We start from the raw sequence: 72,089 nt of genomic DNA on the forward strand, positions 1-72,089 counted from the left end.
TGACATCGTACCTACACCTTTCTGGAGCATACATTGCGTCGTATCATTGATCAAGCCGTCGAGGAGCAGGAGCAGGAAGATGAGGAAGTCGCAATGCTGAATATATTCCCAGGGGGACTACTCCATCGGAGACAAGTCATAGAAACATAGAAACATAGAATGTGTCGGCAGATAAGAACCATTTGGCCCATCTAGTCTGCCCAATATACTGAATACTATGGATAGCCCCTGGTCCTATCTTATATGAAGGATGGCCTTATGCCTATCCCATGCATGCTTAAACTCCTTCACTGTATCCATGCATGCTTAAACTCCTTCACTGTATTTGCAGCTGCCACTTCTGCAGGAAGGCTATTCCATGCATCCACTACTCTCTCAGTAAAGTAATACTTCCTGATATTACTTTTAAACCTTTGCCCCGCTAATTTAAAACTATGTCCTCTTGTAGCAGTTTTTCTTCTTTTAAATATTCTTTCCTCTTTTACCTTGTTGATTCCCTTTATGTATTTAAAAGTTTCTATCATATCCCCTCTGTCTCGTCTTTCTTCCAAGCTATACATGTTAAGGTCCTTTAATCTTTCCTGGTAAGTTTTATCCTGCAATCCATGTACCAGTTTAGTAGCTCTTCTCTGAACTCTCTCCAAAGTATCAATATTCTTCTGGAGATATGGTCTCCAGTACTGAGCACAATACTCCAAATGAGGTCTGACTAGTGCTCTGTAGCACCTCCCTCTTTCTACTGGTAATTCCTCTTGCTATACACCCAAGCATTCTGCTAGCATTTCCTGCTGCTCTGTGACATTGTCTGCCTACCTTTAAGTCTTCTGAAATAATGATCCCTAAATCCCTTTCCTCAGATACTGAGGTTAGGACTGTTTCACTGATTTTATATTCTGCTCTTGGGTTTTTACGTCCCAGGTGCATTATCTTGCACTTATCAACATTAAATTTTAGTTGCCAGATTTTTGACCATTCCTCTAGTTTTCCTAAGTCCTTTTCCATTTGGTGTATCCCTCCAGGAACATCAACCCTGTTACAAATCTTTGTATCATCAGCAAAAAGACACACCTTACCATTGAGGCCTTCTGCAATTTCGCTGATAAAGATATTAAACAATATGGGTCCCAGAACAGATCCCTGAGGTACCCCACTGGTAACAAGACCTTGGTCTGAATATACTCCATTGACTACAACCCTCTGTTGTCTGTCCCTCAGCCACTGCCTAATCTATTCAACAATATGGGAGTCCAAGCCCAATGACTGCACTTTATGGATAAGCCTTCTATGTGGGACAGTATCAAAAGCCTTACTGAAGTCTAGATAAGCGATGTCTACTGCACCTCCTCCATCTATTATTTTAGTCACCCAATCAAAAAAATCAATAAGATTAGTTTGACATGATCTCCCTGAAGTAAACCCATGCTGTTTTTCATCTTTCAATCCATGGGATTTTAGATGGTCCACAATCCTCTCCTTAAGTATGGTTTCCATTAATTTCCCCACTATTGATGTCAGGCTTACTGGCCTATAGTTGCCCGATTCCTCCTTACTACCTTTCTTGTGAATGGGCACAACATTTGCTAATTTCCAATCTTCTGGGACGACTCCTGTTGCCAGTGATTGGTTAAATAAATCTGTTAATGGTTTTGCTAGTTCACCGCTGAGCTCTTTTAATAGCTTTGGGTGTATCCCATCAGGCCCCTGTGACTTATTTGTATTAATTTTAGACAGTTGACTTAGAACCTCTTCCTCTGTAAAGACACATGCGTCAAAAGATTTATTAGTCTTCTTTCCTAACTGAGGTCCTTCTCCTTCATTTTCCTTTGTAAAAACTGAACAGAAGTATTCATTGAGGCAGTCAGCTAGTTCTTTATCTTCTTCCATATACCTTCCTTTAGTTTTTAATTTGGTAATTCCTTGTTTTAGTTTCCTTTTTTCATTTATGTATCTGAAGAATGCCTTATCGCCTTTTTTCCCTGACTGAGCTAATTTCTCTTCTGCCTGTGCTTTAGAAGCTCTTATAACTTGTTTGGCCTCTAACTGCCTAATCTTATAAATTTGTCTGTCATCCTCATTTTGTTTTTTTTTATAATTCCTAAATGCTATCTTTTTGTTTTTAATAATTTTGGCCACTTCTGCTGAGTACCACAGTGGTCTCTTCCTTTTTTTGCTTTTACTGACAAGCCTAATGCAATTTTCTGTTGCCTTCAATAGTGCCACTTTTAAGTAGTCCCATTTCTCCTGGACTCCAATGAAACTGTTCCAGTCTGATAGGGACTCGTGTACCACTAATCTAATTTTAGAAAAGTCAGTTTTTCTAAAATCTAAAACTTTTGTTTTTGTGTGGTGTGACTCAGTCACTGTACTTATAGTAAACCACACTGACTGGTGATCACTAGATCCCAAGCTTTCCCCTACAGTAATATCAGATACCAAATTCCCATTTGTGAATACTAAATCTAAAATGGCCTCCTTCCGGGTTGGCTCCTCCACTACTTGCTGTAGAGATAATCCCAGTAGGGAATTTAGAATATCTGTACTCCTGGCAGAACTAGCTATTTTGGTTTTCCAGTTTACATCAGGAAGATTGAAGTCTCCCATAATGATAACTTCCCCCTTCAATGTCATTTTAGCTATTTCCTCAACTAGTAGATCATCTAATTCTTGGACTTGGCTAGGTGGTCTATATATAACACCTACACGAGTTACCTTATGATTATCAAGCTGCAAGGTAACCCAAACTGTCTCCAAATTGTTCTCGCTAACTTGTATCAAATTAGAATTTATGCTATCTTTCACATACAGGGCCACCCCTCCCCCTTCTTGCCTACTCTGTCTTTCCTGTATAGAGAGAACCCTGGTATTGATGTATCCCAGTCATTACTCCCCTTTAACCACGTCTCAGTAACAGCCACTACATCTAAGTCAACAGGAGTCTGAAGAGGAGTCAGAGGAGGATGGTGCCGGGGCGGAGGAGGAGCAAGAAGAGCATGCTTTAAACTTTTCTTGTATCCCTGGTGTTGTTTGTGGCTGGACGATGAGCAGGAGCCAGGCCACTCCACCGCTTCTAGTTTAGTGCAAATGGGGGCCTTCATGCTCCAGTGTTTGAAGAGGGACCCCCGTATAAAAAGCATAAAGGGCAAGGACCAGTACTGGGTGGAATCGTACTTAGACCCCTGTACAAACACAAAATGGAGGACATGTTACCAGCATCACAGAGGGCTGTCAGAATGCAGCACTTTCAGGCCTTGCTTCTAGAAATGCTGCATTCTGCTTTTGCAGGCGCTGGCAGAGGAATTTCCACTCACAGAGAAACAGTTGCGGGTACAAATCCAACAGCGCATGCAAGAAATGGGGCGGTCTTGTAACCAACCCATCGACAGCCGCCCTCCGGATCCAGCCTCAGGGAACGCCTAGACCGACAGTTGTCCGACTGCATCACGTTAATGGCCGATGTGGACGCTCTGAGAAGCGAGAAATCTCTGGACTACTGGGTGTGCAGGCTTGACCTGTGGCCAGACCTGGCACAATTTGCCATGGAACTCTTGGCTTGCCCCCATCCAGTGCCGTGTCCAAAAGGACTTTCAGCACAGCAGGGGGGATCGTGACCGATAAGCGCACTCGCCTAGCTCACGACAGTGTGGACTACCTCACATATATAAAAATGAATGAGGCATGGATCTCTGAGGAATTCAACACCTGTGACAAACACATTTAATTGAATTTGCTCATGCCAGACCACACATATACTACAACACCAAGAACAAAGAATGGTCCCTGTCTTATGGAAATAATGAGGCATAAAAGGCCTTTTCTGTCCTTTGAATGCCTAATGTTTTGGGCCCCGGAGAAATTCAACACCTGTGACGACCACGTGTTTCAACTATTATCATTAGGGGTTTTTTTTAAAGGGGGGATTTCGTTAGCCATGTTTTTAATTTAATTTTATATTTTTAGTTCTTTTAAACATGTATTTGACCTGTATTTGTACTGGCCTTCAGTAAAATTTATATCCATTGACCGTCTAATATACAAACCGGATTCCAAAAAAGTTGGGACACTATACAAATCGTGACTAAAAACTGAATGCAATGATGTGGAGATGGCAAATGTCAATATTTTATTTGTAATAGAAAGTAGATGACAGATCAAACGTTTAATCCGAGTAAATGTATCATTTTAAAGGAAAAATACGTTGATTCAAAATTTCACAGTGTCAACAAATCCCCAAAAAGTTGGGACAAGTAGCAAAAAGAGGCTGGAAAAAAAAAATTTGAGCATAACGAAGAGCTGGAAGACCAATTAACACTAATTAGGTAAATTGGCAACATGATTGGGTATAAAAAGAGCTTCTCAGAGTGGCAGTGTCTCTCAGAAGCCAAGATGGGTAGAGGATCACCAATTCCCACAATGTTGCGCAGAAAGATAGTGGAGCAATATCAGAAAGGTGTTACCCAGCGAAAAATTGCAAAGACTTTGCATCTATCATCATCAACTGTGCATAACATCATCCGAAGATTCAAAGAATCTGGAACAATCTCTGTACGTAAGGGTCAAGGCCGTAAAACCATACTGGATGCCCGTGATCTCCGGGCCCTTAAACGACACTGCACCACAAACAGCTGAAACTCTACAGTGCAAAGAAGAAGCCATTTCTAAGCAAGATCCACAAGCTCAGGCGTTTTCATTCGGCCAGGGATCATTTAAAATGGAGTGTGGCAAAATGGAAGACTGTTCTGTGGTCAGACGAGTCACGATTCGAAGTTCTTTTTGGAAATCTGGGACGCCATGTCATCCGGACCAAAGAGGACAAGGACAACCCAAGTTGTTATCAACGCTCAGTTCAGAAGCCTGCATCTCTGATGGTATGGGGTTGCATGAGTGCGTGTGGCATGGGCAGCTTGCATGTCTGGAAAGGCACCATCAATGCAGAAAAATATATTCAGGTTCTAGAACAACATATGCTCCCATCCAGACGTCATCTCTTTCAGGGAAGACCCTGCATTTTTCAACAAGATAATGCCAGACCACATTCTGCATCAATCACAACATCATGGCTGCGTAGGAGAAGGATCCGGGTACTGAAATGGCCAGTCTGCAGTCCAGATCTTTCACCTATAGAGAACATTTGGCGCATCATAAAGAGGAAGGTGCAACAAAGAAGGCCCAAGACGATTGAACAGTTAGAGGCCTGTATTAGACAAGAATGGGAGAGCATTCCTATTTCTAAACTTGAGAAACTGGTCTCCTCGGTCCCCAGACGTCTGTTGAGTGTTGTAAGAAGAAGGGGAGATGCCACACAGTGGTGAAAATGGCCATGTCCCAACTTTTTGGGGATTTGTTGACACCATGAAATTCTGATTCAACATATTTTTCCCTTAAAATGGTACATTTTCTCAGTTTAAACTTTTGTTTCGTGATTTATGTTCTATTCTGAATAAAATATTAGAAGTTGGCACCTCCATATCATTGCATTCAGTATTTATTCATGATTTGTATAGTGTCCCAACTTTTTGGGAATCCGGTTTGTACCTCCAGCCACATAATAACTTGATCTTTTCTGTACGGTGAATGCATAGTTTTTGGGGCCTGTAAATACACTGGACTGCTGTAAAATTGATATCCAATGACCGTGTAATCTACCTCCAGCCACATACTTACTTGTTCTTTTCTATACGGTAAATGAATAATTGTTGGGGCCTCGGAGGAATTCAACATCAGTGACGACCACATGTTATCGAATTTCGACTATTATCATTAGGGTTTTTTTCAAGAGGGGGGGGATTTCGTTAGCCATGTTTTTAAATGTATTTCACCTGTATTTGTACTGGCCTGCAGTAAAATTGACATCCATTGACCGTGTAATGTACCTCCGGCCACATAATCACTTGATCTTTTCTGTCCTGTGAATGCCTAATGTTTGGGGCCTGTAATCCATTGGCCTACAGTAAAGCTTTTATCCATTGACTGCTCAATGTACATCGAGTCATATAATCAGAATTTCTTTTATGTCAGATGAATGCCTAATTTTTAAGGCCTGTACTCCCGTGGCCTAAAAACAAAAATTCTAGGCTCGAACAGGGCACATTTCAGAGAATTTCCCTTTAAGGCGCATAAAAATGTCCCCTGATTAAGAAACATTTTTTGTTGTTGGAATTTTTGTCATTGATCCCCCCCCCTAGTATGTCACTGTCCATGCTGTGGTACTATTTGTGCACTTTTACTAAGTATTTGGTGGCTGCAAATATGAGCTGAAGGTTTTTCAGGTTTGCCTGCCATTAAAGTGAATGGGGCCTGCCGCGAAATTGCGGTTTGCGAACATTTGATCGTGTTCGCGAACCGTTCCCGCCGATGTTCGTCCATCACTGGTAGGTAATAGGTTTTTGGTGCTACTATGAGTATACAGGTATATTTTGTGTTACTAAAGGTATGTTTTATAATTTTTTTGCATAAAATCAAACTAAAATAAAATATCAAAGAAAGATTCTCTTTATAGCACTATACTTTTGATATGTGTACTTCCTCTCCATTTGGCTCAAGATATTTTTTAACGCACAAATGGAAAGGAAAACCAATCCAGCTCACCGCTCTGTTGCACCACTTCTCAAACCACACGTGAGAGATGGTGCACAGTATTAATAACGCCTGCAGCTGTAAATTAAACAAGCCAAGGTGAATGAAGTCTCCAGCAGCATGTCCTGAAATCCTCCAGCCTTCATTCTGGCATATTAAAAGCATATAATTCCAAGAAGGTGCATAGTTACATCCAACGCATTTTAAACAGACACGTGCTGTTCTTATTATGCCATGATTAAGAAAAGCAGCAGTTGGCTGTAACTATGCACCTTCTTGATTTTCTCTGCTTTTAAAATGAAGATTGAAAGATTTAGAAAGATTAAGTGACCTGTTGCTGGAGAGTTCATTCACCAAAGTTTTTATACAGCTGTTTAAAAAGTTATTTTGAAAAGTGCTGTTGGGTTTAGGCCCATTTACTACAGTTGTGGGATCTCACCAGGAAAACTGGCCTTGTTGCCAGTCCAGTACCCAGTTTTAATTTTGTTAAAGTTTTGAGAAAAGGAAATTTACTCTGTAAGTGTCTGCAACATTTTTTTTATTAATGTGCTCCTTTATCTTTAAAGGGGTTCTCTGGACTACAGATATTGATGACCTATCCCCCAGTACCTCCACCAAGTAGTTTCCGGCTGCTGTGGTGGCGGGACCAAACAGTGTATGCAGCAGAAGAAGGCGGCTCTAGCACAGGAGCTTGGCTGCAGTACATTGAAGTATGAAATCGCGGCACTCGGAGAGTTCTCATGCAATTTAGGTAATTTACTTGCACATATAGACAGAAAAGTCCCTGATCCAGTCACAAAATTAATGAATTGCAAAAATTGGATAGCCACTCTCCTTATTACTGCTTAACTGGATGTTTCAGTCCATGCGGACCTTCTTCAGAGGTCTAATGATCTGTAGTTGAGAGGTGGGGGAACATGGAGGCTGGATCATGTCGCTGTAGAAGGTCAGCCGGGACCAAACAGGAACAAACAGGTAAGACCTCATATTCAAACAAAAAGAAGGTTCCAGCACCGTAGTATCATTGCGTTGCTTGTTTCTTTATTTGTTGTAAAACAGATACAGCTTAGATGAAAATCCTCTCACTCCAACAGCGGTTTACGCGTTTCGAACCTCTAGTTCTTAGTCAGTTCCTAATATTTATTTTTATAGCAATATTATTTATACATTGAGGGTGAATTTATCAAGCTCGCCGTGCCAGAAAAGTGGCTCAAATAAGTCAAAAATGTTTGCACAAAACCCCTTTTGTGCAAAAATTTGTGATTTTTTGGGCTGATTTATGACACACGCCACTCTAAGCTGGTTGTTTAAATTAAATGCAAACATTTAGACCTCAGGGATTGCTAAACAAACGGGGGATCCTTGGCACAATGGGTGGCTTTACTCTGTCCAAGAGTCATTGTTTGTTTCCAATGTATTTACCATATATTAGGATATTCATTCATTAAGAGCTGATAATACTATAATGTCTCTTACTTTATGCACTTATATAGCGCTGACATATTCCGCAGCGCTTTACAGACATTATCATCATATTGTCCCCAATGAGGCTCACAATCTAAGTTCCCTATCAGTATGTCTTTGTGGTGTGAGAGGAAACCCTCACAAACACGGGGAGAACATACAAACTCCATGCAGATGTTGTCCTTGGTTGGATTCGAACCCAAGACCCCAGCGCTAACCACTGAGCCACCATGGTGTCAATTACCTAATAATCTAAATAAGCCTGGAAAAGAATCTCTGGAAAAGAGTTACAAGGCTTAATTCCCCCAAATTTATTTGACTTTTATTACATTGTGTATGGGGCTGTATTTTAATAATATATGAGCACTGTGTAGCGGTACACACTTATGTGCCACTGATTAGGCACTGCACATTTGTTCCTTCCCACATCCCTCCCCACCCCACAGCCATATCGAGGAGTAGTATGGAGCATTTGTTGAGCATGCACGCTATGGCCCTATATGACTCCATGGGAGGTACAAAGGCAAGAAGAATATTGTTGCCTGTAATATATGATAAGTACTTCAAAACAAGGCATTTTTCAACATTTTCAGTAGCCTTCTGATTCTGGCTGTATAATATGATAGAAATAATTTTGCCAAATGCTACAAGCAATAAGAGAGACGCATGTTTGGGACAATGTAAGCAACCAGTAGAAATACAATGATAGCGCTCATTATATCAATTGTACAGAGGCTTTTAGCGGCAGTGACATCTCCTCTGGGACTCTCAATAGCACTTCATGGTGGGTGAGACAAACATTGGGGAAGAGTGAGAGTCATTCACACATAAGCAAATAAATAGATTCACAGGCATGGGAACAAAATGGTGTTCAGTGATATGATAACCCTTTAATCATTTTATAGTGAAAAGTTTTCAAATTTTCTAACATTTTGTGTTTCCTTTTCCGTTTTCAAGATGGCTGCTGACTATCAGTGAATTGAACACAAGGTATCACGTGTAAGACAAAAACATCAGAAAAAATGGGTAAGAGTTGTAATAATCAAGGACAATCGAAAAGTTGAACATTTTAATATACCCTTTAATATCTGTTGATCAGTCTACATAATGAATTAGGGTACTTTCACTCTTCTGGCAGGCAGTTGGGGTGAAAGGATTTTCATCTAAGCTGTATCTGTTTTACCACAAATAAAGAAACAAGCAACACAACGATATTACAGTGCTGGAACCTTATTTTTGTTACAAAGTTGTCTGCCTCCAGCTCCAAACACTGTACTGTTTCCAGCACCATGTCAGCCTAAAACAGCTGCTCGTGGGAGTGCCCCATGTCAGAGCCCCACTGATCTGATATTGATGTTGCCACACCCCCCAGGAGAAACAAGGCATTACACCATGGATATTTGAATTATTAGAACTTCCATGTAATGGATGGATGTGCTAAGTCCTCCAGAGAGAAAGACACTTTTTGCAGTCACTTTGCAGCAGCTAAATGGGGTTCTCAAATGAGTAACTTCCTTCTATTAACTCAAAATTCCAAATTTTAAATAATACGGGAGGCAAGTATTATATGCAATCGCTTTCATTTAATTTTGCCACAGCAGTAAGGGTTGACAACCGATAGAGAACGAAAAAAAGTTGAAGAGACAGCCCCAGTCTATAAATGTCTGTGCAATCACTTCCAATTCCTCTTTCTTACTGCTGGCCACAGATGAAAAAATTTAAGTACTTAGTTACTGTATACTATATTGTTGGTTTTTATATATATATATATATATATATATATATATATATATATACACACACTGTATATATATATTGGTTAGTTTTCCACTATTCACCGCACGCTCACTATATGTATTAATAACTTTTCAAAACATGTATTACTTAATTCTTTCAGTCTGTCTAATCCTTCTGTTATCTTATCTTACCTCTTTGCTTTTTAAGATTGGACCCTCAACTGATCCAACTGGCCAACACCGTGCCTTCGGTGTCCCCTAACAGTCTCCTGTTTGGGGACTCGTTCATAAAAGAGATTAACCAATATGTAGGACTTTTTTCGACTTTATAGAGAGCTCAGACATCTCTAAAAAAGGTTTTCCACTCCAGAGTTTTTGGCAGGGCTGGGAAACGGAGGGGCCGGTTTCCCAGCCACCAATCCCCTGAGGGATCCCAATTTAGAGGCCCCCCCGTACTGAAGCCACCCCACATACCTCCACTGCTTACCAGCCATCCCCGTTCTTCCCCACCAGAAGACGACCGTGGAGGTCAAGGGGATATAGAGGCTACCCGTGCTCCAGGCCATCTACAGGTAAGCCCGACGCTTCAACATTCTTCCCAGCTACCATTGGGAGGAAGGATAATGCTTTTTTTCCATGCTTGGAGACTCATAACTTCAGATGCTTGGATACTAAATACCATCCTGGGATATCAGATAGAGTTCATCTCTACCCCAATTCAGTCGATATTTCCTCAACCTATGGTATTCTGTAAAAATCATCATGATCCTATATCTCAAGAGGTCATGGTAATCTATTTATTGTGAGCAAGAAAGACGGTGGCCACAGGCCAGTCATAAATCTGAAAACTCTGAATAAATATGTCACCCACCAACATTCATCTACACATGCAATGGACATTATCCCTTCTATCAGATCTTGGTTTTCTGATCAACTATCAGAAATCGATTCTGACTCCTACAAGAGAGATAGAATATCTGGGTCTTCTAATCAATTCCGAATCTGCTATCCTTAGTCCCTTTACCAGGAAATAAAAAATGATTTGGAAGGAGATTTGTTCAATATTGAACAAAAGTTTTATATCGTTACAGACTATTGCCAGAGCCGTGGGTCTACTCTCTGCCTCCATACAGGCCATTTTCCCAGCTCCCCTTCACTATCGGGCCCTACAAAGATTAAAAGCTCAACATTTAAGAGAAGGTCTCGCCTACACGGACAAAATATCCCTTACACCAGAGACCAAGGAAGAACTTCTCTGGTGGTTGCATCATATTCAGGAATGGAATGGGAAAGCAATTTTCCACTCCATTCTGGATTTAGTATTAGAATCAGATGCAAGCCGTCTGGGTTGGGGAGCCCGTTGCGGTTCTCTCTCTACTAGAGGGAAATGGTCCCCGGAAAAAACCTTATTTCACATCAATTGTTTAGAGCTTCTAGTGGGGTTTTTCACACTCAAGAGTTTTGCGAAAGACAAATCACATTGTTGCGTGTTATTACACATGGACAATATTTCAGCAGTCCAATATGTGAACCGCTTAGGAGGAACCAAATGAAAACATTTAGCAGACATTGCAAAAGATTTCTGGCATTTTTGCTTGGATTGCAACATCGTCTTGACAGCTAAATATATTCCGGGTGTTTCTAATTCTGTAGCAGATTGGAATTCCCGCTATCTTTCGGATTCCATCAACTAGACTCTGGATCTCATGTCTTTCAACAAATCAATTCACTTTGGGGTCCTCTCGAACTCGATCTTTTTGCCTCTCGACTCAACCGACGACTAACAAAATTTTTCAGATGGCGCCCGGACCCTGAGGCCATAGGCGTAGATGCCTTGCTACAACGCTGGCCGTCGGGTCCTCTATACGCGTTTCCTCCTCTCAACCTCATTTCGAGAGTCCTTCTCCTTTGTCGTCTTCAGAAATCGACACTAGTTCTGATCACCCCATGGTGGGCCTTCCCAAATCTGGTTTCCACAAATCTTGAAACTTGCAATCGATTATCCTAGTTTCCTACCGTCTAATCCTATCACCCTCTAATCCTATCAGGAAACCCTGACACTAGTGGTTAGATAATCCACGGCACACCAATATTGTTTTGCTTGCAAATTTATTTTGAACATAGGAATTCAAATAGTGTCAATATATGACTTATCGCGCCATTGTCAAGACATATACATAGTATAATTTAGGCCATAATGTGTCTCAGCGTTTCGGTCCTATTTAGACCTTTCTCAAGGGATCTGAGGCCATACTGCAAGAGATGCTGAACTGGAGGCGTCTCTTGCAGTATGGCCTCAGATCCCTTGAGAAAGGTCTAAATAGGACCGAAACGTTGAGACACATTATGGCCTAAATGATACTATGTATATGTCTTGACAATAGCGCAATAAGTCATATATTGACACTATTTGAATTCCTATGTTCAAAATAAATTTGCAAGCAAAACAATATTGGTGTGCCATGGATTATCTAACCATTACTTGACTGAAGTCCTCCACGAGCACCCACTGTTTATAGGTGTGCGGACCCCACAATCCTCCTCACCCTGACACTAGTAGCATGGTTGATTTTGGGTCACCAGAATTTAATTCAGAACTTTCAGGTACAGCTAATGAAATCGTTGCAGCAGCCTGAGCTCCAGGTACCAGGTCCGCTTGCAGATCAAACATATAGAGACAAAATAGCGTGCTCATTAAAACCGATACCTTTATTATAAGTTAATGGGTAAATGGAGCAGAAAGCTGCTCAAATGGTGACCATGACCTAACAGAAAGTTGGTTAAGTCATTTGACTCCTAATGTGATTATGATGCCACAAAAGGATACTTTATAGAGATAAACCTATAGTCATACAGGTGATTAGGTATTTGTGAAAAATTTCAGCCCGCACAACCCTTAGCAGGTGCAGATTGCTGTGGCGAGATAGAAATATAAATGTAAAAACACAAAATGCAATCGCACACTGCAACCAGCTCTCTGTCCTACCTTTATGCTGGATGTTGAGTAAGGCATTGGTGTACATTTTGGCCAAAGCGTAATAAGCCACTCACCGCGTCAAGGTTGCCTTCATGAGTGGTCCCTAACACTAGTTCCTACCCTTTATGGGCCATGACAGCCACATAAAGTCCAGGGAGCGCAGGTGCAGCATGCACGCTAAGTACACTCTGCTTTTAACCCTGTCCGGTGCCATTACAGCTTTCATCGGATCCAGGGATGCAAGTACTCACATGCATGCTGAGCCCACTTTATACTTCTCCTGGAGCCTAATAGCTACTGGTAGGTGCTGTATAAGCAGACTCAGTTTTATACTGACTTTAAAACCAGCCTCCAGGGGGAAGATTAACTGGACAGGTGTGCTTGACTGCTTGGAGATCGCCACGCCTCCAATACGTACTACAAGGAGAAAAATGTGAAAAATTTCAGCCCGCACAACCCTTAGCAGGTGCAGATTGCTGTGGCGAGATAGAAATATAAATGTAAAAACACAAAATGCAATCGCACACTGCAACCAGCTCTCTGTCCTACCTTTATGCTGGATGTTGAATAAGGCATTGGTGTACATTTTGGCCAAAGCGTAATAAGCCACTCACCGCGTCAAGGTTGCCTTCATGAGTGGTCCCTAACACTAGTTCCTACCCTTTATGGGCCATGACAGCCACATAAAGTCCAGGGAGCGCAGGTGCAGCATGCACGCTAAGTACACTCTGCTTTTAACCCTGTCCGGTGCCATTACAGCTTTCATCGGATCCAGGGATGCAAGTACTCACATGCATGCTGAGCCCACTTTATACTTCTCCTGGAGCCTAATAGCTACTGGTAGGTGCTGTATAAGCAGACTCAGTTTTATACTGACTTTAAAACCAGCCTCCAGGGGGAAGATTAACTGGACAGGTGTGCTTGACTGCTTGGAGATCGCCACGCCTCCAATACGTACTACAAGGAGAAAAATGTGAAAAATTTCAGCCCGCACAACCCTTAGCAGGTGCAGATTGCTGTGGCGAGATAGAAATATAAATGTAAAAACACAAAATGCAATCGCACACTGCAACCAGCTCTCTGTCCTACCTTTATGCTGGATGTTGAATAAGGCATTGGTGTACATTTTGGCCAAAGCGTAATAAGCCACTCACCGCGTCAAGGTTGCCTTCATGAGTGGTCCCTAACACTAGTTCCTACCCTTTATGGGCCATGACAGCCACATAAAGTCCAGGGAGCGCAGGTGCAGCATGCACGCTAAGTACACTCTGCTTTTAACCCTGTCCGGTGCCATTACAGCTTTCATCGGATCCAGGGATGCAAGTACTCACATGCATGCTGAGCCCACTTTATACTTCTCCTGGAGCCTAATAGCTACTGGTAGGTGCTGTATAAGCAGACTCAGTTTTATACTGACTTTAAAACCAGCCTCCAGGGGGAAGATTAACTGGACAGGTGTGCTTGACTGCTTGGAGATCGCCACGCCTCCAATACGTACTACAAGGAGAAAAATGTGAAAAATTTCAGCCCGCACAACCCTTAGCAGGTGCAGATTGCTGTGGCGAGATAGAAATATAAATGTAAAAACACAAAATGCAATCGCACACTGCAACCAGCTCTCTGTCCTACCTTTATGCTGGATGTTGAATAAGGCATTGGTGTACATTTTGGCCAAAGCGTAATAAGCCACTCACCGCGTCAAGGTTGCCTTCATGAGTGGTCCCTAACACTAGTTCCTACCCTTTATGGGCCATGACAGCCACATAAAGTCCAGGGAGCGCAGGTGCAGCATGCACGCTAAGTACACTCTGCTTTTAACCCTGTCCGGTGCCATTACAGCTTTCATCGGATCCAGGGATGCAAGTACTCACATGCATGCTGAGCCCACTTTATACTTCTCCTGGAGCCTAATAGCTACTGGTAGGTGCTGTATAAGCAGACTCAGTTTTATACTGACTTTAAAACCAGCCTCCAGGGGGAAGATTAACTGGACAGGTGTGCTTGACTGCTTGGAGATCGCCACGCCTCCAATACGTACTACAAGGAGAAAAATGTGAAAAATTTCAGCCCGCACAACCCTTAGCAGGTGCAGATTGCTGTGGCGAGATAGAAATATAAATGTAAAAACACAAAATGCAATCGCACACTGCAACCAGCTCTCTGTCCTACCTAGGTTAGGTATTTACATCCGAGGACAGGTGATAGGGGGTATTTAAAGGGGAGGGATGTACCTAAAGATCTAGGCCCTAAGCCCAGGGATATCCCCAGATGGTAGAGATACCATTTCCCCGTACCTATGGCTATAGTCAACATATAATGACCCTACTCAGATGGTGGATACAAAGATGTATCCGCGTTTCACCTGCGCCTGGCAGATCATCAGGGGGTGATAGACAGACCCTAATTTGTAGGGCAGAAAAAAGATACACAAAATAAATAAAGAAATGATACTTAGCTCCAGTACACAGTCAGTCGGAGGCATATGATGATACTAAGTCCTGTCAGTTGATAGATAGCTGATCAGGAGGAACCCACTGTCTGACATCACAAATGTTAGGGGGAGCTGATGTGGCGCTTACAGATCAGCCTGGAAGATTTGGGCTGATTGGTGCTTATGATGGGATTTGGATCCCGTACAAGCACCTCTCTCTAACATCATAAATTTTCTTTCAGAATCTTTCGATCTGGCCAAGACTTATAGGACTATCAATGTATATCACTCTGCTATATCTTCTTATGCTCCTATCAATTCTTTACTGATAGGGAAACATCCCTTGGTTTGTAGACTTATGAGAGGTATTAGATTCAAGAAACCTCCTGTTCCAAAATACCACTCCACTTGGGACGTATCAATCCTACTTAATTTCCTAATGTCTTGGGGCAATAACGAGTCTTTATCTCTTAAATTTCTATCCTTCAAGCTTACAGTTCTTCTATGTCTTATCTCTCAAGAGAGTATCTGACGTCAGGGCTTTAGACGTTTCCCGCAAACAATTACTTCCTCATGGGGTTCGTTTTACTGTTTACAGACGCACAAAAACTAATCTACAATCAGTATTTTATCCTGCTTTCCCACATAACCAAGACCTTTATGTGGTAAAATGCCTTGAATCTTATGAACGTAGAACTTCCTCTCTTCGAGACCCTTTATCTTCACAACTCCTCATATCCTATTGTACTCCATTTCGTCCGGTTTCTTCACCCACCCTGGCTAGGTGGGTTAAGCAAAAAATGTCTTTGGCTGGTATTGACATTTCCACTTTTGGAACCCTCTCCACTAGAGGTGCAATGTCAAACAAGGTATTCAAATTGGGAGCTTCCCTTTCAGATATACTGAAAGCAGCCAACTGGTCTTCCGAGTCCACTTTTAGGGATTTTTATTTTAAACCTGATAGATGTCTATGTTAATACTTTAAGTAATCTGTTTAACATATTGTGTTAGTTACTGTATATGTTTATATATATATATTAGCTTTGAACTTGCATATAATAGGAGCCTCCCGTAGTATTTAAAATTGAAGATTTTCCTACCTTTAGTGATGGAAAATATAGATTTTAATATTGACGGGAGGCAAGTATTATCCCACCTCTCAGCCACAATATTTGTATATTTCTAATTAGAAATGTTTTTCAGCTTGATCTTCACTCACATGGAACATTTCTCCTCCTAAGTCCGGATCCTTCTAACACTGATTCTACATTACCTACGTTACTTTATCCACATTGTTATTTGATCTATGTTGTTTAAGAAAGGGGAATTGGAAGTGATTACACAGACATTTATAGACTCTGATCTCATCTGATTGGCTATGTCGTTATTTGCATATGGGACTGTCTGTTCAACTTTTTTTCGTTCTCTATGGTTGTTGTTAAGGGCTCTTTCACATCTGCGTTATTGTCTTCCGGCATAGAGTTCCGTCGTCGGGGCTCTATGCCGGAAGAATACTGATCAGGATTATCCTAATGCATTCTGAATAGACAGTCCGTCCTTCAGGATGCATCAGGATGTCTTCCGCTCCGGAAGGGAACGTTTTTTGGCCGCAGCAAATAGCGCAGCATGCTGCGCTTTTTGCTCCGGCCAAAAATCCGGAACACTTGCCGCAAGGCCGGATCCGGAATGAATGCCCATTGAAAGGCATTGATCCGGATCCGGCCTTAAGCTAAACGTCGTTTCGGCGCATTACCGGATCCGACGTTTAGCTTTTTCTCAATGGTTACCATGGCTGCCGGGACGCTAAAGTCCTGGCAGCCATGGTAAAGTGTAGTGGGGAGCGGGGAGCAGCATACTTACCATCCGTGCGGCTCCCGGGGCGCTCCAGAGTGACGTCAGGGCGCCCCACGCGCATGGATGACGTGATCGCATGGATCACATGATCCATGCGCATGGGGCGCTCTGACGTCATTCTGGAGCGCCCCGGGAGCCGCACGGATGGTAAGTATACCGCCTCCCCGCTCCTACTATGGCAACCAGGACTTTAATAGCGTCCTGGCTGCCATAGTAACACTGAAAGCATTTTGAAGACGGATCCGTCTTCAAATGCTTTCAGTACACTTGCGTTTTTCCGGATCCGGCGTGTAATTCCGGCAAGTGGAGTACACGCCGGATCCGGACAACGCAAGTGTGAAAGAGGCCTTACACTGCTGTGGCAAAATTAAATGAAAGAGATTGCATATAATACTCGCCTCCCGTCATTAGAAAAAAACTATATTTTCCGACACTAAAGGAAGGAAAATCTTTAATTGTTGTCTTAAAAAAGGGAAACACCAAGCAGAAGACCCCTCTACCCCATCCTCATTGACATCCATATGCCTTTATAGGATGGAACAACCTCTTTATTACCTTGTTTAAAGTTGTACCAAAGATTAGCTTTTTGACAAAATAAAGTCATCTAGCCAAAAACATTTATCACTTATAATTAGTGATTTCACAAATATTTTATTGACTATTCGTCAAATATTTGTGAATTTTTATATTCCTTATATTCAACTTTTTTTTTTACTTGAAAAATCGGCAATGTAATGATCGTGTAATATGCGAATATTACGCGATCAATACAGGCATGGGTCAAAAAGGAATATATAGCACTATATTTGATATAGTCCTATATATTTGTTTTTTAAAATATTCGTCTTTTTTTTCCTCTCTGCTTAAGTTGCTTGTGGGCCAATGACTCAATGGCCCACAAGCAAGAAGCAGGGAGGAATCATGTGTTCAGATGGGAAAAAATTACAAATATTTGCTATAACAAATATATTGCGCTATATTTGAAATATTAGCGAATTCTCGAAGTTGCGCTATTCAAGATAAAAATTCGCTATTCGAATATTCGTGCTCAACACTACTTATAATCTGTCTGGGTGATCGCCATAGGGGTGCAGTAACTAAAGGCGCATTAAGGTACCTAAGATGGCCTGGTACCTGAGTTGTGTCACTATAAATCCTAATATTAATTTGTATAGCCATATTATTAATACATTGGGGTGAATTTATCAAGCCGGATCCGGCAATTCTGACGCAAGCGGATGGCATTTTTTCAGACGGATCTGGATCTGTCTAACAAATGCATTGAAATACCGGATCCATCTCTCCGGTTTCATCCGGAAAAAACGATCCGGTATTTATGTTTTTTGCTTTTTTAATGGTCTGTGCATGCGCAGACCGGAAAACAGGATCTGTTTTGCCAGAACACTTAATTCCGGTTCCAACACTAATACATTTCAATGAAAATTAATGCCGGAATTCCGGCAAGTGTTCAGGATTTTTGGCCGGAGAAAAAAAAACGCAGCATGCTGCGGTATTTTCTCCGGCCAAAAAACCGTAGGAGGTACTGAACTGATGCATCCTGAACGGAATGCTCTCTATTCAGAATTCATTAGGATAAAACTGATCAGTTTTTTTCCGGTATTGAGCTTATGTGATGGAACTCAACACCGGAAAAGAAAAACGCTAGTGTGAAATTCAATGATGTTTGGAAAGTAGCACTTGCAGTTCCGAGAAAAAGAAAGTGAACCCCTTTTGAATTACCTGGATTTCTGCATGGATTACTAATACAATGTGGCCTGATTGTTATCTATGTCTCTATTATTATTGTATTCTACAATATTATACGCTATTACACCTATTTTTTCCCCGCACGCTTTTTTAAAGTGCCTCCAGTGCACATCTTCCATCTTTCCAGCTGTGGTTTTCCCCACTTTGGCAGCAGTTTCAGAGACCTTTGCTTCTTTAGTGGCTTTTTCCACATCAGTAGCCACTCCTTCGGTCTGTGCAGCACCTGAGGACTTCCTGTCCCCCAACACCTTGGCCTTAACTTCTTCAGCCTTTGTTTCCTTGGACCCGGCATCATATACTTGCCCTTTTAAGGGTCCATTCACACGTCCGTTGTTTGTTTCCTGATCTGTTCCGTTTTTTGCTGAACAGATCTGGACCAGATCTGGACTAATTCATTTTTAATGGGTCCTGAAAAAAAACGGACAGCACAATGTCAGATTTTTTTTCAGGACCCATTAAAAATGAATGGGTCCAGATCTGGTCCAGATCTGTTCAGCAAAAAACGGAACAGATCAGGAAAGAAACAACGGACGTGTGAATGGACCCTAAGTCCTTCTCCTCTTTCTCCAGAGGCTCACCCAGGACACTGTTCTCCTTTTGGGAGGAATTCGGGAGCGCCAGCCCACAGTAGTAGACAGGATCTGCATACTGGTCGTCCATTTCCTCATATTTCTTCCCCAGCAGGCTGCTGGCTACTTGGAAGACCTTGTAGGCGGAGGGGATGTCTTTTGCGACCTGGTCCTGGTTACACACTGTCATGAGACTCTTGGCCTCTGCATCCACATCAGCCCCATCAACGGGTTCAGCAGAAAGACCTTCTATCTTCTCTGCCTCGGGCGGTACTACAGCGCCATCATCTCCAGACCGCCTCCTAACAGGCTATGTCTTAGACCTCTTGACATCCTTCAGAGGACTCTCTTCTTCAGGTTTCTCATTTTCCACCTGCTGCTCGAGAGCACGCTTAGACTTCTCCAACTCATAGACGTTCTTCCCAACGTCATCTTTTGAGCTCATGAGATCTTCCATCTCTGCTCTGAGTTGCCTGTTCAGCATCTCAAATTCATCTCACTCCTCAAGTACTTCTTCAAGAGCTCTGGCCAAGGAGAGGGCCTTGGTCGCCTTCTCTCGAGCATCAGTCTCCGCTTGGTCACGTTCTTTGGCATATCTGGCCGAGGTGGTTTTCTCTTCAGCCAGGAGCTTGTCCAACATCTTCTGTTTCTTCTCCAATTTAGACACAATTTGTTTCTGGTGGTTCAGGTCTACCATCCGATCACGCAACTCTTGATCAATTTGAGCCATCCTGGCTTCCAAATGTCTTTTCTCCTCCAAGAGAGCAGATTTTTCTGAGGCGCTGTTTAGAACCTCATCAGCCAGCTCATCTTTTTCCTGCTCTGCATGAAGTCTGGATCGCTCAGAAGCTGCAAGTTCCTCTTGAAGTTGGAGAATTTACGCTTCTATTAGTGACTCCAGTTCCTTAAGTTCATTTATCTCTTTCTGTGACTCCTTCGGAGATTCCTGCAGTTGCTCTGCGAGAACCGCTAGCCCCATCTCTAGTGTATCTAAGGACTGTGCAGAGCGAGTGAAAACATCTTCAAGTTTGTAGCTGTACTGTCCTGTCAGGTCATCTACAACTGTCTGGATATGAGCTTCAGACACTAGGCTGTCACCCGACTGAACTCTCGTCTCGTCAGATATAACTGTCATCTGATCGCTACTAGTAACCACTTTAGTTTTGCTGGGTCATGACATGGTAGCCTCACTCTCGGAGTTGCTAACTGTCACGGCACATATGCCACTTATACTGCTCGTGTCATTATTAACCCTGACCTCTAGGGGCACCCATGAGTTAATCCCCACCTGGGACATTTTAATAATCATAGAAACCTGTGGAGACTGCACATCCACCTCTGGTACATGTGGTACACCCTCTAGCCCCGCCACATTGTCTACAATGGGGTCTCCTAGCGGTGTTTCTTGAACATTTATCAACACTTTTATATCAGACACATGTTTACCAACAGGGGGAGCTTTTTCCCCAATCACAGCCTGCAAAGGAAAATGCATGTCATTATTATCACATATTTCACATGACATCACATTTCCATTATGCATTTCGGCATACATGGTACCATCACTTTGCACCTTATCTGCACTCTTGTTCTCAATGTGCAGCTCCTTCACATTATCATTTAAAGGGACAGGTACATGTTCTGCAGGAGTTTTGTCACTCTCTGCAGAAGTGTCTCCATTACTTAAAACCTCCAAGCATAAGGGGAAATTACGGCCCACCGTATTTGTAACATCAGGTTCACAAGTCCCAGATCTCACCGGAGACTCTCCCTCAGTGAGACCCACCTGATAGTCCGTATTATCTACATAATTGTCCCAAACATGTAACACTCCATCAGTCTCTGGGGCGGCCATCATGCTACCTCTTACCTGGGCTAGCATGGGATCTCTGACTTTCACCACCCCAAATCTAGCTTTGATCACAGGCTCTTTGGGCGACCCAGAAACCTTCTCCCCTGCAGGTTCCTGCGAGGGAGTATCCGCAACAGGCTTACCCGCCTGTTCAGACACTGTGTTTTTCCCAATGTCATACACTTCCGAGATGGTTTTTTGCCTCAGTGATTTTTTCGTCACTGACCCATTCGGTTTCCACTGCTGCCGGCTCACGGTCACTGGATCTGCCACACAACTATTAACAGGAACAGTCTTACCGCCTGACGTAGTGGATTCGGGAGATGACGATATTCCCAGGACATCTCTACCAAGATCACCAGCCTTCTCTTGGTTCCTGGTATTCCGAATACCTGCAGACTCCTTAATGCAAACATTGCCACCGTAAACAACATGGCCTGAAGTCCTGACTTTTCCTGAACGGTAAATCCAGCCGCACTCTTTAGGACTTTGCGCACACGTGCAGGAAACATAGGATCTCCTGAGAGCCGCACCACTCTCTACCTCCTTTTCTTTCCAACGCTTGCCCTTGGCAACGGCACACATCTTTTCCTCTGGAACTCCAGCTGCACCACTCGAAGCCTTTTTCCCTCGCCATAGCTGCCAGAAGAACGGAAAGTCTTTGCCAAGCACAAACTCCACTTCCAGGGTCTCACATTTTAAGAACTCCTATTGCACAGGGCTATAGTCCGTGCTAAAGGTCAGGTCAGAGACACGGTGACATCTGTCTCTGGCCCTTTTTTTAGAAAGTCCAGTACTTAGGGCTTAACCCAGGACACACGTTGGCGGGAATCTAAAGGGACCCACAGCGGGATTCCACCAATCACCAATTCGCAGGATCTTTCTGTATCAGATCTTCTGACCTCACAATCATCCATTGCGTAGTCCTGCTGCAGGTGCGTCTGCACAGATCTCATAGTGACAACAACAACAAAAAATATATATATATTTTTTTGTCAGTCTCTTCTCTGGGCTTCTGGCCTTTTAAATCTCTGCACCACAGCAACAATAGTCCACAATAGCACGAGCAGCACCTGCTCCACCGAACAAACAGGCTTCCGGCCCTTTAACTCCACACACTGCAAAACAGCTTTCAGCAGCACCTGCTGTCTCGTCGTTGCCCCTAGCAACCGACCGTTGCCCTTCTCTCATGGACAACTTGCCCGCATCCAACACCAATTGTAAGGGATCGCCTATTATTCGGGGGTCATTCTCACAATGATCTTCATCGACCACAGGGTTAGGGGCCAAACATTGCTTTTATTTGGCACCTCAGCAAAGCCAAAACAAACAATACAAATAAAACACCTGCCCGGCTGGGCTCTAAATAAACATGAGGACTCCCTACCTCACTGAAAGCCCCATTCACACACGGGAAGAACATGCAGCTTTTACCAGCCTAACAATCCAGCACTTCCAGGCTGTAACAAAGTCCAGTACCATTTAGGGGATTGTGGCCAGAAGTCCTCCTGACTCTGGCCTAGCGACCGTCGATTCCAAGACCTCGCGGAGTCCCCCAAAGTTCAGGCTAACACCTAGACCCGTGGACCCTCAGCCAGCTCGGCTGAGCCCACTTGTACAGAGCCTTCCCAGGCCTCTGCTGCACACAGACTCTTCCTCCTCCTAACAGTCTGGACTGGGCTCTTATCCCAGACTGATTGTTACACCTGGTGCGGCCTCTGACCTGCTGATTGACAGCGAAGAAATGAAAACTCCTGCCATATCTCTCCACTAGCAGCCGTGAGGCCTGTCACTGCCTGACAATATATAAGGGACTCTGAGGACTACTTGACAAATCGGGTCTACAAATGGCAAGACAAATCGGGGATTCCACAACAAAGAAGATTTGGCCACAGGACTGGAACCATATCATCCCGATCTGGGAGCGACTCTACAACTGGCCATCTGGCAACCTTTTTAGGAAGACGCCGTCATCCAAGAAAACCAACAACAGGAGAGTAGGCCGCCGCCATAATTGGGGACGCCGATGCACCGCGGATGACACGCTCACAGGTACATCAGAGACTTTAGTGTCAAATCTATTATCTAAGAGCCTTAGTCCAATGCAAACACAGGTGCTTCAAAAAGGCTTGTCTTTTAGCCCTACGGCAACCTTCAATTTTTTTTACTTGGACATGGACTTACAACGTTTTTTTTCGTAGCATACTATTAAAAGCTCACTTTTCTGCCAATACTGACAATGTAACACAGGGAGATGATAATTCGGATGGGGCTGATAACATACTTACTTTAAAACAATTTGGTTTGAGAAATAAAAGTTATTACATGCCACCTAAGACCCAACACCCCATAGAAACATATGTCAGTTTGGTACAAAGAGATATACAAAAATTGCTACAACAATTTAAACAAGTTCTCGTCCATACACACCACAATTTATCAAATTTAGAGAGACAAACCCTTAATCACCTACTAGATGACAAGACCCTAGTTTTTAAACCAGCGGATAAGGGGGGTGGGGGCACTTGTGGTTTTAGATAAGGAATACTACATTGGTGAGACAGACCAGACTATATGTCAGACACTTTCTGGTGACCCAGTATGGGATATTAAAGATCAACTGCAAAGCCTAATCAATGTACAAATAGAGAATGGAGTCATTGATGCCAAACTAGCAGAATTTTTAATTAAGGAGCACCCTATTACTCCGGTATTTTACACCTTACCTAAGGTGCACAAATCAATGGAACGCCCTCCTGGGCGTCCGATTGTAGCAGCAATAGACTCCATTCTCTCTCCACCTGAGATTTTTCTTGAAAGAATCCTAACTCCCCTAACACAAAAGGCCCTCTCTTATTTGAGGGATGCACAACATTTCCTAAGGGAAGTCAGTAAGATACAAATGGATGGACAGTATCTATTAGTGACATTCGACGTAAGTAGCCTTTACACGTCAATCACACATAATAAGGGTCTTGATGCTTTTTTTTAAAAACTTCTGGAAGGCAGCACTTATCGACCGAAAAAAAAAAAATTCTTGCTCTTCTTACCATTGTCCTGGAGCGAAATTATTTTATGTTCCAGGACACATTTTACCAGCAGCGGTGCGGTACCGCGATGAGTTCGAATGTCGCACCGCCATACGCAAATTGGTACATGGCATTATGCGAGGAGAAAAATGTATACCCGAATCAATTATTTCAACAACATTGCATATGTTGGAAACGCTTTATCGACGATATATTTTGCGTGTGGCGGGGCAACATTCGAACCCTAGAAGAGTTTGCAACTTCCATTAATAGTGTGCGACCAGAGCTCAGGTTCACATTAGAGTTGAGCGAACACCTGGATGTTCGGGTTCGAGAAGTTCGGCCGAACATCCCGGAAATGTTCGGGTTCGGGATCCGAACCCGATCCGAACTTCGTCCCGAACCCGAACCCCATTGAAGTCAATGGGGACCCGAACTTTTCGGCACTAAAAAGGCTGTAAAACAGCCCAGGAAAGAGCTAGAGGGCTGCAAAAGGCAGCAACATGTAGGTAAATCCCCTGCAAACAAATGTGGATAGGGAAATGAATTAAAATAAAAATTAAATAAATAAAAATTAACCAAAATCAATTGGAGAGAGGTTCCATAGCAGAGAATCTGGCTTCCCGTCACCCACCACTGGAACAGTCCATTCTCAGATATTTAGGCCCCGGCACCCAGGCAGAGGAGAGAGGTCCCGTAACAGAGAATCTGTCTTCATGTCAGCAGAGAATTAGTCTGCATGTCATAGCAGAGAATGAGGCTTCACGTCAGCCACCACTGCAACAGTCCATTGGCATATATTTAGGCCCAGCACCCAGGCAGAGGAGGGAGGTCCCGTAACAGAGAATCTGTCTTCATGTCAGCAGAGAATTAGTCTGCATGTCATAGCAGAGAATGAGGCTTCACGTCAGCCACCACTGCAACAGTCCATTGGCATATATTTAGGCCCAGCACACACACAGGCAGAGGAGAGAGGTCCCGTAACAGAGAATCTGGCTTCATGTCAGCAGAGAATCAGTCTGCATGTCATAGCAGAGAATGAGGCTTCACGTCAGCCACCACTGCAACAGTCCATTGGCATATATTTAGGCCCAGCACACACACAGGCAGAGGAGAGAGGTCCCGTAACAGAGAATCTGGCTTCATGTCAGCAGAGAATCAGTCTGCATGTCATAGCAGAGAATGAGGCTTCACGTCAGCCACCACTGCAACAGTCCATTGGCATATATTTAGGCCCAGCACCCAGGCAGAGGAGGGAGGTCCCGTAACAGAGAATCTGTCTTCATGTCAGCAGAGAATTAGTCTGCATGTCATAGCAGAGAATGAGGCTTCACGTCAGCCACCACTGCAACAGTCCATTGGCATATATTTAGGCCCAGCACACACACAGGCAGAGGAGAGAGGTCCCGTAACAGAGAATCTGGCTTCATGTCAGCAGAGAATCAGTCTGCATGTCATAGCAGAGAATGAGGCTTCACGTCACCCACCACTGCAACAGTCCATTGGCATATATTTAGGCCTAGCACACAGGCAGAGCAGAGAGGTCCCGTAACAGACAATCTGGCTTCATGTCAGCAGAGAATCAGTCTGCATGTCATAGCAGAGAATGAGGCTTCACGTCACCCACCACTGCAACAGTCCATTGGCATATATTTAGGCCTAGCACACAGGCAGAGCAGAGAGGTCCCGTAACAGACAATCTGGCTTCATGACAGCAGAGAATTAGTCTGCATGTCATAGCAGAGAATGAGGCTTCACGTCAGCCACCACTGCAACAGTCCATTGGCATATATTTAGGCCCAGCACACACACAGGCAGAGGAGAGAGGTCCCGTAACAGAGAATCTGGCTTCATGTCAGCAGAGAATCAGTCTGCATGTCATAGCAGAGAATGAGGCTTCACGTCAGCCACCACTGCAACAGTCCATTGGCATATATTTAGGCCCAGCACACACACAGGCAGAGGAGAGAGGTCCCGTAACAGAGAATCTGGCTTCATGTCAGCAGAGAATCAGTCTGCATGTCATAGCAGAGAATGAGGCTTCACGTCAGCCACCACTGCAACAGTCCATTGGCATATATTTAGGCCCAGCACCCAGGCAGAGGAGGGAGGTCCCGTAACAGAGAATCTGTCTTCATGTCAGCAGAGAATTAGTCTGCATGTCATAGCAGAGAATGAGGCTTCACGTCAGCCACCACTGCAACAGTCCATTGGCATATATTTAGGCCCAGCACACACACAGGCAGAGGAGAGAGGTCCCGTAACAGAGAATCTGGCTTCATGTCAGCAGAGAATCAGTCTGCATGTCATAACAGAGAATGAGGCTTCACGTCACCCACCACTGCAACAGTCCATTGGCATATATTTAGGCCTAGCACACAGGCAGAGCAGAGAGGTCCCGTAACAGACAATCTGGCTTCATGTCAGCAGAGAATCAGTCTGCATGTCATAGCAGAGAATGAGGCTTCACGTCACCCACCACTGCAACAGTCCATTGGCATATATTTAGGCCTAGCACACAGGCAGAGCAGAGAGGTCCCGTAACAGACAATCTGGCTTCATGACAGCAGAGAATTAGTCTGCATGTCATAGCAGAGAATGAGGCTTCACGTCAGCCACCACTGCAACAGTCCATTGGCATATATTTAGGCCCAGCACACACACAGGCAGAGGAGAGAGGTCCCGTAACAGAGAATCTGGCTTCATGTCAGCAGAGAATCAGTCTGCATGTCATAGCAGAGAATGAGGCTTCACGTCAGCCACCACTGCAACAGTCCATTGGCATATATTTAGGCCCAGCACACACACAGGCAGAGGAGAGAGGTCCCGTAACAGAGAATCTGGCTTCATGTCAGCAGAGAATCAGTCTGCATGTCATAGCAGAGAATGAGGCTTCACGTCAGCCACCACTGCAACAGTCCATTGGCATATATTTAGGCCCAGCACCCAGGCAGAGGAGGGAGGTCCCGTAACAGAGAATCTGTCTTCATGTCAGCAGAGAATTAGTCTGCATGTCATAGCAGAGAATGAGGCTTCACGTCAGCCACCACTGCAACAGTCCATTGGCATATATTTAGGCCCAGCACACACACAGGCAGAGGAGAGAGGTCCCGTAACAGAGAATCTGGCTTCATGTCAGCAGAGAATCAGTCTGCATGTCATAGCAGAGAATGAGGCTTCACGTCACCCACCACTGCAACAGTCCATTGGCATATATTTAGGCCTAGCACACAGGCAGAGCAGAGAGGTCCCGTAACAGACAATCTGGCTTCATGTCAGCAGAGAATCAGTCTGCATGTCATAGCAGAGAATGAGGCTTCACGTCACCCACCACTGCAACAGTCCATTGGCATATATTTAGGCCTAGCACACAGGCAGAGCAGAGAGGTCCCGTAACAGACAATCTGGCTTCATGTCAGCAGAGAATCAGTCTGCATGTCATAGCAGAGAATGAGGCTTCACGTCACCCACCACTGCAACAGTCCATTGGCATATATTTAGGCCTAGCACACAGGCAGAGCAGAGAGGTCCCGTAACAGACGATCTGGCTTCATGTCAGCAGAGAATCAGTCTGCATGTCATAGCAGAGAATCAGGCTTCACGTCAGCCACCACTGCAACAGTCCATGGTCATAAATTTAGGCCCAGCACCCAGGCAGAGGAGAGAGGTCCCGTAACAGACAATCTGGCTTCATGTCAGCAGAGAATTAGTCTGCATGTCATAGCAGAGAATCAGGCTTCATGTCAGCCACCACTGCAACAGTCCATTGGCATATATTTAGGCCTAGCACACAGGCAGAGGAGAGGTTCATTCAACTTTGGGTAGCATCGCAATATAATGGTAAAATGAAAATAAAAATAGGATTGAATGAGGAAGTGCCCTGGAGTCCAATAATATATGGTTATGGGGAGGTAGTTAATGTCTAATCTGGACAAGGGACGGACAGGTCCTGTGGGATCCATGCCTGGTTCATTTTTATGAACGTCAGCTTGTCCACATTGGCTGTAGACAGGCGGCTGCGTTTGTCTGTAATGACGCCCCCTGCCGTGCTGAATACACGTTCAGACAAAACGCTGGCTGCCGGGCAGGCCAGCACCTCCAAGGCATAAAAGGCTAGCTCTGGCCACGTGGACAATTTAGAGACCCAGAAGTTGAATGGGGCCGAACCATCAGTCAGTACGTGGAGGGGTGTGCACACGTACTGTTCCACCATGTTAGTGAAATGTTGCCTCCTGCTAACACGTTGCGTATCAGGTGGTGGTGCAGTTAGCTGTGGCGTGTTGACAAAAGTTTTCCACATCTCTGCCATGCTAACCCTGCCCTCAGAGGAGCTGGCCGTGACACAGCTGCCTTGGCGACCTCTTGCTCCTCCTCTGCCTTGGCCTTGGGCTTCCACTTGTTCCCCTGTGACATTTGGGAATGCTCTCAGTAGCGCGTCTACCAACGTGCGCTTGTACTCGCGCATCTTCCTATCACGCTCCAGTGCAGGAAGTAAGGTGGGCACATTGTCTTTGTAGCGTGGATCCAGCAGGGTGGCAACCCAGTAGTCCGCACAGGTTAAAATGTGGGCAACTCTGCTGTCGTTGCGCAGGCACTGCAGCATGTAGTCGCTCATGTGTGCCAGGCTGCCCAGGGGTAAGGACAAGCTGTCCTCTGTGGGAGGCGTATCGTCATCGTCCTGCCTTTCCCCCCAGCCACGCACCAGTGATGGACCCGAGCTGCGTTGGGTGCCACCCCGCTGTGACCATGCTTCATCCTCATCCTCCTCCACCTCCTCCTCATCCTCGTCCTCCTCGTCCTCCAGTAGTGGGCCCTGGCTGGCCACATTTGTACCTGGCCTCTGCTGTTGCAAAAAACCTCCCTCTGAGTCACTTCGAAGAGACTGGCCTGAAAGTGCTAAAAATGACCCCTCTTCCTCATCCTCCTCCTCCTCCTCCTGGGCCACCTCCTGTTCCATCATCGCCCTAAGTGTTTTCTCAAGGAGACATAGAAGTGGTATTGTAACGCTGATAACGGTGTCATCGCCACTGGCCATGTTGGTGGAGTACTCGAAACAGCGCAACAGGGCACACAGGTCTCGCATGGAGGCCCAGTCATTGGTGGTGAAGTGGTGCTGTTCTGTAGTGCGACTGACCCGTGCGTGCTGCAGCTGAAACTCCACTATGGCCTGCTGCTGCTCGCACAGTCTGTCCAGCATGTGCAAGGTGGAGTTCCACCTGGTGGGCACGTCGCATATGAGGCGGTGAGCGGGAAGGCCGAAGTTACGCTGTAGCGCAGACAGGCGAGCAGCGGCAGGATGTGAACGCCGGAAGCGCGAACAGACGGCCCGCACTTTATGCAGCAGCTCTGACATGTCGGGGTAGTTGTGAATGAACTTCTGCACCACCAAATTCAGCACATGCGCCAAGCAAGGGATGTGCGTCAAATTGGCTAGTCCCAGAGCTGCAACGAGATTTCGCCCATTATCACACACCACCAGGCCGGGCTTGAGGCTCACCGGCAGCAACCACTCGTCGGTCTGTTGTTCAATACCCCGCCACAACTCCTGTGCGGTGTGGGGCCTGTCCCCCAAACATATGAGTTTCAGAATGGCCTGCTGACGTTTACCCCGGGCTGTGCTGAAGTTGGTGGTGAAGGTGTGTGGCTGACTGGATGAGCAGGTGGAAGAAGAGGAGGAGGAAGCCGAGAAGGAGGAGGTGGCAACAGGAGGCAAAGAATGTTGCCCTGCGATCCTTGGCGGCGGCAGGACGTGCGCCAAACAGCTCTCCGCCTGGGGCCCAGCTGCCACTACATTTACCCAGTGTGCAGTTAGGGAGATATAGCGTCCCTGGCCGTGCTTACTGGTCCACGTATCTGTGGTTAGGTGGACCTTGCTACAGATGGCGTTGCGCAGTGCACACTTGATTTTATCGGATACTTGGTTGTGCAGGGAAGGCACGGCTCTCTTGGAGAAGTAGTGCCGGCTGGGAACAACATACTGTGGGACAGCAAGCGACATGAGCTGTTTGAAGCTGTCTGTGTCCACCAGCCTAAATGACAGCATTTCATAGGCCAGTAGTTTAGAAATGCTGGCATTCAGGGCCAGGGATCGAGGGTGGCTAGGTGGGAATTTACGCTTTCTATCAAATGTTTGTGAGATGGAGAGCTGAACGCTGGCGTGTGACATGGTTGAGACGCTTGGTGACGGAGGTGGTGGTGGTGGTGTTGGTGGTACATCCCCTGTTTGCTGGGCGGCAGGTGCCAACGTTCCTCCAGAGGCGGAGGAAGAGGCCGAGGCGGCAGCAGCAGAATAGGCCGAGGCGGCAGCAGCAGAAGAGGTAGCAGGGGGAGCCTGAGTGACTTCCTTGGTTTTAAGGTGTTTACTCCACTGCAGTTCATGCTTTGCATGCAGGTGCCTGGTCATGCAGGTTGTGCTCAGGTTCAGAACGTTAATGCCTCGCTTCAGGCTCTGATGGCACAGCGTGCAAACCACTCGGGTCTTGTCGTCAGCACATTGTTTGAAGAAGTGCCATGCCAGGGAACTCCTTGAAGCTGCCTTTGGGGTGCTCGGTCCCAGATGGCGGCGGTCAGTAGCAGGCGGAGTCTCTTGGCGGCGGGTGTTCTGCTTTTGCCCACTGCTCCCTCTTTTGCTACGCTGTTGGCTCGGTCTCACCACTGCCTCTTCCTCCGAACTGTGAAAGTCAGTGGCACGACCTTCATTCCATGTGGGGTCTAGGACCTCATCGTCCCCTGCATCGTCTTCCACCCAGTCTTGATCCCTGACCTCCTGTTCAGTCTGCACACTGCAGAAAGACGCAGCAGTTGGCACCTGTGTTTCGTCATCATCAGAGACATGCTGAGGTGGTATTCCCATGTCCTCATCATCAGGAAACATAAGTGGTTGTGCGTCAGTGCATTCTATGTCTTTCACCGCTGGGGAAGGGCTAGGTGGATGCCCTTGGGAAACCCTGCCAGCGGAGTCTTCAAACAGCATAAGAGACTGCTGCATAACTTGAGGCTGAGACAGTTTCCCTGGTATGCATGGGGGTGATGTGACAGACTGATGGGGTTGGTTTTCAGGCGCCATCTGTGCGCTTTCTGCAGAAGACTGGGTGGGAGATAATGTGAACGTGCTGGATCCACTGTCGGCCACCCAATTGACTAATGCCTGTACCTGCTCAGGCCTTACCATCCTTAGAACGGCATTGGGCCCCACCATATATCGCTGTAAATTCTGGCGGCTACTGGGACCTGAGGTAGTTGGTACACTAGGACGTGTGGATGTGGCAGAACGGCCACGTCCTCTCCCAGCACCAGAGGGTCCACTAACACCACCACGACCATGTCCACGTCCGCGTCCCTTACTAGATGTTTTTCTCATTGTTATGGTTCACCACAACAACAAATATATTATTTGGCCCAATGTATTGTATTCAAATTCAGCGGGATATAAATTTGAGGCCTAGTATTTAGGCGCTGGGTGACCGGTATGGATTTAGTGACAGAATTAGACTTGGAAATGCACAGAAGCGTGTGTGTGAAGTTATTCTGAATGACCCTATGTGCACCTTCAATATTATATACCCTTTTAGGGATAGATTTCAAATAGCTCTGATATAGCAGAAACCACTAAATTATGAAATTGCTAAATTGGGAATTGTACTTCAACCCAGAACAAAAAATGTGCTTTGACGGACACTAAATATCTTGCCCAGCAACAACAGTACAGCGGTGGGTAACGAGAGATTTAGAGGGATTTAAATTTGAGGCCTAGTATTTAGGCGCTGGGTCACCGGTATGGATTTAGTGACAGAATTAGACTTGGAAATGCACAGAAGCGTGTGTGTGAAGTTATTCTGAATGACCCTATGTGCACCTTCAATATTATATACCCTTTTAGGGATAGATTTCAAATAGCTCTGATATAGCAGAAACCACTAAATTATGAAATTGCTAAATTGGGAATTGTACTTCAACCCAGAACAAAAAATGTGCTTTGACGGACACTAAATATCTTGCCCAGCAACAACAGTACAGCGGTGGGTAACGAGAGATTTAGAGGGATTTAAATTTGAGGCCTAGTATTTAGGCGCTGGGTGACAGGTATGGGTTTAGTGACAGAATTAGACTTGAAAATACACAGTAGCGGGTGTGTGTGAAGTTATTCTGAATGACCCAATGTGCACCTTCAATATTATATACCCTTTTTGGGATAGATTTCAAATAGCTCTGATATAGCAGGAACCACTAAATTATGAAATTGCTAAATTGGGAATTGTACTTCAACCCAGAACAAAAAATGTGCTTTGACGGACACTAAATATCTTGCCCAGCAACAACAGTACAGCGGTGGGTAACGAGAGATTTAGAGGGATTTAAATTTGAGGCCTAGTATTTAGGCGCTGGGTCACCGGTATGGATTTAGTGACAGAATTAGACTTGGAAATGCACAGAAGCGTGTGTGTGAAGTTATTCTGAATGACCCTATGTGCACCTTCAATATTATATACCCTTTTAGGGATAGATTTCAAATAGCTCTGATATAGCAGAAACCACTAAATTATGAAATTGCTAAATTGGGAATTGTACTTCAACCCAGAACAAAAAATGTGCTTTGACGGACACTAAATATCTTGCCCAGCAACAACAGTACAGCGGTGGGTAACGAGAGATTTAGAGGGAATTAAATTTGAGGCCTAGTATTTAGGCGCTGGGTCACCGGTATGGATTTAGTGACAGAATTAGACTTGGAAATACACAGTAGCGGGTGTGTGTGAAGTTATTCTGAATGACCCTATGTGCACCTTCAATATTATATACCCTTTTTGGGATAGATTTCAAATAGCTCTGATATAGCAGGAACCACTAAATTATGAAATTGCTAAATTGGGAATTGTACTTCAACCCAGAACAAAAAATGTGCTTTGACGGGCACTAAATAACTTTCCCAGCTACAACAGGACAACGGTAACGAGAGATTTAGAGGGATTTAAATTTGAGGCCTAGTATTTAGGCGCTGGGTGACAGGTATGGGTTTAGTGACAGAATTAGACTTGGAAATACACAGTAGCGGGTGTGTGTGAAGTTATTCTGAATGACCCTATGTGCACCTTCAATATTATATACCCTTTTTGGGATAGATTTCAAATAGCTCTGATATAGCAGAAACCACTAAATTATGAAATTGCTAAATTGGGAATTGTACTTCAACCCAGAACAAAAAATGTGCTTTGACGGACACTAAATATCTTGCCCAGCAACAACAGTACAGCGGTGGGTAACGAGAGATTTAGAGGGAATTAAATTTGAGGCCTAGTATTTAGGCGCTGGGTCACCGGTATGGATTTAGTGACAGAATTAGACTTGGAAATACACAGTAGCGGGTGTGTGTGAAGTTACTCTGAATGACCCTATGTGCACCTTCAATATTATATACCCTTTTTGGGATAGATTTCAAAGAGCTCTGATATAGCAGGAACCACTAAATTATGAAATTGCTAAATTGAGAATTGTATTTCAACCCAGAACAAGAAATGTGCTTGAACGGACACTAAATAACTCGCCCAGCTACAGCACTAGGGACAGATTTAGCTGGATATAAATTTGAGGCCTAGTATTTAGGCGCTGGGTGACAGGTATGGGTTTAGTGACAGAATTAGACTTGGAAATACACAGTAGCGGGTGTGTGTGAAGTTATTCTGAATGACCCTATGTGCACCTTCAATATTATATACCCTTTTAGGGATAGATTTCAAATAGCTCTGATATAGCAGAAACCACTAAATTATGAAATTGCTAAATTGGGAATTGTACTTCAACCCAGAACAAAAAATGTGCTTTGACGGACACTAAATATCTTGCCCAGCAACAACAGTACAGCGGTGGGTAACGAGAGATTTAGAGGGAATTAAATTTGAGGCCTAGTATTTAGGCGCTGGGTCACCGGTATGGATTTAGTGACAGAATTAGACTTGGAAATACACAGTAGCGGGTGTGTGTGAAGTTATTCTGAATGACCCTATGTGCACCTTCAATATTATATACCCTTTTTGGGATAGATTTCAAATAGCTCTGATATAGCAGGAACCACTAAATTATGAAATTGCTAAATTGGGAATTGTACTTCAACCCAGAACAAAAAATGTGCTTTGACGGGCACTAAATAACTTTCCCAGCTACAACAGGACAACGGTAACGAGAGATTTAGAGGGATTTAAATTTGAGGCCTAGTATTTAGGCGCTGGGTGACAGGTATGGGTTTAGTGACAGAATTAGACTTGGAAATACACAGTAGCGGGTGTGTGTGAAGTTATTCTGAATGACCCTATGTGCACCTTCAATATTATATACCCTTTTTGGGATAGATTTCAAATAGCTCTGATATAGCAGAAACCACTAAATTATGAAATTGCTAAATTGGGAATTGTACTTCAACCCAGAACAAAAAATGTGCTTTGACGGACACTAAATATCTTGCCCAGCAACAACAGTACAGCGGTGGGTAACGAGAGATTTAGAGGGAATTAAATTTGAGGCCTAGTATTTAGGCGCTGGGTCACCGGTATGGATTTAGTGACAGAATTAGACTTGGAAATACACAGTAGCGGGTGTGTGTGAAGTTACTCTGAATGACCCTATGTGCACCTTCAATATTATATACCCTTTTTGGGATAGATTTCAAAGAGCTCTGATATAGCAGGAACCACTAAATTATGAAATTGCTAAATTGGGAATTGTATTTCAACCCAGAACAAGAAATGTGCTTGAACGGACACTAAATAACTCGCCCAGCTACAGCACTAGGGACAGATTTAGCTGGATATAAATTTGAGGCCTAGTATTTAGGCGCTGGGTGACCGGTATGGATTTAGTGACAGAATTAGACTGGGATATGGCCAAAAAATGAACAGACTATTGCTGGTTAAATGCACTTGGTGTGACAGCTTCACCCTGATGTAGGCTTTAGCCAAAAAACAACCACACCATTGAGGGTTAAATGCACTTGGTGACAGGCGCAGCTTGCCCCTGATTTTGTATATGGCCAAAAAATGAACAGACTATTGCTGGTTAAATGCACTTGGTGTGACAGCTTCACCCTGATGTAGGCTTTAGCCAAAAAACAACCACACAATTGAGGGTTAAATGCACTTGGTGACCGGCGCAGCTTGCCCCTGATTTTGTATATGGCCAAAAAATGAACAGACTATTGCTGGTTAAATGCACTTGGTGTGACAGCTTCACCCTGATGTAGGCTTTAGCCAAAAAACAACCACACCATTGAGGGTTAAATGCACTTGGTGACAGGCGCAGCTTGCCCCTGATTTTGTATATGGCCAAAAAATGAACAGACTATTGCTGGTTAAATGCACTTGGTGTGACAGCTTCACCCTGATGTAGGCTTTAGCCAAAAAACAACCACACCATTGAGGGTTAAATGCACTTGGTCGCAGCTTGTGCTGGCGCACCACAAGACACAAAATGGCCGCCGATCACCCCAGAAAAATGAGACTGACAAACGGTCTGTGCAGCCTAAAAACAGTGAGCAATTGAGGATCAGCAGCTCAATGATCCACAGCTGCAGATCGATCAGTTAATCAAGTCCTTTGGAGGAGTTAATCTGCCTAATCTCGCCCTACTGTCGCAGCCGCAACCTCTCCCTACGCTAATCAGAGCAGAGTGACGGGCGGCGCTATGTGACTCCAGCTTAAATAGAGGCTGGGTCACATGGTGCTCTGGCCAATCACAGCCATGCCAATAGTAGGCATGGCTGTGATGGCCTCTTGGGGCAAGTAGTATGACGCTTGTTGATTGGCTGCTTTGCAGCCTTTCAAAAAGCGCCAAGAAAGCGTCACAAAAGCGCGAAGAAAGCGACGAACACCGAACCCGAACCCGGACTTTTACGAAAATGTCCGGGTTCGGGTCCGTGTCACGGACACCCCAAAATTCGGTACGAACCCGAACTATACAGTTCGAGTTCGCTCATCCCTAGTTCACATTACATTGGGATACGCAGCGCATCCCATTTCTAGATACCTGGGTGATAAAAGGGATTGACGGTAAATGTGTAACTGACTTACATGTGAAAAAGATTGATTGTAACAGCTTATTGACATATAATAGCAATCACCCACCAGCGGTGAAAAAAATCGCTTCCCTATTCACAGTTTAAAAGGGTGGACAGAGTTCAAACTGTTGTACTTCCTACACCGTTCACCTGATTTGGATGTAAATCCCCTCAAATTAAAGCTGACAGTCTGCAGGTAAAGCACATCTTGTTTGTTTCATTTCAAATCCATTGTGGTGGTGTATAGAGCCAAAAGTGTTAGAATTGTGTCGATGTCCTAATATTTATGGACCTGACTGGATCTCATCCACATACAGGTGAGCAGATACCAATACGCGGCCACTTCACATGTGATAGCAAGTTTATTATTTACATCCTCAAGTGCCCCTGCGGTCTTGCTTACGTAGGGGAAACAACAATGCGCATGAAAGATCGTTTCAGCAAACATAAATCCACCTTATGCGAAAAGGCAATACACCTTTTGCCGATTTCCCATCATTTTCATGCATATAAACACAATATCGCACAACTACGATTTCAGATCATAGAAGAAGTACCATTGCCCCGGCGAGGAGCAAAGAGGATAGAAATGTTGATGAACAGAGAAGCATATACTGGAGCCATCGTCTGGAGACTTTGGAGCCCAAAGGACTTAACAGAGAATATGCTTACAATAGTTTCTTGTGAAATGTGCATAGATGTTTATTGTGTCCTTTTTTAATCATGTTCATATAGTGCATTTGAAGTGCGGCAAACAAGAAAACTTGACAACAGCTGATCTTCATTTGCATAACCCGCCCGTGAGTTCTTCTGAAGCGTACATGGTTGCTAGGACAACGTGACATCCGAACCACGTGATCCAGGGTGGGCTATTTAAACAAGTAAATCATTTTGCCATTTATTCACAGTTTGGCAAAGGCATTCTATGTGCCGAAACGCGTCACTGAAGTTTGAATAGTGACCAATAAAACCTTTTTCTATTAGCAACTTGGGAGTGCCGGTCGTCTATTACTCTTTTTGTTTACTGGGGGAATCCGACCCTTTGGAACGAGCACCCCGAGTTATAACACAGTGCCGACCAATTTGAAAATTTTTTGAAAAAAAGCAGGGACACAACAAAGTCTCTTCAATACTGTTTATTGCTTGTTCCAGCCAACACAGTTCAGTTACAGCCAGATCAGGTAATCAATCCACAGGCCAGTGTTTCCTTCACACGCGCCTTGCAGTGTGTGATCTGCAGCCTCTCACTCAGACACACCCTGCTTCCTGCTGCTCACTTTTAAAACATAATCGTGGACATAAGCCACGTATAAACCCCAGAGTGAATCGTGGGGAGTAAGCACCCGCCCAGCTCTTTGTATACTCCCAGTAAAAGCCAGGCCCAGATTAGCTGTTACCAGCTATACTAGATAACAACAGCGTCCACTAGCTATCTTAGTGGACAATCTAGCTTCTGGCTTCCACTCCACCAAGGCCGTGTACCTTGGTGGCATGTCTCAGGTGCACCACAGTAAACCACAATATGCATCTCCTTAATAGGTTTCTTGCACCATTTTCGGAGATACATACCGTCCTTCATATATGAGGTCTGTCACTGCCTCACAGGTGATACCTGGCTGATGGAGATTTGTATCTTGGTTTTTGGATCTCCATTACTAGCTGTCCATTATATCACAATCCTAAGTACATTAGGTCCTTTTTTTGGGATGTATTGGGGAGAAAAGGTACCCCGGATCTTTCAGCAATCACTTTGACATTGTGAACCTTAAAGTCTATGTACACCTTTTGTACACCTTTGGGGCAATTTTTTTATTTTTGCATTGTACTTATTTTGAGCTAAAAATACTTTTCTTCAATTGGTCTTTATTAAAAATATGGAATTCATTTTTGTGTACAGAGCTGAGATGCTCTACTAGCTGCCTGTGAATTTTCTCTCTTTTCCGTCATCTGGGGAGCAGCCGGACTCCTTATCTCTGCTCTCTGACTTTATAAACACTCATTATAGCTCAGTTTTTATCTTACTGATAAGAATGTGGCTTAAGTCAGTGTTTACGACTCCTCAGTAGTTTTTAGATAAGGGTTATTAGACCGGCACAAAGTGAAAGTACCAGTCACACAGTTAGAAAAACAGTTACCACTTTGTGACAGAACGGCTCAATATTTTTAATAAAGGCCAACTGAAAATGTTATTTTTAGCCAAAAATTAGTAAGATGCAATCATAAACAAAAATAGCCTCCAAAGGTGTACTACATAGCCTTTAATCTTTCTTACCATTCATACATTACAACCTTTCCATAGAAGATATACTTATAAGTCTGAGTTACCAGTGAGGCTTGCTGCAACTCACATACCTCTCCTCCTGATCTCCTCTGATGCTATACACCATATTTATATCAAATTGCTTAAAAAGGGGAGAATCGTCTTGAAATAGACCCATTCATCGTCTTCCCTCCAAAGAGGGATTTTTTGGTCTTATCATTTAACGAGATCTATGGAGGAGGTTCAGTTGTAGCCATTTAACAGCTCTATTTTTGTTTTCATTTGTGTCTTTTGCGCTTGTCAGATTAGCTAATTGTATATGGTGACCTCCACTTGAAGATAATCACCTGATGAACCACTAATGGGGAAATGCGTCGGGATGATATATGAAGGTTTCTCTGATTGCCAACACTACTATTTGTTTCTATGTGTATTGAATGTAATGCAAATTGGTGGCCCCTGTATGTTAGTAATTACATTGTGGGACAAGAAAATGAACATGAGGCCTATTGTGTTGGGGGAATCTTTTATGGGATTTAATTATTGTCCTGTCTGTTTTTGATACAAACAAAGTTCATTTTTTACATTAATTATTGTTTATGTTATACATCTCAGTGATTTTCATCATCTTTATGAGGACAACCCCTGTAGTAGATCATTTTTAGTGTGATTTTAGGTGGTCATCTCAATAGGTTTTAATGTTTTACACTTCTCTATATAGGATTAACATAGTCTAATATTTGTAGACAAGATGGGTCATCATGGTGGTCCCTATACTAATCTAATATACAAAGCTGAGTGTATGAATGTGTGTGTGTGTGTATATATGTATGTCTGCTAAAGGAGTCCGCACCGTCGCATATACAATTACAAAATTTGGCACACAGGTACATCAGGTGTCCGGGAAAGTTTTAGACCAGGTCTCAGCTCTCTAGCACGTACTGTTCCTGAGATATTCCCAAAAAATGCTAATGTGGCACATCACATGACCTACATTAGCCAATAGAATCCTGCAGGTCTTTCTCCTCATATTCCAACTGCCATACACACGGTCACATGTCCCTTATCAGCCAATAGAATCTCGCAGGTCCTTAGTCTCTACATACACACAGTTTTACACCAGGTTTCCATAACAACCCAGCAATTTTTATTTACTGCTGCAGGTCAGCTATAAAGGGGCAGGGCGCGGTGGATGACACTGTTAAAGAGCGGAGTGCTGTGGAGGTCACAGTTCAGGGGGCAGGTAGGGTGGCCATTTAGGCCACCCTCAAAAGACGGACTTAAAAACCCTGCCCCCAGGTCCTGCTAAACCACACCCTTGATCCTGTTAAGGCACTCCCCCTCTTATTCCACAGCCGACAGGGATTGAAAAAATGAAGGTAAAAATCAACTTCTGGCAGCTGCAGGGGTGGGAGGGAGGGTGACTTCCTCCCTGCTGCTCATGCTCAGACAGCACAGTGCTGCTGTCTTAGAGTGAGCTGTTCAAAAGAACATCCCTATGTCCGTCCAGGCCCTGCGCCGGATGGCGGACAGGGAGTCTGAAAGCCGGACTGTCCGGCCTAAAACCGGACCTCTGGCCATCCTAGGGGCAGGCTGCTGTGGAGGTCACTGTTAAAGGGGCGGGGTACTGTAGATGTCACTGTTATAGTGGATACTGTCGATATATTTTAACGACACACACAAACATTAAATGAAATGGATAAATATACCCGTGCGAAGCCGGGTCCTTCTGCTAGTGCAAATATAAATCAGAATAGAAATCTACATTCATCCGACACTTTCTTTCAAAACTGACCACAGAGAGCAAATTTACAGTCGTAAAGATCAACAAATGGCAGATATATTTGGAGAGGACTCGAGACGCATTAGAACAGACTTGTATAGTTTATGTTGAGTGACTAATTACTTTGTATAGATCGGGCCCCTCTCTAAATAGTGCATAAACATGTCCATCATGATTTACTTTCCCGGGCTTTGGAGTACAAGGGTTTAATGAAGCAGGAAATAGATGGCTTTATACAAATAAAATAAAGCACTTGTAGGCTTCGGTTTTACTGTACTTGCACTGCGCAGTGTTTCATTATCGCTTTTATAGTCTATAAACCTTTTACTATTTCTTTCTGCTTATTGACTGACTATAGTTTGGGGGGTTTTAAACTGAATAAGTAGCTATTTCCAGGAACATCTTTACCAGTGTCATTTGGCTATTTTATGCAAGGAAACTTGGAACTAAGTGAAGTTTTTAATATTTTTTTTTACTGAAGCCCATTTGACCTTATCTAACTCAATGTCCATAAAGTTCTTCATTTTAAGGGATAAGCTGAAAAATAATACCTAAACTGAAAGTTAATGTGATAACGCATTATGTTTTTTCGAACAGTTATACTTATAGAATCCAATTTAAACTTCTCATTCTCACCCTACAAAGCTGTCCACAGTGCTGCACCCCCTACATTTTTTCACTCATCTCTGTCTACCACCCTACCTCGTGCTTTCCGTTCACCCAATTATTTACGACGGACTTCCACCAAAATCTGAACCTCTCCCTCCTGTCATCAAGACTTCTCCCAAGCTGGACCAGTTTTCTGGAACACCTTACCCCAAGAAATTAGGTTAAATCACGATACAGTATACACAGTTTTAAGCGCCCCCTAAAAGCACATCTTTTTAGGGTGACCTATCACATCCCCTGATCTAACTCCTCTCCATATATCGCCCATTTATCATCAGTTTGTGAACCTGATCCTCAACCAAACGCTCCCACGCACCCAATAAGACTACAGATATCGGCTGGTGACTGTCTCATATAGCTTTATACCTGCTCCCCTATTTTACTAAGATGGTGGTACCATTGTACAAAACAAGCACTTACCTTTTGTTTCACTCCTATCTCCTCACAGATTGTAAGCTCTTAAACCTCTGATCTGTAAAGCACTGCGAAAGATTATTATTATTATTTCTTAAGTAAATTTATTTGACCCTTTAATGCCATTGGCTTTTTCTGAATATTGCTATGGCAAATGCCATAACTTCCTTTTGGTGTAGCATTCCATACTTCAACTGCTTTAACTGTAAAGAATCCCTTCCTATCTTAAAGTGGTTTACGTACGAATGGCGTATATGCAGTAAGATTTGTTATTTACTACTGTTTGTTGCTGAAACACCTGTGTAAGACAGTGGCACATGCAGTGACATGACTATTCTGGGATTTATCTCGTGCTTGTGTGATATCCTGCTGGTACGATCAGTAGAATACTAGGAACTGTTCTGCTTTTTCATTGTCTCCTGTTTATCAGCTTATTTGGAGCAGTTAATATTAGTGTTGATCGAGCATGCTAGGCCGAACACCAGTTCGGCTTGAGCATCTCGATGCTCGGCACATGGCGGTATTCGGTCGAATACCGCATGTGCTCGAGAGCAATGCTCGAGTCTCCTCCCCGCACGTTTGTACTGCCCTTACTGTAATGACATAGCCATGTTGGTTACTGGCATTACAGTGATTGGCTGGCGGGATCGCGTCATCGGGTGTTAGTCAGGGAGAGCTGTGCTGAGGAAGAGAAAGATAGTGTAAGGAGTGAATTATTATTAATTTTTTTCTGTTGAAAAACTTGTGAGAGACCCAAAAGTCCTTTTAAGGACTATTGTTGTGTGTTGCAGCAGCAATATATATTTTTAGCGGAACCTGCGCTAAATTGCTAAAACTTTACAGACCCAAAAGTCCTTTTAAAGACTATTGTGAATGGCATCCTGCGCTAAATAGCTTGCAATAGTTAGGCCACTGCAGACAAGCGACATTATCTGCGCTACATCTCCTGTATAACGTGTGCGCATCCCAAAAATATCTGTGATATCCAGTGTACTTTCTCCGTAGACGGTGTCCGCTGTGGACAGTGACATTACCTGAGATACATCTCCTGTGTAACATTTCCACATCCCAAATACCTGTGACATTCCCTGTAATTTTTTATTAGCCGCTGCTGACATCAGTGACATTATCTGCGGTATTTCTCCTGTCTAACGTGTGCGCATCCCAAAAATATCTGGGACATCCAATGTACTTTTTCTGTAGATGGTTTCCGCTGTGGACAGTGACATTAGCTGCGCTACATCTCCTGTATAACGTGTGCACATCCAAAAAATATCTGTGACATCCTGTGTACTTTTTCCTAAGACGGTGTCCGCTGCGGACAGCGACATTGTCTGTGGTATATCTCCTGTGTGACGTTTCCATATCCCAAATACCTTTTTTTATTTTTTTGCACATACACTTACAAATCCTACGCTACTGTACGTGTGACATACTTTCAAGCATAAATAACATTTAATATGAAGAAGGCGAGCAGTAAGGGACAGGGAAGTGGCCGTTATGCTGATGGTGCACGCAGAGGCCGTGGCCCTGGGCGCGTTGAAACTGTGCCTGCTGCCAGAGCACAAGAAAAAAAATCATCCACGATACCTAGCTTCATGTCCATTTTGCAGGGAGGTGCAGGACAACGCACTCGAAGTCAGACCAGTGCGACCAGGTGGTTGGTTGGATTGCAGCAGATAATGCTTCCAGTCGGTTAAGCACAACTCTGTCTTCCACCGAGTTCAGTCTCAGTAGCCAAGAGTCTGGTCAACACAATCCTCACCCTGATCTTCCTTCTTTCCACCATGGAGAGTCTTGCCATACAAGTGATCCCACACTTGCATATTCCAAGGAGCTCTTTTCAGCGCCATTCCTTCATTTGGGCCTCTCAACAAGCCCGCTTGAAGAGGGACATGAGATCTTGTGTCCTGATTCCCAAACTCTTGAGCATCCACAGTCACAACTAGATGACGGTGGGGAACGGCAATTAGTGTTTCACAAGGGGGGTGATAATAACTGAGGTTGTTGTTAGGTCAACAAGTCAGGAGGATGAGCAGAGTGAGGAAGTGGAAGAGAAGGTGGTGGACGATGAAGTCACTGACTTAACCTGGGAAGGTGGCAAGCCGAGCAAGGACTGCAGTACAGAGGGAGAGGGATCCGCAGCACCGCAACAGGATGGTAGAGGCAGTGGCGTGGCAAAAGGGAGAATGCGGGCCACACCAAACAGGCCCGCAACTGTTCCCCAGAGCCCACCCTTGAAGAAATCTCCCTGTTCTGGTGTTCTGCAGTCTGGCGCTTTTTTGAGGAAAGTGCGGAAGACAAGAGAATTGTAATTTGCAACCTGTGCCATACAAAAATAAGCAGGGGCGTGAACACTAGCAACCTCGCCACCACCAGCATGATCCGCCACATGGCATCAAAGCACCGTAATAGGTGGGCCAAACGCCTGGGTCCAAAATTTGTGTCTGCGGGTCACACCACTGCCTCCTCTTCCCCTGTGTTATGTGCTGGCCAATCCCCTGTCGAAGGCACATGCCCGGATGCCTCCCGCCCTGGACCGTCGCAAGCACTATCAGCGACCACATCCACTTCTGTGTCCCAGCGCAGCATACAAATGTCCTTACCCCAGGCATTTGAATGCAAGGCGCAAATACCCAGCCATCCACCCACAGGCCATAGCACTAAATGCGCAACTTTCAAATTACTGGCCCTGAAAATGTTGCCATTTAGGCTTGTAGACACTGAGGCCTTCCGCAGGCTTATGTTGGCGACCGTCCCTCGTTACGCAATCCCCAACCACCATAATTTATCACAGTGTGCCGTGCCCGCCTTACACCAGCATATGTCCCATAACATCACCCGTGCCCTGACCAACGCAGTTACTGGGAAGGTCCACTTAACCACTGATACATGGACAAGTGCTTGTGGCCAGGGACGCTACAATTCCCTTACGGCACACTGGGTGAATGTTGTGGAGGCCGGGACCGAGTCATACCCTGGGATGGCACAGGTGCTACTGACGCAAGCATTGCGGGCCCTACTTCCATCAAGGTTTCCCCAACCACCTACGTTAGTGGCTCCAACCCCCACTTCTCCTCCTCCGCCTCCTCAGTCGGTAGCTGGAAGCAGTGTAGCACTGCAGTGTGGAAACGTCAACAGGCCGTGCTTAAGCTAATCTGCTTAGGTGACAAACAGCACACCGCCGCAGAGCTGTAGCAGGGGATGAGAGACCAGATTGAGCTGTGGCTCTCGCCACTCAACCTAGAACCAGGCATGGTTGTGTCTGATAATGGCCGTAACTTGGTGGCAGCTTTGGAGCTCGGGAAGCTCACGCACATCCCATGCCTAGCCCACATCTTCAACTTAGTGGTTCAGCGGTTTCTCAAAACCTACCCCAATTTGCCTGAGCTACTGGTGAAGGTGCACCGCATGTGTGCCCATTTCCGCAAGTCATCGACAGCTTCCGCCGGTCTGTCAACGCTGCAGCAGCAATTACAATAGCCAGCTCACCCTCTGTTGTGCGACATAAGCACGTGCTGGAACTCGACATTCAACATGTTGGCCAGGCTTTGTGAGCAGAAGAGGGCAGTAGTTGAATACCAGCTGCAACATGGTCGTCGCCTTTCCAGTCAGCTTCTGTTCTTCACAAGCGAGGAGTAGGCATGGATGTCTGACCTCTGTGAAGTTTTAAGAAACTTTGAGGAATCAACACAGATGGTGAGCGGCGATAACGCTATTATCAGCGTCACCATCCCACTTCTGTGTCAACTCAAACGCTCGATGCTCACAATAAAGGACAACGCTTTGCATGTGGAAGAGGTGGAAGAGGTGGAAATGGGGGAAGACATTACACAGGGCAGGGGCGTTGCTAGTGTCTCAAAAAATCCGGGGCCGAAGCCCCAATGCATATGGCCGACCAACCGACCCCTAAGCCCGCTAAGCTATACAGCAGCACGTACCTCTCGCGTCCAGTTCCTCCCAGGTGACGTCTCCTCAGATGTAGATCTTCTTTGTCAACATCTTCTCCATTCCGTCCGGACAACTTCTCTCAGCCGCGACACACAGACATCTTAGCCTCCTCATTTTTCTGTACCCCCAAATACTATCCTGAAGAAAAATGAGTGCCACCCATAGTAATAGTACTCCTCATAGTCCCAGCTATAGTAATTGCCTTCTAGAACGCACTCATTAGCAATTCTGCCCCCTACAGTGTCCCAACTGTGATAATGCTCTCCAAGAGTGCCCCCATTAGTTGAAGAGCCCTCTATTATTAATAATGCCCGTACAGAGCCCCTAGTAGAAATAAGGCCCCCCTATTGTTCCCCCAGTGTTAATAATGCTATCTACTGACCCCTCAGTAGTAATAAGACCCCCACAGTGCTCTTAGTAGAAATAATACGGATCTATAAGTCCCTCCTACAGAGCCCCCAGAATGCCTAATGTATCCCGGATTTAAAATGCGCCCACAGTGCCCCTAGTATTTATAATGCCCCCTACTGTTATAATGCTCACCCTGAAGTGCCCCAGTATTTATATCGCCCCCTACTGTTAAAATGCTTACCCTCAAATCCTCCCAGTATTTATAATTCCCCCTGCAGTGCCCCCTGTAGTTATATTACTCGGTTTACTGTCCTCAAAAATTATAATTCCTCAGCCCCTCCACCATTCAGTCCCATGTAAATAACATTATTTCCCTTCTTCGCCATAGAGTGCCATGTAAATACCATCACACCATCTCTCTAGCCCCCTCCAATATACAGTCCCATATAAGTAACATCCCTTTCTATCTACAGCCCGCTCTAAAATACAGTCCCATGTAAATAACATCACACCATCTCTCCTGCCCACCTCAATATACAGTCCCACGTAAATAACATTACCCTAGCCCCAGCCGCCTTCAACATACAGTCTCATGTAAAGAACATAACCCCCTCCTCAGCCGCCTTCAACATACAGTCCCATGTAAATAACATCACTTTCTCCCCCAGTCACTTTCAACATACAGTCCCATGTAAATAAAATCACCCCCTCCCCAGCCACCTCCAACATGCAGTCCCATGTAAATCACATTACCCCTTAACATTCAGTCCCATGTAAATACCTCCCATAGCCACCTTTAACATATAGTCCCATGTAAATAACATCACTCCCTAAACTTTCAGTCCCATGTAAATAACATCACTCCACAACACTGTCCCATGTAAATAACTTTCCTCCCTTCAGCCTTAACATACAGTCCCAGTTAAATAACTACAACTCCCAACATTGCTCTGCCTCTCACACTGAGTAATCTACCCCTTCACTTACCTCTCCTCATGTAGCAGACCTCACAATAGCTTCTTCCCAGGACTTCTCGTCACTGCTGAGCCGTCCTCTCCTGCACTGGGGACATGACGGTGACATCATCGCAGGTCCTTTTCAGCTACTGCATTTAGCACTGATCCTTTAGCTCTTGCAGGGCATTAGATTCAATTGTATTGCCATCCTGAGGATGGCAATGCAGTTGTACCTAGCAGGTAGGCAGTACATTCGGGGCCTGGGACAAAACATCAGGGGCCCAGGCCCCAAATGTTTTAACCTAGCAACTCCCCTGACACAGGGTGATAGCCAGACCACCTTCAGTTCGTCTTCTCAGCGCAAATTGGATGATGAGGAAGGGGAGGAGCAGGAGACGGTTTCCTCCGCTACAGAGGGTAGTACCCATGGAAGTTTAATTCTATCTGTTCAGCGTGGATAGGCAGAAGAGGAGGAATAGGATGAAGAGATTAAGAGTTATCCTCCTGATGACGACAGCGAAGTCTTGCCTGTTGGGACTCTGGCACACATGGCTGACTTTATAACCCATGCATTTTACGCATTTTGGACAACACCGATTACTGGTTGTTAACCCTTCTCGACCCCTACTACAAAGAGAACTTTCCATCTCTCATTCCTGTGGTGGAGAGGACGAGCAAAATGGTGCAATACCAGAAGGTCCTTGTGGAAAAATTGCTCCAAGAATTTCCAGCTGACAACGCTGACAGCAGAGTATGTAGTTCCTTGGTCAACCGAGGAGGGGAGACGAGGGGAACACACAGCAGTTCCAACAGAGGCAAGGCAACACTCTCCAAAGCCTGGGACAGTTTCATGACACCATGCCAGCACCCTCATGCGCAGCCTAGTGTCACAAGGAGGGGAAAATTTTGGAAGATGGTGAAGAAGTACGTAGCAGACCGTGTCAGCATCCTCAATGATCCCTCAGTGCCTTACAACTACTGGGTGTCCAAGCTGGACACGTGGCACGAACAGGCGCTCTACGCCTTGGAGGTGCTGGTATGCCCTGCCGCCAGCGTTTTGTCAAAGCAGATATTTAGTGCTGCTGGGGGCATAATAACTGATAAGCGCATCTGCCTGTCAGCTGAAAATGCTGACAGGTTGACTCTTATAAAAATAAACAAAGCCTGGATTGTCCCTGACTTCTTTACTCCACCAGAGGAAAGTGGCTGAACATAAAGGCACTTTAAATGTGTTTTTACAATTTACTGAATACACTGTATTTCCATGCACCCCTTTCACCACAAAAAAGGGTATATGGTTCAATCCTTCTTTTTTCGTCCTCCTCCTCTTCCATCATATCAACATGCTTATTAGTCTGCCCTCGGTCCTAATGTTGTAGAGGGTCAGCTCACCTGCAGACACTCGCATATAATGTTTTAGAGGGTCAGCTCACTAGCAGGCCCTCACCTACAATCTTTTAAAGGGTCAGCTCACCAGTAGGCCCTCGCATGTAATGTTTTTGAGGGTCAGCTCACCAGCAGGCCCTCACCTACAATCTTTTAGAGGGTCAGCTCACCTGCAGGCCCTCGCATATAATGTTTTAGAGTGTCAGCTCACCAGCAGGCCCTCACCTACAATCTTTTTGAGGGTCAGCTCACCAGCAGGCCCTCGCCCATAATGTTTTCAATGGTTAGCTAAGCAGCAGGCACTCGCCCATAATCTTTTCAATGTTCAGCTCAGCAGCAGCCACTCGCCCATAATTTTTTCGATGCTCAGATTAGCAGCAGGCACTCGCCCTTAATGTTTTAGAGAGTCAGCTCTGCAGCAGACCCTCACCCCTAATGTTTTAAATGGTCAGCTCAGCAGCAGGCCCTCGCCTGTAATGTTTTAGAGGGTCACCAGCAGGCCCTTGCTACTAATGTTTTTGAGGGTCACCAACAGGCCATCTCAGGTCTGCCATAGTGGTGGTGTTATGGAAATAGAATCGTAGGTCCCCTGTAGGTCTTCAGTGCATGTGGTGACATTACAAGGGTGATGGCATCATAATGGGCAATGTTCCTTGATGTGCCCCTTTCTGCATAATCCATATGTCCTATAAAGGGGACTTCAACATTTTATAGGATTTCCTCTTCTACCTCCAGTTTCACATACTTTTCAATAACCATCTGACAATGCCCATTGATGACTGATAAACGGGATCTTAATGGACTATTTTTTATGTCTAGCCATTTCTTTATCTTATAATTACTGGAAATCGTTTCTGCACAATCCCATCATAGAGCCACAAGATTGTAAACTACTTTCCAGGAAGACACTGGATAATTTTACAATATTTCCACCATCCCTTGTGGTAAATTACTCCTCCCAACTATTAAACGTATTGGTAGCAATGCACCATTCCATTTAGTATCTCGGAAATAACATGATGTAATTTTCCCCGGGATGTGATAGAATGGCTGCAGACAGCGCAGAGCTCAGTGTTATTGTGGAACTTGTCACTTTTATGTTCTGTATGTACTATGGACTCGCTGCATTAGGAGCCCAACGAACATCTGTTAGCGTCTCTGCACCTCATGTGTTCAACTAAATCAGTACTAACTGTATCTAGAGAATTGCAATAGAAGTGATTGCAGCCAGAATTTTCTGTAATTATTTCAATTTGGGCGACTGCCAAATAAAGTCTTCAAAACCTGCAAAGAACAAATTAATACTTGTCAGGGAGAGGGCCGCAGCCAGCAGGATATTATTGGGGAAGGGGTGTGGGGGAGGGGGGGGATCACTCTGCTGCTCACTACTAACAGTTTGTCCTTGAGAGCCCTGAATAATAATTCAGTGTTTAATATGCATCTTCTGGATGGCACAGAGGCCACGGTAAACGTTGGAATAACTGATGTAGTAAGTAGGTTGTAAAGGGGGTTTAAATGGCCCACAACTAGCCAGGGTTTATTTCATGTGATTAAAAGGTTAAAAAAATAACAAATAAAAGTACTAATATTTTATGCACAACTCCATAAATGTATATCTTTTTACAGCACACACATTTACATATGTCATGAGTCAGATTTTTTAAAATTAGGAAATGTATTGTAAAGGGGATGTCACAGTAAGCCTTTGGCGATTTTCTTTTTTAGCGTTTTCATTTTTACTCCCTGGCACAACTTTTTCTTCTTTCTTTAGAGCTTGATTTTTGCAGGAAAAGTTGTACTTTCTAATGTCTGTATTTAATATTGCCTATGATGTAGTGCAGTGATGGCGAATCTATGGCACGGGTGCCAGAGGCGGCACTCAGAGCCCTCTCTGTGGGCACTTGCACCCTGGAAAAGTCTATGGTGTACCAATATGCCTTATGCCTCCTGCACACGAACGTGTGCACCCTGTGGCCGTGCTGCGGGCCGCAATGAATGAACACCGACCATGGGGCAGCCGCAGTGGATCGCGGACCCATTCACTTTAATGGGTCCACGATCTGCAAAAAGATAGGACATGTTCTATCTATTTTCAGAACGGAAGTACAGGATGAAACCCCATGGAAGCACTCCGTAGGGTTCCGTTCTGTGCTTCTGCTCCGCATCTCCGGATTTGCGGACCCATTAAAGTGAATGGGCCCGCATCCGTGATGCAGAATGCACACAGAACGGTGCCCATGTATTGCGGATCCGCAAATGGAGTCCGCAATATGGCAACGGGACGCCTACAGTCATGTGCAGGAGGCCTTAGACTTTTCCTGCCATTCATCAGCGCAGGCGTACTATGAACACCACAGGCAGCGCACTGAGTGTAATCAGGCTTTTATAGCGAAAAGTACATGTAAGATATACTATTTTGGACCGTAGTATTCAGGGGGAAATCCCCATGTTGGCACTTTGTGATAAATATGTGGGTTTTGGGGTGCAGGTTGGGCACTCGGTCTCTAAAAGGTTCGCCATCACTGATGTAGTAGGAAGCTAGAAAAAATCAAGTGGGGTGAATTAGAAAAACAACAACTGCGCCATAGTTTTATGGGTTCTGTTTTTACTGCGTACCCTGTGCGGTAAAACTGACTTGTTCCCTTCATTCTCTGGGTCAGCGCGATTACAGCGACACCACATATACATAGTTTTTCTTGTTTTAATACTGAAAAAAAAAAAAAAAACATGCTAAAACAAAATACCTTTGACTTTGCATCGCCATATTCTGACCCTCGTAACATTTTTTGATTTACATCTGTGGAGCTGTATGGAGGTATATTTTTTTGGGAGGCGATCTGTAGTTTTCATTTATACCATTTCGAAGTGGGTATGGCTCTTTGATCAGTTTTTATTACATTTTTGGGGGAAGGTGAAGCGAATAAAAAACAAAAAATCCATTTTGATTTTTTCTACTGTTATGGCATATGGGGTAAATACGTTTATATTTTAAAATGTCTGGCATTTTAGTGTGCAGCAGTGCATATGATATTTTTTTTATTATTGTTTATTCATTTTTATTATGGGGAAGAGGGGATATTTTAATTTTTATATATATATTTTTTTATATTTTTAAACTATTATTTATTTTTTTACTTTTTTAAGCCTAAGTCCCCGCCCCCTAACGTATCTGGAATATATCTACTTTAGGCCGTGCCATTTTTTGCGGTCCGCAAACCGCGGATCCGCAAAAAACGGAAGCCGTCCGTGTTGCCTTCTGCAATTAGCGGAATGGAACAGGCGCCGGCAATATAAATGCCTATTCTTGTCTGCAAAGCGCGGACAAGAATAGGACATGTTATATTTTTTTAACGGGGCCGCGGAACGGAGCCACGGATGCGGACAGCACACGGAGTGCTGTCTGCATCTTTTGAGGCCCCATTGAAGTGGCGGCTCGGATGCGGACCCAAACAACGGCCGTGTGCATGAGTCCTTAGGCTACATTTACACAAACATATTTTGTTTCTGTGTCCGTTCCATTATATTTTTTTTTTTGCAATAGGATGTAGACCTATTCAATTCAATGGGTCCGCAAAAAAAGCAGATAGGACATCGTGTACTATCCGCATACGTATGTCCGTTCCGTAGCCCTGCAAAAAAAATTGAACATGTCCTATTCTTGTCCATTTTGCTGACAAGGATAGGTATTGTTACAATGGATCAGCAAAAAAAATGGATGCCATACGGAACGTCATCCTTTTTTTTGCGGATCTGCAAAACACATACAGTCGTGTGAATGTAGCCTTACACTGCAACAAATAAGAATTCCAGTGTATGGTAGACTCAATATTTTCTTATGGAGCCCTGCCGCCTGCAGGCCTCCATAAGAACTACAGCTGTAACGGTATCGAACTCTTCAGAGAGATTCATGCTATTAACAGTGCGGGGAAGTCGTTCGGGCTCGGGAGAAAGCCACCTCAGATGCGTTGATCACAGTTGTGTATGGCATCTAAGGGGTTAAATGTCTGCAGACATTGGCCTTGGTTGTCTGCTGTGTGAAACAGCAGGCAACCAGCAGCTATTGTGCCAGCTATGCTCTGGAGCCAGTGCTATCTTTAAAGAGGTGGCATCTGCCGTACATGTACAGCACATGTTGTTAAGGGGTTAAAGGGAACCTGTCACCAGGATTTTGTGTATAGAGCTGAGGACATGGGTTGCTAGATGGCCGTTAGCACATCCGCAATACCCAGTCCCCATAGCTCTGTGTGCTTTAGTTGTGTAAAAAAACTGATTTGATACATATGCAAATTAACCTGAGATGAGTCCTGTCCCTGACTCATCTCACATACAGGACTCATCTCAGGTTAATTTGCATATGTATCAAATAGTTGTTTTTTTACACAATAAAAGCACACAGAGCTATGGGGGCTGGGTATTGCGGATGTGCTAGCGGCCATCTAGCAACCCATGTCCTCAGCTCTATACCCAAAATTCCGGTGACAGGTTCCCTTTAAGTAAGATGACTCCTGTGCTCTATTAGTGCATATAGAATATAATAGAGTTGGTTCCTCCTCCCTCTTACACAGAATAGAGAGTTGGTAAGAAAGAGCAGCTCTCACTCTGTGGGACCTGGTCCTTCCATGTAATACATAGACAGCCAGTAATTTCAGTGATTTCAGAAGAGCAAATGTCTGGCAGGCTACAATTTCACTTAGTAATCACAGGTGATCATCAGGTTTCTGAAGTCTACCTGTAAGGTGCCATGTTCCAGTGACCGGGCCGCAGGGGCAATATGTGAGTGTTGGTGGGCCGATGGGGGTAGTAGTTGTTTACTCACTGTTCTGTAGAGCTCCCTGGGTCGGTGTGCAGTGAATGGAAGGACATCAGTTCCTCCAGGGACTCCCACCAGATGGTGGTTGAGGTGCACTTGGTCGAATGGGTTTAAGGTGCCATGGAGGCAGGGTTCCTGGTGTTCGTGACACCAGCACCGTTAGGTGCAAAGGAAGGTGGTAGAAAGAATGATGAGTCAATGGTTAAAAACAACAGAACTTTTTACTTAATTGCCTTGAGGTAGTTAGTTCAGTACATTTACATGGCAAGGGTGACAACGCATATGATGCATACATGATTGGCTTAGCTGCAATCCTAGTAACAGGCTTGACAATAGGTCCATTGAGATTTTCCTTTGGCTGGTATGAGAGAGTTCCTTTCTAACTGTCCCCACTTTGTCCACACTCTAGCCGCTAGATACTGGATATAATAATGACTCTTTCTTGTGTTTGGCAACCCACAGGGCGGTCTCCCTAACAGCAGGCATGAATCCTCGTCTCCATTGTTTGCTTTCAGAAACACTGGTCCACAATATCCATAGAGGTATGTGGTAATGGACAACCTTGCACCTAGTCGTCCGGCTGTGTCCAGGTACTTTTAAGCTTCTCCCGGTTACTGGTGCTGTGGAGTCCATAAGCTAATGCTGCTTCTATCTCCACTAGACTTTCTCTATATCCACAGTTTACTCTGGTCTGTACTAGTTAGATGTAAGGATGTTCTCCCTACTCCCTCAGCTTGGCCAGGGCCAAGGGGCTAAGATAGCAGCTACATATTGGACTTTGCTTCTCCTGCTCCTCACACATCACTACCTCTCTCCTTACTCCTCAGCTAACTTCCTTCCTTCTACAAAGAACTGACACACCCTAAGGTGTATATATATAAATAAATATATCTATATCTATATCTATATATATATACACAGCCAGGTTCATAAATATTGGGACATCAACACAATTCTGAAATTTTTGGCTCTATACACCACCACAATGGATTTGAAATGAAACGAACAAGATGTGCTTTAAAGGGTTTCTACCACTTCGGTGTCACATATTTAGCTGTCAGACACTAGCGATCCGCTAGTGTCTGCTCTGCCCAACCATCCTAATATAATAGCTTTTGGGGCAGCCGTTTTGCTAAAAAAAGAACTTTTATTAATATGCTAATGAGCTCCGTCTACCTTCAGAAACTGCCGCCGCCGAGCGCGTCCCTCCAGCCCGCCCATCTCCTCCTGAATGCGATCCTCCTTGTGAGCGTATGTATTCTGCGCATGCGCAGTGAATGTCTGACCGCTTCCTTGCTCAGACATCTCCACTGCGCCTGCGCGATGACGCCATAGTGCTCCGAGGAACAGGCGCAGTGGAGATGTCTGAGCAGGGAAGCCGTCAGACATTCACTGCGCATGCGCCGAATACAGGCGCTCACAAGGAGGATCGCATTCAGGAGGAGATGGGCGGGCTGGAGGGACGCGCTGGGCGGCGGCAGTTTCTGAAGGTAGACGGAGCCTCTAGGTGCTAATGACGCCCCCATAGCACCTAGAGGCTCATTAGCATATTAATAAAAGTTCTTTTTTTAGCAAAACGGCTGCCCCAAAAGCAATTATATTAGGATGGTTGGGCAGAGCAGACACTAGCGGATCGCTAGTGTCTGACAGCTAAATATGTGACACCGAAGTGGTAGAAACCCTTTAAAGGGCTTCTGTCAGCCCACTAAACAGTTTTTTTTTTTTGTTAATATTAATCCCCACACTGCAAGCTCCCTGTACATATGCTAAATATTCATTTTTGTTCAGTAGATTTTGTTAAAAATCAAGTTTTATAATATGTAAATTACCTTGCTACCAGCAAGTAGGGCGGCTACTTGCTGGTAGCAGCCGCATCCTCCTCTCATCATGACGCCCCCTCCGCCGTTTGATTGACAGGGCCAGGGAACGGGATCGTTCTCTGCTGGCCCTGTTTGAATTCAAAATATCGCGCCTGCGCCGTACCTGTCTCTAATCGGCGCAGGCGCACTGAGAGGCGGCCGCTCTTTCGGCCGCTCCATCCTCAATGCGCCTGCGCCGGGTGTAGATGTGACGTCATCAGCGCAGGCGCATTGAGGATGGAACGATCCCGTTCCCTGGCCCTGTCAATCAAACGGCGGAGGGGGCGTCATGATGAGAGGAGGATGCGGCTGCTACCAGCAAGTAGCCGCCCTACTTGCTGGTAGCAAGGTAATTTACATATTATAAAACTTGATTTTTAACAAACTCTACTGAACAAAAATGAATATTTAGCTTATGTACAGGGAGCTTGCAGTGTAGGGATTATTATTAACCCAAAAAAAAAAAACGGTTTACTGGGCTGACAGAAGCCCTTTAACTGCAGACTGTCAGCTTTAATTTGAGGGTATTTACATCCAAATCAGGTGAACGGTGTAGGAATTACAACAGTTTGCATATGTGCCTCTTACTTGTTAAGGGACCAAAAGTAATGGGACAATTGGCTTCTCAGCTGCTCCATGGCCAGGTGTGTGTTATTCCCTCATTATCCCAATTACAATGAGCAGATAAAAGGTCCAGAGGTCATTTCCAGTCTGCTATTTGCATTTGGAATCTGTTGATGTCAACTCTCAAGATGAGATCCAAAGAGCTGCCACTATCAGTGAAGCAAGCCATCATTAGGCTGAAAAAACACAACAAACCCATCAGAGAGATAGCAAAAACATTAGGCATGGCCAAAATAACTGTTTGGAACATTCTTAAAAAGAAGGAAAGCATCGGTGAGCTCAGCAACACCAAAAGACCCGGAAGACCACGGAAAACAACTGTGGTGGATGACAGAAGAATTCTTTCCCTGGTGAAGAAAACACCCTTCACAACAGTTGGCCAGATCAAGAACACTTTCCAGGAGGTAGGTGTATGTGTGTCAAGGTCAACAATCAAGAGAAAACTTCACCAGAGTGTAAGTAGTCTGTGCAATCACAGGGAGCGGCGATTCCGCTGATCATGGCATTTTACATATTAAGGTCTATAATAAAAATATAAAATAGAATCATACTTTTTAAGAATTAGAATTTTCGCCGAAATTCGGTTCGAAGTACACTTTGGACAGTTCGCTGAACACTAGTCACCTTTATTGGCCACATGTCACATTCAAGTGGATAGGGCTGAGCTGCGATACCAAGTATAGCTGCCATCCAATGGAGGGCGTGGTGCTAACTGGAGCGACTCTTCAAAAAACTGATTGCCTAGGTTACCAGGCTTTGGACTCCCACTAATTGTAACAGCGGCTTCTGTGGGCCGCTGTTCTGCTTACTGCCGCGGTCCGGAGCGCCGTGTTCAGTGGTGAGCTACTGCCAGTGTCTCCTTTCAGCCCTGGCTACAGCATGCTTGTGCTTGTTTACTGCAGCATTTCCTTAAGGGCTGGCACGCGTCACTTCCTGTGTTTTATGGGTTGGATCATGAGACCTCGCCAACCAATCCTAGCCCTCCTGCATATATATAAGTGGCTCAGCCCCCTTCCCAGATGCCTCAGTGTTAAGGTCCTTGTGTCCTGCTTAGGTTCCTTATATCTGCTTGTGTTCCTGTGCTCCTGACTCGTACTTGTATTCCTGGATTCTGCTACGTGTTTGATCCCTGCCTGCTTGGCTTGACTCTCCTGTTGCCGCCCCGGATTTCCTGCCCTTTACCTGTGCCGCCTGCCCTGACCTATTGCCTGTCTGACTTCGCCGCTGCCTCATCCTTCGGTCCTGCACTGTTGCTCCTAGTTACGACTCGGCCTGCTGACAACGCCTGTACCTCTTGTACCTTTCTCAGGTACCTCCTGGCCCCCCTGGACCAGCTGCCTCGTGTGCCTATCCTACTCAAGAGGTAGCGACCTGGGGCCAGATTTATCATTACTCTGACAGCTCACTCCACTTTCACATATGGCTAAAGTCAGTTTTAGCCAAGTCAGATTTATGATCGGCCCTTTAAGACTGTAGTAAATGTGGTTTGACGGTAGCAGTTTATCAGTCAGTAAGCAGCTTTACGAAAGTCGCACATCTTTACGAAAAAGTCGCACGTCTTTACGAAAAAGTCACATGTTCTATTAAAAAGTCTCATAAGATAAGCATGGTCCTCACTGGAGTGAAATTGCACATTTTTTTTCAACTTTTTTGCGACTTTTTAAATAGTCGCAATAGTAAATCTGTCTAGAGATTAATTTACATAAGAAAACACGCCCACTTTCAGAAAACTGGCGAGCATAGTGCAGAGCAGAAAAAAGTCGCAAATTTTTGCGCAGTTTTAGTGATTGCGCAATTTTTTTTGACTTTTTCACTCCATTATTCTGAGCTAATGATAAATTTGGCCCCTGGTGTTTCGCTCGGGAAAACCTTTCCCCACCATCAGGGGTACTGTGAAGATCGAGGGGCTCACTTAGACAATGCCCTTAGAGGAGGTAGGACACGTAGCACGGTGGGTTCACACCCGCTGGTTCGTGACACTAATTATTACATACTGATGTCCTTATCCTGAGTACAGGTCATAAGTATTAAACACTCAGGCAACCTCTTTAAGGCTTCCACGTTCTACATATTTATACAGTAATTTGTAGGAAGTTTTACCAGTGATTTATGACATTAGGCCAATATTATGTTTTTTTAGTCTTTAATTCTTGTATTTTTTCCTTTTTTTTTTTTTGTTTGGCCAAATGATCCTTTTTGGTCATGAAGAGGTTACTAAGTGCATCGTGATTCATAACATTATTTATACATAACATTCGAAATTCACCCACACATTCCTCGGAAAATGCAGAGCCATCAACACAGCAGTTCAGATAGGAATTTTGAAGTTTGTCGTGTAGCCATACATGTGACTGAGCAGATACCATACGTAACACCCCAAGACCAGGAGTCTGGAGTCATGAGGTACATTTAGGACATTGAGTCATACAACATTTTACCATGTACAACATATTTGAATGTTTTGGAAAAAGTGGCACAGAGACCTCTAAAGTGTAATGTCAACTCAACAGGGCAAACATACGAAAGATATGCGCTGTCTTTTGGCTCAAAATATTAACACCTTCCAGACCACAGCACATACGTTAATGAGCTAATGAACTGGTCCCTGTGCCTGCAGCCCATTAATTTATATGGTAGGTTGGATGGCACTGTGCGCTCCTACATGTTTCTTGACATTTGACCCCATGGCTGCTATACAAAGCCATCAACTCACTTATTTAGTGCCCTTTAAAGGGTTAACTTGCACTGTGATGTATGATGTTATTTGCACTTATACTGCTTTATACTGTTGAAATGCATTTTTTATGATACATCCTGTTCATTTGCACTGTATTTGCACTGAATTGTGGAAAGGGTTAACAGCCACAGCCAGTTCACAGTAAGAGACTTTGGGGATTTCTAGTCTGTGCACTGAGAAGCTAGTAATTCTCCACTACTGTAATAAGGGACTATAAAGCTAAGTTTTGGTGAAAAAACAGACACAGTGAATTTTTGACCATCTGGTTTAGCTCTGTCAGACTGTTGTTTAAACTGAAAACTGCTTAGTCATTCCCATTGACTTGTATTGAAGTCTAAGTCTATGGCAGCCTTAAACTACATCATTGCTTCTGTTAGGCTATGATTCTTAAGCTTTATCCCTCCCACTAGAAGGTTAGAAAATGTATAAAAGTAGAGAAGTCAGAGCCCCTAGTGGTCTGCAGATAGGGACCAGTGTTTAGTAGGAGAGACTGCACGAGTGGCCAGAAGAAGACACTAAAATGGGGATACTCTGCCTCAAAACTGAGCCAAAGACCATAGGCCACCAGCCCTCTGGTAACAGCCTTCTGAAGAGAGAGAGGGATAGCTAGCTCAGGCCTTTCCTCAGCACCAAACCTTCATCTACCAGAGATGAGACTGGAGAAGCCAGCCCTATGCCTTGCCTGTGTTGTTTGGCACTTGAGTTCCTCCAGTAAGAAGCACACTGGTTTACTGCAGACCCTGATTCTCTGAGCTTATTTCAGATTGGGGTGCACCACGTCTTACCATCCCTTCCAGAAAGCAACAGTACATGGTGACACCTCAATGGTGTCCTGGAGACCCAGCATAGCGTTTGGACCACCCTAAACCCGGCCACTGCACATACAACCACTTTAAATTACACATTCAGCTCTGCTACATTTGTGCTTTCTTTCAAATTACTCTTAAAGCAATTCATCATTTGGTGCGGTTTTCAAACTGATTGTCAATTGTAGGGCCATTAACATCTAGGATGGATGTCTCATCACATGGTGCATGCCATGTGTGTTTGTACTGTAAAGGTTCTGCCTCTGAACATACACTCAAACGCCGGTCTGATCTCTATATTATATCACAGAACATGACAAAGCGTAATAGCAAATGTCTGATCTGCGCTGATTGCCGTCTCCAGAGTCCAAGTCTTTGACAGGATCCGATAATGAAGAAAAATGCTTCTTAACAATTGTAGGGAATTCTGAAGTGAGACGATCGCATTCCCTCCCAGTGTAAAAACAATGCAGCTTTACCCCGGAGTTATGCCAGAAGACATCAGATCACATTACACTGGCACGTAATACCTGGGTTTACTGGACCTTGTAAATTGCTTCAATTTGTATGCAGGGCTTTAAGCCTAAAAAGCTATTTCCTCCCTCGCTCGGAATCTGAAAGCATCATCGTTGGGAGAGAGGACATAACAATATTATAGCAATGTGACTGAAGTGTGGAAACAAAGTTAAAAATGATGCCATTAACAAACACATACCTGGGGACAAAACACGTCCTCGATATTATTCTACTGACAGCACAAAATGATCCGAGGATCGTCATATCCAATGACAAGCAAAGTTACAGCAAAGCCAGGATAGGCAGCTAAGTGAGGGGAAGCGCTGCGCTACATTCTCATCAGCATCGACGGAGAATTAGTACCCTACGGAAAAGAGGCAAAGGACTGCACCGAAAGCATATACTGGATATTGGGCTGATGCAAGGGATTGTCCACTCTTAGGCCTCATGCACATGAACGTATGCATTTTGCGGTCCGCAAAAAATGGATCTGCAAAAAATACGGATGGCAACCGTGTGCATTCTGTATTTTGCGGAACGGAACAGCTGGCCCCGCAATGCGGACAATAATAAGACATACAAACGCAAAAACACAAATGCAATCGCACTCTGCAACCAGCACTCTGCCCTGCCTCTATGCTGGATGTTGAATGAGGCATTGGTGTACATTTTGGCCAAAGCGTAATAAGCCACTCACCACGTCAAGGTCGCCTCTATGAGTGGTCCCTAACACTAGTTCCTACCTGTTATGGGCCATGACAGCCACACAAAGTCCAGGGAGCGCAGGTACAGCATGCACGCCAGGCACACTCTGCTTTTAACCCCGTCCGGTGCCATAACAGCTTCCATCGGTTTTAAAGTCAGTATAAAACTGAGTCTGCTTTTATAGCGCCTACCAGTAGCCATTTGGCTCCAGGAGAAGTATATAGTGGGCTCAGCATGCATAATGGTACTTGCATCCCTGGATCCGATGGAAGCTGTTATGGCACCGGACGGGGTTAAAAGCAGAGTGTGCCTGGCGTGCATGCTGGCGTGCATGCGGACCGCCCCCCACGGCCCCCCCCCCCCCCCCCCCGCACCTCTTTATCACGCCACTAAGTATAGGACATATTCTATGTTTTTCAGGAGCAGACATGCGGAAAGCAGACAGTATTATCCATGTGCTTTCCGCATCCATGTATCTGTTCTGCAAATAGATAGACAATGGCGGAGATTTATCAAGACTGGTGCTTTCTGTGAAGGTCATGATTAAGAACCACTGGGTTCGAAACGCGTAGACCGTATTGGGGCTTGTACTCTGAGGATTTTACTGCTGTACACTTGGTTTATGGAATAAACATTGTTTAAGCACGAAAAATCGAGGTGCTGGATATCTTCTTTCTCAAGTATACGAATCTGTCTTGATATCCTCTGTGATGCCAGAGGATGCGCCTAATTTATGACGAGGTGCACGTCTCATCGTAAATTAGGCGCATCCTCCGGCAGGCCATGCTCCTAATCAGAATATCTATGACAGCTCAGAGCTGTTGTAGACTCCTGGCTTCATTTGCTCCAGAAAACTGGCATACTTGAAGATAAATTTGTCGGGGCAGCTGACCACGCCCCGTTTAGGGAAAGTGGTGAGGGCAGCGTAAAATCCGAGAGATGCACATTTACTAAGATCGGCGTCTAAAATGCCGCTGTGCTGGCATCCAGTGCCAGTTCTAAATGTAAGACAGCTTCACAGCTGTCTTACATTAAGACCACTTTCTACACCTAAAACAGGCGTCGACAAGGATGAATGAGACGGGCCTGCCCCCCTCTCCCCGCCCACGCCTCGCCCACAATTTTAGACCTGCCATGAGCAGGGAAAAAGTCGCAGATAGCATTGCACCGCCATCTGCATCTGAAATACGCCTAAGTTAGGTGTATTTCAGATTAATAAATTACCCCCATAGTTTGCAACTTTTTAAAGCCACTTTTCAAGCGCAAGGGAGATGATAATTATCCCCCTATTTCTACAAAATGCAGACTGTGGACCCATTGAAAACAATGCATCCGCAAATAAAATACGGACAGCACAAGGACTGCATCTGTATTTTACAGATCCGCGATTTGCAGGCCACAAAAAGGATACAATTATGTGCATGGGACCTTATCGATATAGTGGTATAAAAAGTCATAAAATCTGCAAGCATATCTCCAGCAGAAAATAAAAACCTCACAGTGCTCTTATGTCCTAACATGCAGAACCTTTGTAAAGCCGCTCTTTTCAAACTTCATTCAACCTAATTCACTGACAAGAAGTTGTCATCATTGTCTAGCATGGTTCAAGTGGAGCTGAAGCCCAGTGATAGTCACTGTTTCTACAAGGCTGTTGGGTCACAACACACTTCTCGAATCTCCCCTCATCCTCACGTTACAGATAGACAGTAAGATACTGCCTGCTTGAATCAGTGCTGATGCTGCTGTGATTACAGGACCTTAATGGTTAGCAAGTCCCTCTACAGACACACAGGCAGCATATAATTCCCTGTTTAGTAAGATGTTAAAATTCTTTAAGCATTGTCTCTCTTTCTCATCATGGAGATGGTGTAAGAGGGCCACTAGGGGGGAAAACCACTGTGAAAAGGCACAAAAGGAGCATTCTAATGTGCTTAGACACTTAGGGGGAATTCTTCTGTGTGGGGGCAATAAGGGAGAATAACTTCTGTGTGGGCACTAAGGGGAGCATACAGTGCCCAGGTGGCATACTGTCAGGTAAAGTAGGCATTTTATTTTCATATTTTTACATGACCTAACGGGTTGGGGGTTGTAAGGCGAGCGTGGCCTTCTTGGTTAGGGGAGGGGATTGCGAGGATGTTTTTCTTTTTTTTATTCATTATGAGGCTCACCTTTTTCTAGATATGCCCCTCATGGTGCCCATTAAAATATTCTTTGCAGCAACTCTATGCTTGTAAGGACAAATGGTAAGGACAGTAGTAGCCGTTCACTCTTTCTTACCGAGGAAGAATGCAGCAAAGAACTGGAGCAGCATAACAGCAACGACATTCATATCGTTAACTTCAAAATGGACGCTTATGCAGTTGCTATGTGACTTGCTAAACTGACAGCACCAGGGTGTATCCCGGCTTGCTGGAACTTGCTGCAGACTACTTCTGGACTCTACCCTACATGCCGGCTGTGATATCTACTGGGGCCTCCGGTATCAGTTTCTGTGACAAAGTGATTTCTCCCTGCATAGCAGCTCATGTAGCAGGCTGTCTCTCTCACACAGGCTGAATTGCTTCACCACACCCCAAATGCACTAGTTTTCCTAAGAACCACTCTGCAAACATGTGCCTGAGCATGAAGCCTGGAACCTGAGCCTCCTGAAGGATCTGCCCTCCATGGTTAGGTGACAGGACCTTCAACAGCTTCTGCTTATATCTGTAGGATACACACTGGTAAATAGAGAAGACTCCAGATCATGTCACTTCCCTTCTTTCTATATGACATCCATAGGACATCAGGAAAGGATTCACTCTACATTTACAAATTACCAGATTGTTCACAGGGCATCGAACCAGACGGTCCAATTTGACTAATCTCCATTAAAGTAAATTTACAATAGTTCTCTCATCTATCTTGATAATCCGCCTGAGCCCCACTGGATTGTCTCTCAGGAGAGAAGCCTTCTAGGGAAGACAGTTCTGCATTACCGATTAAGGATTTCTTCCACCAGAATTTACATTGCCCAAAGTCTTTTAATCATCGTGTTATCATCCTTTTATAATTGCCGGCTCCTCAAGGTACTGTCTCAAGTCTGTCACTTTAAAAACGAAGTCTGTATAACACTGTCAGCCATGTGCCTTCCGTTCCTTCCCTTAAAATTCAAGAACTTAAGAGTTATCAGAAGTAAACGGGAATAATTCCTTTGTGTCAGTTACAGTCGAGCAAAGGAAATGGCCTCGGGCTAGCATCACTGAAGTATAAGATAAGAGGTATTAGTGAAATTTACCGAACACAGCTTTGCCGAGTGAGAAGAGAACGCATCCCTATGGCAAAGAAAAGTAATGAAACATGTTAATAGTCTTTCCGAGGAAAAAGACCAAAAGAAATCAAATACATCTGATTTGCTACTTTGTTATTATAATGTGCTACTTAAACAATGGTTTATATACATTGTGTCTGGTCGAGATCCGACATAAAATGGGTTAGTTTGAAATCAAAGGCAAAGTAGGGAGATGAATCTTATCTTTTTGTTCATGAGACCCTAGAGCAACTACCAAGTCCTGTCTCATATCAAGTGGCACCGCTGTCATGTATCAGCTCCGCTTCCATATCAATGTCTCGCTGGGATTCTGCTTTTATAGAGTTTCGCTTTAATGTTAGACTTTGTGCAAAAATAAAAAATCATAATAATAGGTACCTGGAGATTAGACGACTAGAAAGCTATAGCCGCCCAGTTATACTGCCGCTGGAGCAAAACCTAATACTTAACCTAAACCGATCTCTCCAGAGGCTGACATTTAAACGACACCTCTCTCAGCCAGAAATGCCTAATCATATCTTTTCGATGCTACATAGAAGCCAAGCAAACGTTTGCAATTCAACAGGTAGACTATAATTACTGTACTTGTAGTAAGGAAAATTAGCCCGAATCTACTCAATCTCAGCAGTTAAAGCGTATGGCTAAACATTGATCATAACCTATATTTGAATGTCAGCAGTGAACTTCTGCTCCCAGCATAAATCCATAAAAAAAATTTCAGCTGCTGCCACTAGGGGGAGCTCCATTCATTAAATTCCACAGTAACTGTATACATTCCTATGCATTGAGCTCCCCCTAGTGGTCATAAATCATAGACAAAAAAATCAAAGTTTGTCATATACCTCATTGGGGGGAGCCATACTAAGTTTAGTTACGGGATCCAATTAGATCTGTGTCCGCCCCATCGATGATTTTACAGCTACCAGTATACCAATGGTCACTTTTCTTCTCAGAGTGATGGAAACAAATGCTTTTTGGTTGGTGGCATCAATGGGTGACCCGTCAAAGCTTCCAGTAGCCTGATAGGGTAAGCACTAATTCTCCTTAAAGAAAACAATTGCAAAATTGTCACGGAAGGTGTACAGGAAACAAGACAACACAAAATGAATATACGACTCACTGGATCCAAAACTAAGGAACAAAAAGGGAGACCCCTGCATCAGACCTGGAACTCTCCCTGACTGCTCAGCCTATGCGAAAATCCCAATGGTAGATGATCGCATATCCTCGTACCTCGACTGTATAACACCTGAACACCCTATAATAGTGAGGGGACACGACCACCGGCTCCCTACACTAGATACGGAGGGAGTCAGGGTCACCTGGGATCCAGCAAACAGAAAAACACAAATGAATGCACAACACTTATCTTGTAGAAGACTGGGAAGTAGGATCAGCATGCACACACACTCCAGGAAGAAATATAAACCGCACACTGATGCACTATGGGGAGGAATTTAAAGGGATGCAATTAGTACAACTACATGACAGCTGAGAGAGGCTAACGAGATGAGGAACTGAAAGCAAAACAAAGGAAGCTCAAGGAGGAGGTTCTGAAAGGCATCTGTCAGAGCTTCTCAGATGTCTGGTGGTGACAGTACCCCTCCTTCTACGAGTGGACTCCGGACACTCAGAGCCCACCTTCTCAGGATGAGACCTATGGAAAGCCCTGATGAGACGAGTAGCGTAAATGTCCGTCACTGGGACCCACATCCTCTCCTCAGGACCATAACCCTCCCAATGAACGAGGTACTGGAGAGAACCGCGGACAACACGAGAATCCACAATCCTAGAGACCTGAAATTCAAGATTACCATCAACCATAATCAGAGGAGGAGGCAAAGACGAGGGTACAATGGGTTGGACATAAGGTTTTAATAAGGACTTATGAAAAACATTATGGATCTTCCAAGTCTGAGGACCAAACTTCCAGGAGGGAACCTTCAATTTGATATTCTTAGTAGACAACCACACCAGATCACCAACATTCAGGTCCGGACCAGGCACACGTCTCTTATCCGCCACACGCTTATATCTCTCACTCATGCTCTTTAGATTATCCTGAATCTTTTGCCAAATAGATGACAAAGACGAGGAGAATCTGTCCTCATCAGGTAAACCAGAAGACCCCTCTCCCGAGAATGTCCCAAACTGCGGATGAAACCCATATGCACCAAAAAATGGTGACTTATCAGAGGACTCCTGACGACAGTTATTTAAAGTAAACTCAGCAAGGGACAAAAAAGAACACCAATCCTCCTGATTCTCCGCCACAAAACAGCGCAGATATGTCTCCAGATTCTGATTGACGCGCTCTGTCTGGCCATTCGACTGCGGGTGGAAAGCAGAAGAGAATGACAACCGAACCCCCAAGCGAGAACAGAAAGCCTTCCAGAATCTGGAAACAAACTGCGTGCCCCTATCAGAGACTATGTCTGAAGGAATACCATGCAATTTGACAATGTGATCAATAAATGCCTGCACCAGCGTCTTAGCATTGGGCAAGCCAGGAAAAGGGATGAAATGCACCATTTTGCTAAAACGGTCCACCACCACCAGAATCACAGTCTTCCCCGAGGAACGAGGCAGGTCCGTTATGAAGTCCATGGACAGATGTGTCCATAGACGGGAAGGAATGGGTAAGGGAAGGAGAGGACCTGATGGCCGTGAATGAGGGACTTTGGCACAAGCGCAGGTCTCGCAGGCTGCCACAAAACCCTCAACCGACTTACGAAGCGCAGGCCACCAGAATCTCAGAGCGATGAGATCCACTGTGGCTCTTGCCCCCGGGTGCCCAGCAAGGACCGTATCGTGGTGTTCCTTAAAAATCTTGTGTCTTAAAGCGAGAGGCACAAACAACCTCCCAGGAGGACAAAGATCAGGAGCCTCTGACTGGGCTACCTGCACCTCTGCCTCCAATTCAGGATAAAGAGCAGAGACCACCACACCTTCAGCCAAAATGGGACCCGGGTCTTCAAAATTCCCACCTCCCGGAAAACAACGTGACAGGGCATCTGCCTTCACATTCTTAACCCCAGGGCGGAACGTGACAACAAAATTAAACCTTGAAAAGAACAACGACCATCTGGCCTGTCTCGGGTTCAGACGCTTGGCTGACTCCAAGTAGGCCAGATTTTTATGGTCAGTAAACACGGTAATAGGGTGTCTGGCTCCCTCTAACCAATGGCGCCATTCCTCAAAAGCCAACTTGATGGCCAACAACTCCCTATCTCCCACATCGTAATTTCTCTCTGCGGAGGAGAGTTTCTTCGAGAAAAAGGCACACGGTCGCCATTTGGCAGGAGAGGAACCCTGAGACAATACAGCACCCAAACCCACCTCAGAAGCATCAACCTCAACTATGAAGGGTAGAGAAATATCAGGTTGTACCAAGATGGGAGCGGAAGCAAAACTCTCTTTGATATTAGAAAAGGCCTTACGCGCCTCTACCGACCAGGAAGAAAAATCTACCCCCTTTCTGGTCATATCAGTGAGTGGTTTAACAACAGAGGAATAATTCAAAATAAACTTCCTGTAATAATTGGCAAAGCCCAAAAAACGCATCAACGTCTTCTGATTCTCAGGAAGCTCCCACTCAAGCACAGCGCGGACCTTCTCGGGGTCCATGCGAAAACCAGAAGCGGAGAGAAGAAACCCCAGAAATTGAATTTCTGGAACCGCAAACACACATTTTTCCAGTTTCGCATATAATTTATTCTCCCGCAGGATGAGCAAGACCTGACGTAAGTGTTCCTTATGAGTTTTGAAATCAGGAGAAAAAATCTAAATGTCATCCAAATACACTAATACAAATTTCCCCATTAAATAATAAAAAATGCTGTTCACAAAATGCTGAAAAACGGCTGGAGCATTCATCAAACCAAAAGGCATAACCAAATTCTCAAAATGGCCCTCAGGGGTATTGAAGGCCGTCTTCCATTCGTCTCCTTCTCTGACCCTGACCAGGTTGTATGCCCCTCTTAGATCTAATTTGGAAAAAACTTTAGCCCCAACAATCTGGTTAAACAGGTCCGGGATCAGAGGAAGCGGATAAGGGTCACGAATTGTGATACTGTTCAGCTCCCTGAAATCCAGACAAGGTCTTAAAGAACCATCTTTTTTCTTAACAAAGAAAAAACCAGCGGCAACAGGTGACTTCGAGGGTCGTATGTGTCCTTTTCTCAGACTCTCAGAGATATAAGCATGCATAGCGACCCTCTCAGGTTGGGAGAGATTGTATAAACGAGATTTAGGCAGCTTGGCGCCTGGGATGAGATTAATGGGGCAATCGTACTCCCTGTGCGGGGGCAAATCCTGAACTCCACTCTCAGAGAAGACATCCGAAAATTCAGAGAGAAAGGATGGTACAGTCTTAGTAGAAACCTCAGAAACAGATGTCGTGAGGCAATTCTCTCTGCAAAAGTCACTCCAACCATTTATTTGCCTCGCTTGCCAATCAATGGTGGGGTTATGTTTAGTGAGCCAGGGTAGCCCCAACACTAGAGGAGTAGGCAATCCGCTAAGGACGAAACATGACACATCCTCAACATGAGCATCACTCACAATTAAACGGATATTGTGAACTATGCCCTTTAATGATTTCTGAGAAAGTGGAGCGGAATCAATAGAAAAACAGGAATATCCTTTCCCAAAGTGCATACCTGGAAACCATGAGTTATCGCAAATTGATTATCAATGAGATTGACAGCTGCTCCACTATCTACAAAAATCTCACAAAAAATGTTCTTGCTCTCTAGCGCCACCCTGGCAGGCAGGACAAAACGGGAACTACAAGAAAACGGAAAACCTTCAATTTCCGCCTCAACCCTGCCAATGGTAACAGATGGAACATTTTTAAAGGATTTTTTCCTTTTTGTTTCTTTATTACTCCCAAAAAACTGCCTGAATCTCCTAGAGGGACAAACATTTGCCAAATGATTTATACCTCCACAACAAAAACAAACCTTCCCATGCGGGCTAAATCTTCTATTGTAAGAGGCAATCAACCCCAGCTGCATGGGCTCCTGCTCAGAAGGGGTTGACAGCGACTGAGACCCCTGCGCACAGAAAGAGACCGCTGCACTGTCCTGGGATTGAGTATGACAGGAAGGAGTGATCTCTCCTCTCTCTCTAAGACGCCTGTCAATACGAACGGCCCGAGACATAGCAGAGTCCAAGGAAGTAGGCCTCTCATGAAAGGCAAATGCATCTTTCAATCCCTCTGAAAGACCATGGCAAAATTGACTTTGGAGTGCAGCATCATTCCAACCAGTATCAGCTGCCCATCTCCGAAATTCTGAGCAGTATATCTCTGCGGATTGTTTACCCTGGCATAACAGACGTAGTCTAGACTCAGCCAAAGCAATACGATCCGGATCATCATATATCTGACCCAGGGCTAAAAAGAATTCATCCACTGAGCGGAGGGGCCGTGCCCCCACCGGCAGCGAAAAGGCCCAGGACTGAGCGTTACCCCTGAGCAGCGATATAATGATCCCCACCCTCCGTTCCTCATCACCAGAGGAATGGGGAAGAAGGCGAAAATGGAGTTTGCAAGCCTCTCTAAAACGCACAAAATTCTCACTACCCCCGGAGAACGTATCCGGGAGCGAGATCTTAGGCTCAGAACAAACTCCATGAACGCAAGCTGAACCGGTCACTTGAAACTGAGAAAGAGTCTTACGGAGATCAGCTACCTCCAATGAAAGACCCTGGAAGCGTTCAGTCAAAAGTGAAACCGGATCCATGCTTGAGACGATTTTGGCGGTTTATAATGTCACGGAAGGTGTACAGGAAACAAGACAACACAAAATGAATATACGACTCACTGGATCCAAAACTAAGGAACAAAAAGGGAGACCCCTGCATCAGACCTGGCACTCTCCCTGACTTCTCAGCCTATGCGAAAATCCCAATGGTAGATGATCGCATATCCTCGTACCTCGACTGTATAACACCTGAACACCCTATAATAGTGGGGGGACACGACCACCGGCTCCCTACACTAGATACGGAGGGAGTCAGGGTCACCTGGGATCCAGCAAACAGAAAAACACAAATAAATGCACAACACTTATCTTGTAGAAGACTGGGAAGTAGGATCAGCATGCACACACACTCCAGGAAGGAATATAAACTGCACACTGATGCACTATGGGGAGGAATTTAAAGGGATGCAATCAGTACAACTACATGACAGCTGAGAGAGGCTAACGAGATGAGGAGCTAAAAGCAAAACAAAGGAAGCTCAAGGAGGAGGTTCTGAAAGGCACCTGTCAGAGCTTCTCAGATGTCTGGTGGTGACAAAAATATGTTGATATAAAAATATATACTGATATGAAATAACTATACTTTTTTACATGACAGTGGCACAGCGGGCTTAAAGTATCACTAAGTATCACTAAGTGAAAATGACCTTACATTCAGTTGAGCTAGCCCTACAAGGCACTGTGCCTGGTTTAACAGTGATTGCTCTGGTGAGAGTCTCCCTTTAAAGGGGTCATGGATATAGCACATGACAATCTCTTTCTAACAAAGCTAGAACCGGCCCTGTACCTCACATATATCCAAAGATCTCACTATTCATTGCTCTAATTGTTCTACTAGATTTATTTCAGGCTGGCACTTCAGGAACGTGTCCTTTCTGCTGCAGCATTCTCATTATCACAGCTCAGGGGGTATTGTGTAATGAAGTCAGGTGGCACAGCGTACTGGTTGAGGGGTGCTCGGTTTGTGTGGAGGTAATCCCAAAATCAGAAGAATGAAAGAAAGAATGAAAGAAAGAAAGAAATAAAGATGAATTTGGGAGTGCCGGTTTTCTTTCATTCAGCTCAGGGGGTATGTCCTTTCTGCTTCAGCTCTCTCCCTATAATAGCTCAGGGGGTGTCCCCTTTCTGCTCTAGCTCTCTCCCTATTACTGCAACAGAAGATACTGTTGGTGGCAGTAAAAAAAAATTTAACTGAGCACGTGTGACCACGTGTGAGGTCGATGGAGAAATAAGGAAAAGTCCAAACAGCAGGTGGCACTATACAGATACAGTTTATTAACCACTTCAACCCCGCTAGCTGAAACCCCCTTCATGACCAGGCCACTTTTTACACTTCTGCACTACACTACTTTCACCGTTTATCGCTCGGTCATGCAACTTACCACCCAAATGAATTTTACCTCCTTTTCTTCTCACTAATAGAGCTTTCATTTGGTGGTATTTCATTGCTACTGACATTTTTACTTTTTTTGTTATTAATCGAAATTTAACATTTTTTTTGCAAAAAAATGTCATTTTTCACTTTCAGCTGTAAAATTTTGCAAAAAAACGACATCCATATATAAATTTTTCGCTAAATTTATTGTTCTACATGTCTTTAATAAAAAAAAAATGTTTGGGCAAAAAAAAAATGGTTTGGGTAAAAGTTATAGCGTTTACAAACTATGGTACAAAAATGTGAATTTCCGCTTTTTGAAGCAGCTCTGACTTTTTCTGAGCACCTGTCATGTTTCCTGAGGTTCTACAATGCCAAGACAGTAGAAAACCCCCACAAATGACTCCATTTCGGAAAGTAGACACCCTAAGGTATTCGCTGATGGGCATAGTGAGTTCATAGAACTATTTTTTGTCACAAGTTAGCGGAAAATTTTTATATGTAAAATGACACCCCAAAACACATTCCCCAACTTCTCCTGAGTACGGCGATACCAGATGTGTGACACTTTTTTGCAGCCAAGGTGGGCAAAGGGGCACATATTCCAAAGTGCACCTTTCGGATTTCGCAGGCCATTTTTTACACATTTTGATTGCAAAGTACTTCTCACACATATGGGCCCCTAAATTGCCAGGGCAGTATAACTACGCCACAAGTGACCCCATTTTGGAAAGAAGACACCCCAAGGTATTCCGTGACGGGAACGGCGAGTTCCTAGAATTTTTTATTTTTTGTCACAAGTTAGCGGAAAATGATGATTTTTTTTTTTTTTCTTTTTTCCTTACAAAGTCTCATATTCCACTAACTTGCGACAAAAAATAAAAAATTCTAGGAACTCGCCATGCCCCTCACGGAATACCTTGGGGTGTTTTCTTTCCAAAATGGGGTCACTTGTGGGGTAGTTATACAGCCCTGGCAATTTAGGGGCCCATATGTGTGGTAAGTAGTTTGAAATCAAAATGTGTAAAAAATGGCCGGTGAAATCCTAAAGGTGCTCTTTGGAATGTGTGCCCCTTTGCCCACCTAGGCGGCAAAAAAGTGTCACACATGTGGTATCGCCGTACTCAGGAGAAGTTGGGGAATGTTTTTTGGGGTGTCATTTTACATATACCAATGCTGGGTGAGAGAAATATCTTGGCAAAAGACAACTTTTCCCTTTTTTTATACAAAGTTGGCATTTGACCAAGATATTTCTCTCACCCAGCATGGGTATATGTAAAATGACACCCCAAAACACATTCCCCAACTTCTCCTGAGTACGGCGATACCAGATGTGTGACACTTTTTTGCAGCCTAGATGCGCAAAGGGGCCCAAATTCCTTTTAGGAGGGCATTTTTAGACATTTGGATCCCAGACTTCTTCTCACGCTTTAGGGCCCCTAAAAAGCCAGAGCAGTATAAATACCCCACATGTGACCCCATTTTGGAAAGAAGACACCCCAAGGTATTCAATGAGG

This window comes from Bufo gargarizans, chromosome 3, assembly GCF_014858855.1.
Source record: "Bufo gargarizans isolate SCDJY-AF-19 chromosome 3, ASM1485885v1, whole genome shotgun sequence".
Lineage (NCBI taxonomy): Eukaryota > Metazoa > Chordata > Amphibia > Anura > Bufonidae > Bufo > Bufo gargarizans.